The 72,089-nt window shown below is 36.0% G+C and overlaps 2 protein-coding genes across 3 annotated transcripts in view; one reads left to right on the forward strand and one right to left on the reverse strand.

Moving 5' to 3' along the window:
- Positions 1-249: 249 nt before the first annotated feature.
- LOC111515186 (uncharacterized MFS-type transporter C09D4.1) lies at positions 250-37,513 on the reverse strand. Of its 2 annotated transcripts, XM_074174277.1 has the most exons (7): positions 36,033-37,512; positions 28,497-28,682; positions 21,263-21,443; positions 12,354-12,568; positions 9,031-9,134; positions 7,022-7,132; positions 252-863 (listed from the first exon to the last, which is right to left on the reverse strand). In XM_074174277.1, exons 1-7 carry the CDS (start codon positions 36,285-36,287, stop codon positions 545-547), a joined length of 1,371 nt encoding a protein of 456 aa, XP_074030378.1. In that variant the 5' UTR covers positions 36,288-37,512; the 3' UTR covers positions 252-544. The 2 variants fall into 2 exon arrangements, with proteins under 2 accessions (XP_074030379.1, XP_074030378.1); XM_074174278.1 differs by lacking the exon at positions 28,497-28,682 and having other exon boundaries at positions 250-863; positions 36,033-37,513.
- Positions 37,514-61,304: 23,791 nt separating this feature from the next.
- LOC111505252 (choline/ethanolamine transporter flvcr2a) overlaps positions 61,305-72,089 on the forward strand; it is a 39,945-nt gene continuing 29,160 nt past the window's right edge. Inside the window, exon 1 of the mRNA XM_023160029.2 lies at positions 61,305-61,610. The gene's annotated coding sequence lies outside the window, so the exon portion shown is untranslated. The remainder of the gene's footprint in view (positions 61,611-72,089) is intronic.

Raw genomic sequence — 72,089 nt, forward strand, 5'->3', positions numbered from 1 at the left:
ATGTTGAGCGTTGTAGGAATTGATTCGTCAAGAAATTCTTCTAATCATACAATGAAAATTAGATAATGTACGCCGAACCTTTTTTCAAATAGCCATAGAAGATTTAATTTGATTCAACGATTTTCCACTGCAATTTTTTTGAAAAATTCACGCCTTCTTCTCAATTTTTTGTTTCAATACATCTTATATATAATATAAATATTAACTTCAATGAAATAAATGAAAACACTGTTGTCTAATTCCCACTAATTATTTAATTTTAACGACCGGTTTTCGGTTTTATCTCATTATCAATTATAAAAACTAACTAATACATCTGAAATCTGAAAACTTGGTTATCCAACTCTGACATGCGTGAGAGTTTTTGAGCAAAAACAACAACAGGATTACAACCTCAACTTTGGTTGTAGTAAATATTCGCCAATGTTTTTATATACCACTCAGGAATAGTATGTGTGTTCTAATGATTTTAATTCCTTCAAGTTAACCTTATACTAATTGTTTGGTACATAGCACCTATACAATATCTATAAAACAATTTTCTTCATCCCCAATGGCTATTATCCACCTGGGGAAGCTGCGTGAATGTCACGCCGTTATTTATTTTGAAGAATTCCTGCCTCTTCAGTTTGTTCGGTGTCATTACTGTCAAAATGCTTCCCAATGCCATCGTAATCATCATACCAATGAGGACCCAAAATGTTCCAAATTTTGCTAAAACCACTCCAAACATAATAGTGAGAATGACGGTGAAAACCTGCGATGTGGCGTATAGAATTCCTAGCACTGTACCCTCAGGTGAAGGATATGTTATTTCTGTAGCAAACTCCACTCCGGCTGGTAAATAAGCACTCAGGAAAATCCTGCAATGATTATAGTATCAGATAAAAAAAGCTAAGGATAGATAAATGGATTAAATTATATTGAAGAAGAAAGTAATACAACTCATAAAATCATGAAACAACAAAAAATAATTGGCGCTCCCTGGCGACTTCATTGATTCCAGTGGCGCATTTCCTTTTTCAGGGTATCTCCAGAGGCTTCAATAAATTCAAGACATCGGCAGAACATTTAGTGACACGAATATCGTCAAATTTAAACCAGTCTGTTTCGTCCTTGACCAATGCGTAATGATGACTAGATTCAACGCCAGAACCACAGTGAACAATGACTGCATGAAGATAAACCCCTTCGTGTTAGGAATCACACGTTCAAAGGTAAGACCTCGTTAGTCCTCAGCTCGCACAAGTTTCTTAACTTCTGAGAGTTGTCGTTCGTATGGGGGCGGCAGCTGATTAACAGAAAAACAGATTTTTTCTTAACAGATTATGATAGTGATCTGCTAAATTGAAGTGCTCATCCATTTCAAACCTTCGTAAGAGTTTGGTGCGTCCGTCAGAGGTTGAGTCATGTTTGAAGATCATCAGTGTTATTATTAGGTTGACTGGTGCCTCAGATATACTTGTTTTCTTATAATAGTCAATCAGTTTGGCGCATGTTTGGCAATACAGTTGATAATAGCCCGTTGAAAGTTCAATTTTCAGCTATAAGTTTTGCACGGACTGGTTATCAGTTATATTAGACAATGCAAGTTGAAGTTCCAGAAAATCACATTCGTTTTTGCTACCTCTTGAACACTCACTACAAAGTAAACAAGTGATGATTTTCCCAGCAAAGGACCCAAGACACAAGACGAGATAGACTGTACGGAATCATTCAATCCAGAGCGGTCAGGAGTAGTGATTCTGATATATTTTTGCTCAGGAAGAGTATCCAACAAGAACCTCAAAAATTCGGAGAAATCGTCCTATTGTCCTAACGAGTATTTAGTGGACTTCAAAGACTCCAGAAAATCGCTTGGTGGGAGAGATGATACATTCTTACGAAACTACAACAACATGAAAAATTGTTTGAGTTTGGTGAATAAGTAGGAAACATTGTCGTTCTCGTTCATCGTTGAAACCTCGTTCTTGAATTATATCAAATTATTCCTGCGTTCCACATCATACTGGCTGGTTTTCATTTTGAATGAATATTTTTCCTAAAAAGAGTCTTTCAAAGAAGACGAAAGCCAAAATCTTTCTTTCTTAAAAATTGATCCCTGCTAAAAATATACACCTTTCAATTCAATAATTATAATAAATGAATCCTTTGAAATATAGAATTCCATAACGAAATATTTTTGAAATCATTTTTCTGTCGCTTTTGATTGCAGAATGTTCAACGAGAATATTTCACAGCCCTTAAAATTCACTGTTGATATTGTTCGAGTACAATAACAATACCTCTAATCTGTCTCCAACTCCAACTATTCTGTCAAATTTTTCGATCTACAAGATGTGAAATTTTTGATACTCATCCTTCCATTCAAAACATCAGTTGTGAAGAAATAATTGTATTGTTGATATAATGTCATGTTATATAAACACTATCCCAATTCAAATTTTCTTCTGAGCTGGATGCTCTTTTCTACAGCTCGTTTACAGTTTCAATGGCAACATTTTTTTTTCTGTCATGGTTTGTAATAAACCCCTCAAAGTTAACGATTTGATTTTGTTTTTTTCAAGCCGGTTCAGAATATTTTCAGCTGGGATTTTCAATGCATTCAAATCATTCGTGTATATCAAAGTAATATAGAGAGCAGCTTCATCGGACCAGAACCTGTCATTGGTATCGCTTTAGGCTTTGCCAAACAAACACTTAACACCTGGATGGCAAGAAGAGTTATGGACTTCTGGCAAAATCTTCCAGGATTGGCTCACTCCAAGGCGTTTATTCACCCTTCGAAGCTTGATAGCAAACAGTTGTTGGACTACAGTAGGAATGAACTACGATGTCTAACAGACCTTCTTACAGGTCACTGTCATTTGAATCATCATAATATGCAGAGACTCGGACTGTCGGAAGACATTGTGTGTCGCCTCTGTTTGGAAGATGATGAAACAGCAGAGCGCATACTTTGTGCCTGCCCCGCTGGTTTTTAGAGTCGGCAGAGTCGTACTCTTACCATCTGACCTGAAAGACCACTCACCATACAAACTAATCAACTTCGTAAAGAAGCTTGATTTATTTGGTCGAGTATAAATAGGTATGAGTCTCAGTAAAACCTTGCGGCTTGCGGTGGTGGGTCGAATAGACCCACTCACTTTGAACCTAACCTAACATAGAGAGATGTAACATGGTAACATGTGTTCGGCGATTTTCTGCTGTCGAAAAACATTGATCAAAGAATTCGCATCAAATTTTGTTCGCAAAAGGGAATTGAGTGCTCCAAACACTTGAAATGTTGACAGTGGCATACGGTGATTGTACTCTGAGTCAGAAAAATGTTTACAAGTGGTACAAGCTTTTCACAGAAATTCGAGAAGATGTGAATGATGACGCTGGCTCTAAATGCTCCAGTACATCAAAAACCGATGAAAATGTTGGGAATTGTCGAATCACTATCAGAGAAGTTGCTGAGGATGTCGACATATCGGTTGGCTGATGCCATGCAATTTTTTGGCAATTTTGGGCCTGAAGCGTGTGGCAGCGAAGTTCGTTCCAAAATTTCAGAATTTTGACCCGAAATCCGTCTCATGAGCATCGCTCAGAAATTGTTGAATGACGGCAACGGCGAATCAGATTTGCCTGAAAGGATCATAACTGGTGACGAATCATGGGTATATCACCCGAAGACGTTTTTGGATACTGACAATCAAAAATTCGTAAAGTTACTTGGCTTGGAATCTCTCTATTCTTTATTCATTTTTTTATTTTCTATTTTGTGTTCAATTGTTCAATTTTTACTTGTATTTTATTTCACTGTAATTCCATTTCAGGGTTTTTTTGCCTAATATAATTGTTATTTTTGGCTATTCTTTTTTAATTTTCATTTTTATTGGTTCTTTCAGGGATTTCAAATCATTTCATATAATATTAGATAATGAAAGATCGAACTAAGGCGAGTTGGTTGTCCTTGTTCATCTTTCACTGTCTGAACCACTGTGCATGCTGTTTTCGGCGAGTGCATTGTCTTGGGATGTGGGGGTTGACCAAACCGGCCATCGGATGCCTGCTTCCACGTAGCTCCGCTGGATACGGGAATGACAGAATCACTTGTGGTTTTATTATTCTCTAACTGAATGGAATCCCAACGATGGCTCAATCCTAAGGTGTGTGTATCTGTGCCAAGAGGATGAATGACACTGAGCCTATCAGCTGTCTCTACGGAACCTTCGAGATACCAGGCGCCCTCTCGTCGTAGCATCGCCTTGTCACGGTAATGCGGGGATCTTCAATGATTAACCTTCTTTCCCTAGCTACTCGTGGGACTTTTATGGACAGAGTAAACTTGAAAATTCTTTCTGACGCTGAGTCTATAGAGGAGATGGAAGTCGAGCTTACGACTCCAATTGACCTCCCTGTAAACTTATTTCAGGAGCGAGTCTACAGAGGAGATGGATGTCAAGTTCACGACTCCAACTGACCTCCCTGTGAAGTTAATTCAGGAGCAAGTTTACAGAGGAGATGGATGTCGAGTTTACGACTCCAACTGACTTAGTTCAGGAGCGAGAGCTTCTCAACTCCCCAACTCCTGATCCGACAACCGAACCTTGAAAAAAGGTTTGGTAAACGACTGAGTCGTCTCCTCAAGAGTGGGGTACCGCCAAATTATTGAGCGGCGTACGCAGAATCTGTCTCAGGTGGGGGAACAAACCCCCATGAGTGAGTTAGCAAACGTCCGCGCTCAAGTGATGATTCACCAAAACCAGAGGCGAAAAGGCCCTGCACGGCTGAATCTAAGGTCAGGTGTAGCTGACGTGCAAAAACCCTTCTATGGGAAGGTTGTCGTGGATATCAAGGTGGGAATCTTGCAACTTGACTATCCGACTACCTCATTAACAGAGCAAATACTTTGTGCCAGCCCCGCTGGGGACAGAATCAGGTCTTTAGAGTTCGGCACAGCCGTACTCTAACCATCTGATCTAAAAAACTACTCACCATATAAACTTATCGGCTTCGTTAAGAAGCTGGGTTTATTTGGCCGAGTGTGAATAGGTTTGAGCCACAATAAACCCTTGCGGGTTGCGGTGGAGGGTCGAATAGACCCATTCACTTTGGAGCTAAACCTAGCCTAACTGAACTAATGAATGTTCATGACATGGAAACCAAAGTTCAATCGTTTCAATGGATGAATCCAGGAGAGCTTAGGCCAAAAATAGCACGCCTAGTTCGATCAAATATCAAGGTTTTGCTAACTGTTTCTTTCGATTACGAGCATACTGCATCAGGAGTTTTTGTCACATGGTCGTAGGTCAATAAGGAATATTATCTTGAAGTTATGCTTCGCTTGCGAAAAGCAATACGAAGAATACGTTCGATATTGTGGAAAAATAATTAATAGCTTTTACATCACGATAATGAAACTACTCAGTCGTCATTGCTCGTTCGTGATTTTTTGGCCAAAAACAACACCGTATTCATGTCTCAGTCACCGTATTTACCTCATTTTTTGAACAGACAGCTGTCCAGAAGTTTCGTTATATTGCTCTGGAATTCACTAAGAGCAGGTTTTGTGCTTATATTTTTGTGAAAAACTATGATGCGTTGTAAATACATAGTACAATTTATTATGAAAAGGGTCTATGTAAAAATGTCGTAATCCAAATTGAGTCAGTCAAGAGTGTTTCTTTGCAAACTGGAAACTGCAAACTGGAAAATCATAAAAATATGTTCTGAAACATTCATAACTACAACCAGTTAATTGAATGTTGTCACAAAAAGTTTTTGTATATTTTCAATGTTATGAAAATTCTTATATTTCAAAGTTATACCCAAAAAATGAATGTATTACTCTGTGTTTTATGAAATTTATAATGATGCCTCTTCCTGAGATGACAGTTCATGGTTAACTTCTTGTTAAATTTTATCCAAACAATTTTTTTTCAAATTTTCATTGGGAAATGGATAAATTCAATGTTGTGATTATCTGAGTTTGAATTGAATATTTTAAGGAGAGATTAGTTTTGCCAATGTTCGGACAAAATACACTTCCTTCTGCTGAAACGGTCATTTCAAGGAAATATTTGATGAGGGACGTAATGTATATTTCGACAATACAAGTCAATATATACAGCATTCCATAAATAAGTGTCATGAACATACCAAAACTACGGTGTATTTTCTATTTCATGTTCCTAAAATGGATAGTCATATTTGTGAATTCAGTTTTCAGTTCTTCTGCATAATTTCATCAAACTAAGATGTCTATAGAGTGGTGGTTGCTGGTATGCACTTTTGTATCAGCAATACTGGAAGACCACCTGTAGTAATTCTGATATTGCCGCAAAGTAATGCAAATAGTCCATATTTCTATATAACTGTTGTTGCCAATATTATTATTTTTTGTGAGCAACAAATAAACGAGGTTTTCGCAAATAAAAGCTGAAGATCGTTGAAGTATCAGGATTGCCACCTTAAAAATGACCCACTCAGACTTAATATACACCGTTGATATTTCTGGATTATCATGGATTCTCAAAAGTAATTCAAAGAAATCGGGACAACATTTCATGCATATACATATATAACTTCAATGTCAGTGTCATTATAATTCACATTCACTTTTCAATTCACCTTGGCACATTATGGAATACGAAACACTGTATCATCACATGAAGAGCGATATCAACGGTATCTAACGTTATTTTGGAAAAGCTTGGAATCAAATCAGCTATATTGGTCAACAAATTTGCACAATCTCAGATCAGACGTTTCGATGTTCCTCGGATCATCTGTAAACACCGTACCTAAAAAGTCCTTCAATGCCCTTATATTGATAACATATTGATAACAAGTTTCTTCTTACTTATTGCGTTCCATTAGGTTCGACTTCAGAACATCCTAGCAGATGATCACGGTAAGTCTTAGTCAAATTCAATACTGCATAATTTGGTACGAACAAATTTTAAACTACATAGCTATAGGGATTTCTCTTTCATACTTATCAGTTTACGAGTAGACTCGTGAAAAGACTTACCCAAACATAGTAATTGCCAGATATGACAACCACTTATTTTGAGCCGTTAGGGCATACAAAACTCCTCCTAATCCAAAAGTTCCCAATACGAAAGTGATAAAAGATGTCTCTCTGTAAATGAAATCATAATTATCACAAACTGAATTATAAATTTACATTGATACATTTGTATAGCTTACAGTCTAATATCTAAAACATGCTTAATTGAAGTTTCTAATATTTACATTGTATTGGTACTGTGTAACGACTTTTTTGAAAGCGCTCAATGAAACTATTCAATCTATATCCATGAATGTATTGGTAAGTCGCAACATGATTATGAGCAGTGACCTAGTTCGGACTTCCATTGTCTGATATTATATAAAATGATTTGAAATCCCTGAAAGAACTAAAAACGAAGAATTGAAAATGAATACCTGAATATATCGATTATATTGAGCAAAAATCCTGAAATGAAATAATAGTGAAATAAAATACAAGTAAAAGTTGGACAATTGAACAAAAAATAAAACAAAAAGTTAAGAGATTTCAAGCCAAGTTACTTCACGACGTTTCGATTGTTGGTATCCACAAGTCTTCGGGTGATGACTGGACTGAATCCTCCAAATGATTACTATTTATAGGTTATTCGAGTACTTTCACTCTCCAATTTCCTTTTTCCGCTTCACTGGTTCAGTGGGAGATGAACCACGAATCCAACCACCATCAATCGACTTAAAGAGGAATCATCAAGACTCTATTAGACCGTGCTTTCGAGCTCTGTAATACAAAGGTTTCGAAAAGGAACTGTACATAATCAAAAATGATCTTCAAAATAATGGCTACTCCAAAGCGATGGTAGAACAGACTTTGGCAGAAAGACAGAAGGAGCCTCGAAAGGAAGAGAAGCCGTCACAACCAGTGTTTGCACTTCCCTACATCAAAGGACTATCGGAAAGGATAAGAAGAATTGGTTCCAAGTAAAGCATCAGAACCTGCTTTAGATCCGGAAACACTATTCGTAGCAGCCTCACGAAAACCGGGCCACCAAACGCGGACTGCGATTCCAAGAATTGCATTTACCGGATACCATGTGAGTGCGGAAAATCCTATATCGGTGAAACTAAAGGGCCATTGAATGTTCGCATTGCCGAGCACAAGAAAAACACACAGCGAGGGGAAACCAGCAAATCAGGAATAGCAAAGCATGTTTGGACCCATCAACATAACATCGAGTACTCCCAAGATGAGATCATACACGGACAGAAACATTGGTTGAGGAGAAAATTCAAAGAAATCGCATACATATTGTCCAACAACGTATTCAGCCAAGGTAGCGTAGTGGTACGCAACAAATGGAAACCTATTATTTAGGAAAAATTGTCAACTCCCGCCAAAAGGTCATCTCCCACTCAACCAGTGAAGCGGAAAAAGTAAAGTGGAGAAAGTGAAAGTATTTCAATGGCCCATAAATAGTCATCTATCGGAGAAATCAGTCCAGACATCAACCGAAGACAATTGTGGATATCAACAATCGTAACTTGAAATCTTTTAACTTTTCAATTTCATTTTTCGTTCTATTTTTACTTGTATTTCATTTCACTATTATTTCATTTCAGTTTTTTTTGCTCGTTATTTTCAGCTTTTCATTTTTCATTCTTCGTTTTTAGTTCTTTCAGGGATTTCAAATTATTTTATATATATAATATCAGATAATGGAAGTACGAACTAATGAAATTTATCAATACTAGCGTCGTTAATTATTTGGGCGAACAATGACCATTTTTTGAGTGGAATATTATTTCTCTATGCATAATATCAGTGATATTTCAAAATGAAATTGATTCGTGAAGAATATCCCCAATGAGAGTGATATTATTGAGTTTCATAACATGAAACAACCTTAAACAACATTCAAAAATATTTCCTATTATTGTTATTTCTGCTTTAATCTACTTGAAAACAATCAATGCTGGAGTATAATTGAAAAGATGTTCAATAAAATCAATTTGTGAGAAAAAAGTACTCACTTGAATCTATGGGTTTTATCAAGCATGATTCCAGTTGATACTGATCCTCCAATACCAGCAATTATCATCAACGAACCCATTCTTCCAGCGTCTTCTTGGGCACCCTGTGAGGTTGTAACTGTTTTAAAAAATGAATTGCAAGTAATTTTGGTATTATTGAAAAGAACAAAATCCGGGCTGGTAGGCCGTGATCGAATGAAACTTGTACCAAATGTATTGTCTGCTACTGCAGCAGTAGTAAATTTTTCTCTGAGAGTGACATTTTTTTCCATTCATATTTCACAAGATAGATGGTGATTTGATGAAAGTAATCACCACAATAATTGTGGTGATCTAGTTATGGACCAGAACTTGTGCAGTGTCATTCGTTTTGAAAACTAATCATAATTTCTAGTGACGAACAAACAAAGTGAAATATCAATCGACCAAGGTGACCACCAACAGAAATATTATTGGAATTTCAATCATTAGTTATCATTTGGCAGTCATCTGTGTACTTTATCGATCTATCGAAAATACTTTTTCACAACAAAAATACACCAGAAATTGGAATAGAATAGAATAGTGTTTTCGGTAGAATCATTCCATACCATAGGTTTGGATTCTATTTATCTTATTTCATCGATTATTTCCTTCATACAGATGAAATGATAAAAAAATTGATGGCTAGGACACCAAAACAGAGTTTTGCAGTGATAAAACTGATAGTTATGAAATTACCATCGAGGTGTAATTATTCTTGATTTTTTCCTGACTTCCGGAGCCTCATTATGATTCATTCTCACAATTTCAATCACTGTCACTGTCCTAATCGAATCGAACCGATAAAATGAAATACTGAGAAATAGTTGTGACTGAATATTGAAACTCTCCATAAATGCTCCTACAGAAATTCAGAGGTTCAATTTGATAATATGATCATGGCAGTAACTAGACCCCAACTCTACTGAGAAAACTCAAATGAATATGTGAATCAAATAAAACACACCAATACAATGAACAGATTCAAGAGAGCGAAATAAAGAATAAATTGTCACACTTCACTGATTCAAATAACCTCACGAAAATAAGACGGTAATTCTTTAATTTAAACTCCTTCTTGATTACCAACAATTTATAAATATATAATATCGAAAAATCTCAGGATCATATCAAAATTCATTAGTAAAATGAGACATTTTTAATTCGAATGAAAACCTTATCCTGAATTTCGAAGAAATCGAAAAGAATACGCGACGTATCGGTGATGCATCTAGCCGCATCAAGCAGATCTGCCATTGTTAACGAATAAAGCTTGTCGCCTACTTGTCCAGCACGGCACGGCGCTGTGCTGGATGCTGGATGCCGGCGACGGCATCGCCCACTTGTCCAGCTACAACCAGCATACTGAAGGTGCTGTATGTTCGATTTCAAGGGAATTTCAGTTGACATCGTGCGGTGACAGAAACATGTCTATCACTAGCAGTTCTGGCGAAGAAGTTGTCATTATTCTGTCCGCATTATTGAATATAGAAGAAAATACTCACAAAAAAGAATATTGTGGGTCCATCCCATTAATCAAAAGAGGGCAAATCTAGAAGAGTTTCATCATCTTCTCAACGACCTGAAAGAAGAACATTCCACTTCTGGATGTTCTATAGCCTGCCGTAACAAGCAACTCAATTTTTCTTCTTCCATTTTCATAGGTACCGTCTGATACTGTGCTGTCAACTGAAGGAATAGCAAAACAGAGAGACAGATACTTCCCAGGCACGTTTAGATAAGTTGATGCTGACAAGCGCTGGCCGGCGACGCGCTCACTTGGCCAGTCCGTCACAGCATGTACCGTTATTTGCCGGACAAGATCGGAGAGCTGGAATCCTTTCCGGCGGCGGACGCTCTTACGCTAGTTGCACACACACCGTTTTTGAACGGCCAGTATAAAATCGGCCGATATTTTATTGGTAGCGGGTGCTTGCACACTCACCGGATTTTTATCAGTCAAAGAATCAGTTGCTTTGTTGTCGTAATTAGCATGCACTACCAAAACGAAGTTAATGCATAGTAACTACAATTTCACCGAGCATTCGAGACTGGAATGGTCGGTAAAAAACCGGTGAGTATGCAAGAGTGTATTTAGTCATGTACGCCACAACTTCCCGGTACTGCCGGCGATACAGTGGCAGTTGACGGCTACTCACCGGTATTTTACCGGCGACGATCACCGGTCGGCGTGTGTGCCAGATCCCGTTCCCACATGTGGTTCACTATTGGAATTTGGACGGTGAATACCGGTGAGCAGCCGTCCACTGCCACTGTATCGCCGGCGTACGTGACGTGACGGCGTACGTGACTAAATATACTCTTGCATACTCACCGGTTTTTTACCGACCATTCCAGTCTTGACTGCTCGGTGAAATTGTAGTTACTAGGTATTAACTTAGTTTTGGTACTGCGTGCTAATTACAATTTCAATGGGTGACCGGTAAAAATCCGGTGAGTCTGCAAGCACCCGCAACCAATAAAATATAGGCCGATTTTATACCGGTCGTCCGTGTGTGCAAGTAGCCTTTATCTGTTCCATGCCGAGCGTTTGTCCATTAATTTTCACTGTTCCAATCCTATCATTATTTTGACGAGACGGGCCGTACTGTGCTGTGCCGGAGAATTGAGCGACAAGCTTAAAACCTCAATTATTAACGGACTCTGTTCATATATTCGAACATTGTATTTTGAAATAAATAATTTTGCTTAAAATTCTCATTATTCTGGTAACAAAATTTATTCAATTTGAGATTGGACATTTTGTTCTTACAAGGATGTATTCAACTGAGAATATCTCAGTGAATAATCTTTTCGAATACCACTCAACCTGAAACTTTTCTCAAATAAATGTCCATTTTTTCAAACTCATTGCTAAAAAACAAAGTTTGTTTTGAGAAATGGGAATTTATCGATACAATTTTGAGGACTTGTGGTATAATTATTGATGATTTCAACTATGAGCAGTTTTTTCTCTCAAGGAAGTGTAAGTGTAGAAAGATATGACATTGGAGTTGAGAAATAGTGATTTGCAACATCATTTTCAAGTATGTCATATCATTCTCCAAAAAAAAATGATAACTCAAGTTTCAATATTTCCTTGGAGTTCAAATTTTCATTTCCAGATCATTGAAGAACTCTGACAAAGGAAATACCGAAATTTGGAAAATTTATTTCATGTGTTAAAAAACTTTCATTGCTAGTATCAACACCAAATAAATATTGTCAATCGATTGAGTGGTTGTCATTTTCATTGCTAATGATGTATATTATACATTGATAATTAATGGATTGTGACTCACTGGGAAGTAACTCAATACCAATTGATTCAGAAATGTTCCAATAACGCAATATATTGCGACGTTAAGTCCAAATGCTATGTTATGTACATGGAAGGCTTCATTTTTCATCAGATCTTTCAGTGATTTCACAAATACGGAAACAGTTACATCGTTTCGGTTATTTCTTTCTTCGAACATTGCCATACTTGGTGGATTCAAAGGCTGTTCTGGAAAATCTAAAATAGAATTGAAAAAATGAAATAAACTCGTGACACTTTGGAGATTATGATATATAATCATTGTGAAATTTCGCGAAATTTGATCGCTTCAAAATGAAAACAAGCGGCGCGAAATTCCGGTAATTGATAGAGCTATTGAGACAAATCTCAATACATTAGTACACACTCATTACAAGAAATGTGGCCACTACGATGGGCGTGAGTCGTACAAGTGCTCGGAGAATATGTATTTGATTTAGTAATGAAACAGGAGTTAGTAGAAAAAATAGCAATTTTTTATACCCGCCACTTTCCCAGTTATCTCTGAGGAACTAAATAAACCTAAGTGTGACGAGTTCTGTATCAACCCAAAAAGTACTGAACAACATGTATCTAATAGAAATAATGAATGTGTACTCTACCATCAGAATATTCAGTGTCTGCGCAATAAGATTGTTCAGTTAGATGTGATAACAGAACAGGAATTACTTTGTGACTTGTTATTCTTTTCTGAACATTGGCAAAATAATGACCAACTGGTTGTAACGAAGCTGAAATATTTCAGTTTATGTACTAGTTTCTCTAGAAGAGAAACCAAAAATGGCGGTGTAGCAATTTTTAAAAATGATGCAACTAGCTTGGAATTTGCTGACCTAAACCTAAAACACGTATGTGTCAAGGTGTTCTTGAATGCTGCGGCATCAGATCACAACAAAATAAAACCTTTATCTGTATGTATAGACCACCAATGGGAGATTTCCAGTTGTTCTTAGACTTACTTGAAGGATTATTGACACTAATTTGTAAGGATAATGAGAAAGTTATTATAGGAGGGGATTTTAATATAAATTTTTCGAAAAGTGAGTCAAATAGGAACCACCTAGATGATGTAATAGCCCCGTACAACATAATGTGTACAATATATGAACCAACCTGAGTGGCAGCCTCCTAGAGCACGTGCATTGATAATTTTCTCATAACCAAAATAGCAGATTACAAGGTAAAGATCAAGGATTTCCATTTATTAGATTACTATGGACATATAATTGGATTTCCAACAAAAAATACCACCAATAACTTCAATGTTCCAAGTTCTTATTATATAAGTTTCTCAGAGAAAAATATCTCAGATTTTAAAATACTACTGGGAAACGAGAACTGGCAGAATGTTTACAAGGAAACATGTCCTAACGAAGCATATAATAGATTTCATGAAATCCTTCAATATTACATTGAGGTATCTTCTCCACTGAAACAGACAAAAAAAAATAAAGAAAGTCAACTCTAACCCCCTTACCCCCGAACTCTATAACCATAAGAACATGGCTTCTCTATATTCAGAATGCGCGAGAGTGAACGAAAATTTCAAGGGTATATGTCGCCAAGTAACTTTAACATACAGGGATAAACTAAAGCAGAATAATCAAAGATGCATTGAGCATAAGATAAATAGTTTTCACAATAAATCAAAAACCATGTGGCAAACTATAAATAATATTCAGAAAAAAACTATAAGCCCAAAGATATTTCCATTTTTAGTAGAGAACATAAGGTGTTGACATGGCTAACAATTTTAATGCTCATTTCACGAAAGCGGAAGAACAAAGAGAATATGATCTCAATTTTATGGAAAATACAGTCGCACTATGCCCAAACTCCATATTCCTCCACCCAATCAAGAAATATGAGGTTTTTGATTTAATAAATGAATTAAATAATTCTAATGTTAGTGGATATGATAAGGTCTCAAACAATCTTCTGAAAAAATGCATGAAAGAAATAGTCTACCCCCTGACCTATCTGATAAATCTTTCCATGGAACGGGACATGTTCCGGGTGAAATTAAAAGTTGCAATCGTTACCCCGATCTTTGAAAAAGTAGACTCAAATGGCTATGAGAACTTTAGAGGGGTAAGTCTTCTCTCTATTATATCCAAGGTATACGAAATGAATATTAAAAATCAGTTACTATTGTTTCTCCTCAAGAATGAATTACTTTCGACAAACCAGCATGGTTTCATGCAAAATAAAAGCACGGAAACAGCTTTATATGATTTCATAGAACACGTAGTAACAGCCTTGGATAACAAACTGCGAATTTGTGGTTTGTTCATCGATTTTTCCGGAGCATTTGACTGTGTGGATCACTATGTACTAATCCAGAAAATGCATCGCTAAGGGGTTCGTGGAGTTGCCCGAGATTGGATGGTGTCATATCTAGAGAACAGGTCACAAACAGTGAGAATTCAAGGTGTTCACAGTAAGTCCTTGGCCTGCAAGCAAGGAGTTCCACAGGGGTCTATACTCGGACCACAGCTTTTTCTCATTTATGCAAACGACTTGATACAATACCTAAATAGTCTTTCAAAGGTACATATAGTTGCATATGCAGCAAAATATATGAAGATAGCCAACTAGAGGTGACATCCAAACCAGAAACAAAAATGCTAGGTCTTAGTCTAGATCATAAGCTGAATCGGGTCCTCATATAGATTCACTATGCGATAAACAACAAAAGAACTGTTATACACTGAGATTTATATTGAATCATTGTGGAAGAGAGGTGCTCCTAAATATGTACTATGCAACTATTGGCTGTTACTTGCTCTATGGAATTTTAAATTGGGGTATGAGCTTCTCTGCTCAAAGAGTATTTATATTACAAAAGCCCGCGGTCAGAATAATTGCTAGTTTAGGATGGCCACACTCATGTAGAAGCTCATTCAAAGAGCTGGAAATACTCACAGTTGCTGGTCTGTATATATATGAGATGTGTCTCTACGTTCATGAGAATAAAACAAAGTTTTGCGCAAACCAGCAAGACCATCCATACGCTACTAGAACGAGAGGGTTGTTGATAGCGAATCCTCACTGAACCTCCCTCTATCAGAAGAGTCACCTATACCTTGGACCCAAACTGTATAATAAGCTAGATGTTTCTATTAAGGACTCAATGAACATCTGCATTTTCAAAAGGCAATTGAAAAAATATCGAAAGAAACTGCTACACCGTTGACGAGTTTTATTAGTTACTCTCGATAAAAAAAAACTGTTAATTACCTTCATATGTACAGTTTAGTATGTGTCGTGTTTTGTTGTTTTATATTTATATATATTTATTTTTACCTATACATGGACGTCTTCCTTGTTACGATATGTAAATGTTCATTGTAATGCTCTCATACTGTTCAACAAGTGAAATAAATATTATTATTATTATTATTATTTATTCGATCTCAAAGAAATATTGTATTTAACTTTATTTTTAATTGAGATCTCTACATATAGTATCTCTATCTCTATATTTTCAATAATAAGGATATTTCAGCAAAAAGGTACCTGTCAACGGTAAGTCGGTTAAGAAATTCCACAAACATTTTACTTTACTGTGGTGAATACCAACCACTCACCCTTAATTGATAACTAATTCACACTTCACTTCCTGTTTGTATTTCTTGAGGGTTTTTGTCTATTTGAAGTGAGCTGGAGCGAATGTGAAAATTTTTTGCCTATAATAACCCCAAGATATTTGTGTCACACGTGTCTCGAAAAATTTTATATGAAGATTTTGATTCAGAGCAGATCTCTGAGGTGAATTTATGTTGTGAATTTACATAATATTTGTACTAGTTGATGAAGAATATACATTTGATGTTCAATAGTTTTGTTACATGGTAATGTAGGTATGTTGAGATGCGCCTTTTTTGTTCATTTGGGATTTGTGAGATACCGTTCATCGGATGAGATTTTTAATCGTCAATGATATATGAAGCGCCTATTCGATGTATGATCCATTTGACCATAAGTTCAAAGCGTGGTTGGTTATCTATATTTACAATAGTTGAACGAAATGATCAACATTCTCTGTTAGAACTATAGTGTATTTCTGAAATGTTTTGATGTGAATTTTCATCGTAAATTTTTGTACAGTAATAACTACAGGGCTCAATGCTTCTTCTTGTGGTACTCTAATAGTACTGTCAACTAGTTGTCTGATATTTCTATCAAATTGAATGGGAAAACTGATAGAAATACTCCACTTACGTTCGTTCTTTCCACTTACGCGATATATGCTTAACATGAAATATTAAAGTGAGCATTGTTATTCATTATCAAATGATTTTCTCGTCCATTATCTGATTTAAAAAAAAATAGAAAAAGATGGATTCACTTCAGATTCACTAAATGATCAGTAGAGTGTAACTGGCGAATCATTTTTGAATAAATTTTTTGAATGAATTTCGAAATAAATCTTCGTTGTTGGTACAAACACTCTGTGAATCTATATTCCACCCATAAATGATATTAAATATCATTGTGAGCTATAATTGTACAGTCTCACAAGACATACATTTGAATATATTCTGCAGAGTGTTTTCTATATTGACAGCTCTCATTCAATTATCTGACGATTTCGATCTGACGCAAATTCACGGCCATTATTATGAATTGCAAAAAACATTCGCCATTTTGAAATACTCAAGCGCGTCAGATTAAGATATATATGGTTCATCTTCATATTTTAGACGTACTGTCTCATAATCTGACGATTATCTAGAGGGATTCGCTTAATCTGACAAAAACATGATATTTTTATTTTTTTAAATTTTTTTTAATTCATCGAACTCAATTAATGGAAAAGCTCAGGAAATAGCATGCAAATAAATAAGTGTATTATTTTTCAAGTAGTAAGAAAATAATTTTAAAAAAATGCTCAAAAAAATTCAATTAATTCTTCTTCATCAGTTATTCAATTGAATAATTGAATAATTAATAATTGATCCTTTATTCCTCACAGGCGGCCTTATATATGGGGCTCATATTTGGTGGAGGTACTTAACCGGGCACAAAGTATCCCCCTGTATATTAATCTGCCGCGCTTTAGTAAATCCCGAAATCCCCGCTTGGGCTCCCCTTTTATAAGTCTGTAAAAATATTCTCGGGCAGTCAAGCGGCGTTGAAAGCTCTTGGCTTCTACCGAGCAACGTCTAAATAGGTAGCAGATTGGCAAAAACGACTCTCTTCGATAGGAACACTCAACAGACTGTCTCTTGTCTGGATTCATGAGCATACTGGACTGGAAGGCAATGAGGCTGCTTACTCCCTTTCAAAGGTGAGTGTTGCAAGAAGCTTCATCAAATCAGAACCTGTCATCGGTATCGGTTTAGGCTTCGCCAAACAAACATTGATCACCTGAATGGCAAGAAGATTCATGGACTTCTGGCTGAATGTTTCATGATTGGCTCATTTCAAGGCGTTTTTTCACCTTACGAAGCTTGATACCAAACAGTTGTTGGACTACAGTAAGCATGAACTACGATGTCTAACAGGCCTTCTCACAGGTTACTGTCATTTGAATCATCACATGCAGAGACTCGGACTGTCGGAAGACAGTGTAGTACTATTTTACTAGTCAAGCCCTGTCAATTGATACCCATATTGAGGTAGTTATGGAATAAAATGGAATCCGCCATTTTGTAGCTGCAGTCATCTCTGATTTACAATAATACATCAATGATCATAAAAACTGAATGTCTGTACCAAATATCAAATCAATCTGTCAACAGGAAGGGAGTTAAAACTTCAATTGCTAAATTTGACCCAAATAAACAAACAGGGAAACCCAAATAAAACCGAATAATAAAATAAGTTTATTATATCTGTTCCAATACAGAATTTGATATGCAAGAGATGAAATATGTCTATAGTCTATTTCAAAAGAGTGTAGAGTAATAAAATCTCATTAAGTATTCAAAAGCGCTACAGGGTGATCCGTCAATAAATTCTGTCACTTCCCTAGTCCGCATTGCAAAATTATGTCTTTTCATAAAGAGCAGGTAGGTATCACCCTGTTTTAAGGGATTTGTCCATTGTTATCGACGGATAAATACTGAGCCAGAGGCGCGCTAGTGGGATAATTGCCAAAAGAATATGCATTCATAAAAATTATATTAAAGGAAATAAAAATTTAATACAGCAGAACAGTGTTATTAAAAAAATATAAAATGTAACAATAAAATATATACGAACCGAAATCGGGAAATACTCACAAACACACACGAACGAACTTTACGTATTGAAACACTTGTGGGGACTTTAAATCAATTTATTCACAAAAACGACAAGAACTTTACTGGATACGTTATTACAATTTGACACTTGAACAATACTAAAACTGTGAACTTCCCTTAACGTTTAACAACACTCTATTTATACCCTAATTGAATGTTCTAGAGATTACTAGGTACAATTTTCGAGAACCTTCCGAGAAAATAATTATTCAGACTACCCTTAATTCTAAACCCTAACCTAAGCAAAAGTGTCACTGTCACTGATACACTGGTCTCTGTCCAGATTGCTTATCCCGCTACAGTATATTTACAATTCAATTAAATTATTCTACATCAGTATAGTCTTCATCCGAAGAACTGTCATCATCCCCTGGTGTTATAATTATAGGGTCAACCACCTGATCGACCAAGTTGTCCAGTTCCCACATTTTATCTTCCTCTTTTAAAACATGCTGGATTGCTTTTTGCCAGTTTTCTGATGTGATTTCCATAATGGCTTGATCAAACAATACCTTGACATCTTTCATTTTAAATGTGGTATTGTGCCTTGCAACATATCCTTTAACTTGTGCCCATATAAGTTCTATAGGATTTAATTCGCAATGATATGGCGGTAGGCGCAGCACAGTTACTTTATACTTTTCTGCTACATCTTCTACGGCATATTTCATGAAGCGAGATTTATGTTGTTTTACTATGGCTAGTAGTTCCTTCTTTACTGAATTCGTCTCAAACTGAATACCTTTATTTGACAGCCAGTTAATAATTTCTTGCTTTCTCCAAGCTGAAGTTGGTACCTTCTCTAAGCGCCTTGAATGGTAGCTTGCATTATCCATAACCACGACCGAATCAGCTGAAAGAAATTTTAACATTTCCCCGAAGTAGTCTTCGAAGACATCCGAATTCATGTCCTCATGATAATCTCCCGTCCGGCACGACTCAAAGCTTAACAAATCTTCTTTTAAAAATCCGTCTTCGCTTCCAATGTGAGCAATTATAAGCCTCTTCCCTTTTCCCGAAGGCACTTTAATACCCGTCGAAAGGCCTTCTATGAAAGCTTGGCGAGAACTTGTTATATTTTTATCTTGCCACATTTTTTTGACTATATAACCTTCGTTTATCCACGTCTCATCAAGATAAAAAATTTTCTTTTGCTCTCTGCGGTACTGCTTTATAATTGTCAAATATTTTCGTCTCCAGCAAACAATTTCATCACTTTCCAGTAATAGTGCCTTTCGATTGTGCTTTTCCCAGGCAAAATTCATACTTTTTAAAGTTTTCCATAAAAGTTTTCTGGATATCAAAGGAATATCGTTATCTTGGCTTATCTCGATAAATATTTTTTCAAGAGTGGGTATTTCCTTTTTAAAATAAAACGAATGAACTTTTCTTCGAATGTCACATTTGGTGTCTTCATCTAAGATTTTTATTGGTCTTCCTGATTTTCTCTTGCATGGACTTACCTGGCCTGATATCTTTCTTTCTCGCAATAATTTAAAAATCGTGGACTGTCCAATTCCAGTCATTCGGGCACATCGCTCAACACTTTCTTGCACAGACAAACTAGGGTGATCGTGTTTTATGCAATCATATACATTTAAAATTATAACTTTTTCGCAAACAGATAGCGGAGAATTTTTTACACTTCTTTTCTTTGGAGTAAATGTCCCCATTTTATAACTTTTTCACTATTTCTATATCACAATATCACTGTACGTTTAATTGGTGTAGTAACAATTACTATTATAACTCGAATGTTTAAGACACCATTACAATATATTTAAACCCTTTTTCTTAATTACCTGGGTTTAATAGGTATTGCATGATTGGTGGGCAGGGTCAAAAAGGGATTATTATAATGACATGGCACCTCGGAACTAAGTGTTAACCCTTTTTTGAGAAATCATGCTCAAGTATATGAACCCAAATTGCATATTAAATAAGTTTACAAGAACCACTAAAATTAATCTTAATCTTTTTTTAAGAAATTTTACTTACCTAAATACATGTAGGTACTTAGTTTTAGACCAAATTACTTCCCAAAAATGGCCTTTTATTATTATCTATGTCTGTAATTTTTAATTTACTTTAATTATTAAGTTTAATAATCCTAAGATTTGCCTACGCCCATGGACGACAACGAAATTCAGGCAAATTTTATGACACTTCATGATTTATTACTCTACACTCTTTTGAAATAGACTATAAGAACTGAAAACAATATTCAGAATATATTCATATAGATAGAGCATGTGTATCTGTCAATGAATAAAACAGATCTTGTGTTTTTTTCTCATCTGCTATAAACCAGTTTCTCTTTTATTCTGACGAAATTGAGTTTTAAGTCTTTTCTTGGTTGATTTCTTGCTGGACAAAGTCAACTTTTTCACTAAGAACTTTTTTGTTTTACTCACCTGAAAACTTTGAAAACGATGAATTTTGGATACTTATATTTTCCAGTACAATGATTTTGTCTTGAAAAATCTATGCTTATACACTATTTATGAACTTCATGAGAGTAATAATCACTTTTAATTTAGAAGGAAATATCAACATCATCGTTTCATTTATGGAATATGAAAAAAATTAAAAATGCAAACATTTTGAATTGTTCATTGAAAAAAAAATCACAAATACTCACAGAAAAATACGATGAGCACTAAAGGTGTTGAAAGAAGAAATAAACCCCAACACATCACCTTGAGATCGGCGGCAACTTCATCCATATTATCGCTATCGCGTACCATGATCGGAGGAACCAAATAACTCATTGCAGTTCCCAAAGTCATACCAAGGATACCTAGAGAACACACTGTTGATATCTACAATTGAAAATAACTGGGTTACAACTTTATAATTCATAAACTCATATAATTCATAAACTCTACTAACTCTTGCAGGCAAGACTTCTTAAATGCAAAGCTACAGGTAAATTATAAAGCCCATAATATAGAAAAAAAAATCGAACGGTTTTCCGCAGGATATCTGGATAATAGAGAAATATTTTCCCAAATACAAACCAGCAGAAAAACTGTATTCAAAACATTTTTTTCTATTAGTAACATCGCCAATCAGGACCAGGCAAAAATAACCTTCGACGACTTCATCGAATCCCGAGCACAAATTTTATGCTGACAGAATTAATCGACTGTTCCATTCCACAACGATTGTTTGAATTACTAACTGAATAGAGGAAAGTGTCTTTTGTAAAATTCATATAAAAGTATTTGTCTCGAAAGTAATTTTCTTCCTTGTAATTCAATGTTTATGTGAGAGTAGCTTCTTTGTATGATCCACACTTATCTGGAATTGATTGCTTCCTTCAATTCTTTTGGACGATTCCCACATTTTTTGTAAAATGATGGAGAAGTAGAAAGCCAAAACTTGTTTTCCCAAAAATAATCTATTCAAAAATATGCCCCTTCCATCTCAAACAAGATGGCTGGGATTTAATCAAATGAGCGAATGAATGTCATTGGGCACTGTCATCGATTAAACCCATTCGTGACATAAAGTAATGATTTTATGAATGAGTTGAGTGGTTCAACTTATGATATTATCCAAATTTCGTGCTTTATGCCAAAACATCGGATGTCCAACAGTGAAGATAACAGTTTTCCAAGTAAGTGAAATTCAGTATATCGTGTAGCCATTCTGTGAATGATATCTGATTCAATTCCATAACAAGTGTTTGAAATATAAACTGATTAGAGAAAAGTGTTTTTTGTATAATTCAGTATTCATATGAAAGTATTCGTTTCGAAAGTATTCTTCTTTCATGCAATCCATTGTTTACAGGATAATTGCTGTTTCGATAAGGCTTTTTCAACCTGTGGAAGATCAATATAAACCCTAACAAGAGTCAGGCAATACTGTTCACCCGGAGGAGGGTACACTCGGAAGGAAATGTCATCTTCAACGGGCAAGGGATTCCGTGGACCAACAAAGCTTGATACTTGGAGTCAACCTAAACAAGGATTAACGTTCAGGTCTCACGTATGGCAGAGAATAGGAATGGAGAGATCTGCCCGACAAAACCTATTACCAATAATAGGTCGAAGAAGCAACTTGGGACTGAAAATGAAGCTGCTGATGATAAAGACCGTAATATTACCGATAATCCTGTATGCCTGCACTGCCTGGGGACAGTGCGCAGCGACATACAGAAGACAGATCTAGTCGTTTATGAACGCGTGCGTAAGGGCCGCCGTAAACGCTCAAAGATATGTACCGAATAGGTACATATTCCGGGATCTATTTAAAAAAAATCTGTTTTTCCGTTAATCAGCTGTCGCCCCCATACGAACGACAACTCTCAGAAGTTGAGAAATTTGTGCGAGCTAAGGACTAACGAGGTCTTACCATTTAACGAGTGATTCCTAACACGGTTGCAGAATCATCCCAGCTCCAAACCGATAAATTCTCACGAGAAAAATATCTGGTCGAGGCAGGAATCGAACCCACGGTCTTCCGATCGTGAGTCGGGCGCACTAACACTGCGGCCAATTCCGCGGCCAATCTAGACCTGAACATACACTACGTGGACGCATACATGAGGAAACACGCAGAGAACACGTCCGATAGAATTCGAGCGCACGACAACCCAGCGCTAAGCGACTTACATAACGCACTGAACAGGGATGACCCCAGATTCCAAGAGAGGGACAAACACAGGAGGCCAACAACAACGAAGCAGAACCAAAAACCACCCTCGAGAATCGCTGTGAGGCGGCTCCGGTAAATATTAAAATTTCTCAACCAGACCACAAATCAATCTCATTTCCAGATTGACTAAGAACCAACATTTGCTCGTGAATAAAAAGACACTCGTCTTCGGTTAGTTTTTGGGGACCCCATGCAATAATTCAGTTAGGAAAGTCATGATAAAACAATTCAACACATCAAAAAGTAAAATCACCTAGAGGCTGACTTTCGACCAAAGAAGGTCAGATGTCAATCTTGCTGAAGTGCCCATCAATAAGTTGTGGACCGCTCCGGAGGAGCGGGGGTGGATGGACAAGATGGAATGTTCTGCATACATTGACCTTGTGGAGAAGATTTCAACTCAGGGTACTCAACCCGGGAGGGGGCATGGGGGTATGAGGCTTTTTCTTCCAGTTTGTGTCTGAAAGTTACTTCTTTGCATGATATACACATCTTTGAATAGAGTTCATTATTTGGAATTGACTGCTTCCTTCCTGTATTTGAAAGATTCCCACATTTTTTCGTATGAAGATGTAGAAGTTGAAAGCCAGAACATTTAAAAAATAATACACTAAATTATTATGAATGGAAGCAAAGTTACTAGTTATATGAATGATTTTTCACCTACTGACTCAGTGAAGTGGAATATTTGCCCTTTTCAGTGATATAAACCATAGCTAAGAGGAAACTAATTCCAATACAACTGTGTGAAATATTTTCGTACAGTTCAGACTGTGAAAAAAATATGACCTACTCGAAATTTTGTTCATACCCCATTATCTCCATTGTGATAGAACGCTTCAAAACGTTCAATAAACCTTGATCGAGAAAATGATCATTGGCGCTCGCCGGGTTACCGTTCATTTGATTTTCATTTTCACTTTCAGTTCATCGAAAGTATTTTTAGGTATTTTTGATTCATTGAGAGTCATTATTATTATTGCGTTTACATTGCGAACCGGAAAGTACTCCTACCAAAAATAAAGAAAATGCCAAAAAAAGTTTGCCGCTAGTTTTTTTCCCACAGACATACATCCAATTTCGAAAGGTAATTCTATTTGAAAGAAAATACATTGAATTGTAAAGAAATTAAACCCGACCATTTCTAGAATAGTTTTCCATACCTGTACACTTTTTATATTCAGTAACTATCCCATCATCAACTTATCTGAATATCTATAACTAGTCCATATTTGATATTTCCAAATATTACTCAGTTGAAGTGAGTGAAAGAAAGTGAAAAAAAATTGAAATAACGTATAATTTAGATTCAACGTTATGTAAATAATTAACTTCAATGATACAAAATAGAACAACAATGATGCAGTTTTAGAAATAGTATAGTGTTGTGTTAGGTCAGAAGTGAGTGGGTCTATTCGACGCTCCACCGCATCCCGCAATGGTTTATTGTTGCTAAAACCTACTCACACTCGGCCAAATGAACCCAAGTTCCTAACAGTCTCTGCCGAACTCTTAAAACCTTATTCGGTGCCCAGCGGGCCGGGCACAAAGTATGTGCTCTGTTGTTTCCAAACAGAGGCGACACACACTGTCTTCCGACAGTACAAGTCTCTACATATGATGATTCAAATGACAGTGACCTGTAACAAGGCCTGTTGGACATCGTAGTTCGTCCCTATTGTAGTCCATCAACTGTTTGGTATCAAGCTTCGAAAAGTGAATAAATGCCTTGGAGTGAGCCAATCCTGAAAGTTTCTGTCAGAAATCCATGAATCTTCTTACCATCCAGGTGTTCAATGTTTGTTTGGCAGAGCCTAAAGCGATGCCCATGACAGGTTCTGCTCCGATGAAGCTGCTTGCAGCATCTTCCTTTGCAAGGGAGTCAGCAGCCCTATTGCCTTCCAGGCCAGTATGGCCAGATATCCTGACCAGTCTTCCTATCGAAGAGAGTCATTTTTGACAATTTGCTACCAATTGAGACGTTGCTCGGTAAGAGCCAAAAGCTTCCAACGCCGCTTGAGTGTCCGAGAATATTTTTATTGACTTGTATATGAGGTTGGATTCTTCCAATCTCTCCACACACAATTCATTATCGAAGATTTCTGCTTGAAATACAGTCGCATAGGTTCCTAGGCAGGTTGATATCTCTGTCCTGGGTCTGCGACTGAAAACACCTGCACCAGAACCGGAAGGTGTTTTTGATACATTTGTGAACCAACAACTATCTGCTCTTAATATTTCCTTCTCACGGAGGATCAAGTTCTCTCTATTCGGGAACAGTACTTGATAAGGCAGTTCGTAGTTGACAGTTGGAGGCATGAAGTCAGAGGTCATTTCCAGAATGATGTAACTTCCAATGTCAACCAACAGTATGTTGCACTCTATATTGAATTGATTTGTGCAATTGACAATGTGCACAATTCTATATGCAGTCCATCTAGCCACTCTCTCCAGATAAAATGTGGAGAGGAGGTAGATCTAGAAGGATCTCCATGGCCGCTGACAGTGTGGTACTGATGGCACCGCTGATGGCCAGACAAGCCTGTCTCTGTGAGCCAGAAAGCTTCGCCTGGGCCGTTTTCTGTGAAGTTTCGTACACCAGGCAATTGCACCATAAGTGATCACTAGTCTGATCATCATCAAATAAATCCAATGGATTTGTTTGGGACCTAAACCCCAAGTTTCAACACAAATCCTTCGACATGTCCATAGGGAAAGTCTGGCTTTGTGTAAAACTTTTTCCAAGTGAGCGTTCCAGATAAGTTTTCATCAAGGTCAATGCCAAGATATTTTACCTTCGTTCCAAATGGAATGACCTCACCATTGAGGAAAAGAAGAAATAGATCGTCCAATTATCTCCTCCTGGTGAAGGGGATTATCACAGTTTTGCTGGGGTTGACATACTTCTGCTCCCTCAGGCACCAACTGTGAACAACGTCCAACGTGCTTTAGAGGATATTACAAGCTTTCTTTCCTGACATGGACCTTGCTGAAATGACAAGGTCATCTACATGAGCTTCAGATCTACTTTCCTTATGTCAAGGGCATCAATCAGACTATCCATCAGAAGCGACCACAGAAGGGGAGATAGTACCCCACCTTGAGGGCAGCCTCTGGTGACTCTGAAGCTAATGGATTCGCCTTGAAGAGTAGTAGTTGCAGTTATGTTCACCAACATGGCACAGATCTAGCCAGTTATGGTCGATTCTATACCTTTCCTAGCCAGAGACGATCCTTCAATATCGAGAAATATAGCAACCACAATCTCCTTGTTGTCGAGGGATTGGGAGATTTTCTCTACGAGGTTATTCAATGCTAAATCTGTCGATTTGCCGGTTTGATAAGCATATTGGTGGTTTTCAGGGGGATGCATATAATGCCAACCTCCTGATGTGTCCGTCCACTATCCTTTCAAGTCCTTTCGAAAGAAAGGATGTAAGGCTGATTGGTCGTACCGATTTAGAGTGTGGGTCTTTCCGACCCACTTTATATACCACCCTTGCTGCCAACCAACTGGGTGGTATATAGTTACACGCCAGACTAGCTCTGTACAATTTCATGAGAATAAGTAAAATTATTTCCAGTCTGTTTCAAAGGATACCTCTCTAGGAAATTTGGAGAGCTGAAACGACTTGATAGCCTATTCAACTGCCGGTGCTGTGATAACCTTCTTGACGACCTCCCAATTGTTCTTCTTTGGGTATTTAGCACCCTCGAAGATGGGAGGTATATTATTATCGAGGGTCAGATTTCCAGTAATAGTGTACTACTGATTCAATAAGCATTTTCACACTTATGTGTGAATACTGTGAGAAAAATATATATGAAATATATGACTTGGTGACTTATCATCAATAATTTTTTTAGATACTTCAAATGTTGGTTTTGGTCATGGACTGAAATGAAAGAGCTATTCATTATCACTGATCATCGGATTTTTTTTCAATTCTTCCCATATCAGTATTACTAATAATGGTTCTAAGCACATCAGAAGAAATACACATTTTCGTTCGTTGATTAAGGAGACATGTATTTTCATCAATTAAAAAAAATTATATCTGATATGTGACATTTTCATGAAGTTCAATATATTTCAATCATGAAAAAATTGCAAACAAGATTTATGAATCATTTTCATGATCATCATCTCATCACGTACATAATTTTACGTGATGAGATGATGATTCTGATCTGTTCATAGACAATCCAATGCATGCATTTATTTTTCGATAACGTATTCGAAAAACACTTCATTGTGAGATTTTCACAAAACAGTTTTACAAAACACAATGTTTCGCGTGTCTTTAGTGAAGACACGCCCGAAGAAGCCATTGTGTGGAGAAACACGTGTTGCGTTTTTGTAAAACTGTTTAGTGAAAATTTCACAATAAAGTGTTTTTTGAATACGTTATTTATGGATTTTCATCAAGTATCGGCCAATTCTATCATAAATTTTATTCTTCGATAATATTATATTTGGACAAAGAGAAAATGTGGCAGTTTTCCTCTTGAAACTAAAGGTTTCAAGAGGAGTACAATAGTGGTTTGAATGAAGGTAAAGCCTCAACGACATAACAATTTGGGAATTTCTAATCGGATAAAAATCTGTTAAAATATGTTTTTCCGTTAACCTTGTGCGAGCTAAGGACCAACGAGGTCTTACGTTTCAACGTGTGATTCTAAACACGGGTTGGACGATGGGAAGTGAAAATCGATCGTCCGGCCTTGCGGTTGGAACCACCGGTTCACACAGCAACCGATTGAGTGAATGGAGTAAAACACACACGTCAACCCATCAGGCTACCATCTTGCCATATTAAAGAGCAAAGGATATTATTAAAAAAAGAATTATTTTATTTTATTTCGAGAAGAAAACGTTCTGCGCATATTCAACCCTTCAGTCATTCCCAGATGTCAGTTGTTGAATAATGTATCATCTAAATTTAGCTGTATATTTGAAACTTATTTGAAACTAGTGAATCACTCTGACGCACACGCATTATAGAAAAATTTTCGATATGTAGGGTACATAATTGCTATTTTCGTAAAAAAATTCCAATTTTCCAAAATAATACAACTCATGTTACTCGCTGATAACATTAGTAAGGAAATGTTCTACGTTCGAAATATTTTTTTTAAGTAGGTAGTTTTTGAGTTTATCCATTATAAATTATATTTCACATTCATTCCAATTCATTACGAGCACCTACCTCTTCAGGTTTGAACCACACCGCACTTAGTTTTGATGGCAGATTCAACAAGAATGTTTGAGAGACAGAAGCAATCGTCTGACCCAGGAGAACAACATAAAATAAGTTTTCGCCAATAGAAAATAATTTGACACCCGCGCCAATAACTGCAGTCAAAATACCAATCAAAACTGCAACTCTCAAGCCCTGAAAAATTAAAATAATTATTAGAATACTTGCATGCTACTGGTATGGAATTCAAAGTAGAAAAAGAAAAAGATAGAGAAGGAAATGAGAATGAATTGTGGAAGATGTAAACGGAAGTATTCTGCACTGGCGACGTGTGACAACATCACTCAAAAGAGGTGATCACAATAAATACACTGCAAGTACCGACACAAACTTCGTCTCATTGGAGTTATATGGAGATATATACAGGGTCTTTCACGACGAGCGGTCGTTAGGAATATATGGAAAACGATTCAAAATAAAAACTTGAAATTTTGTAGTAGAGGGTTTTACAAAACTAGAATATTTTCAACCTCGGGTCTCTTTCCGTTATACCGGAAGTTGAGAGCAACTTCCTTATTTTGAATAGAACACCCTGTATTTTATTACATTTTTCAATTTCTCAGCACATTTCAGGCCCACTTTTTGTGTGACAATGCCTATACCTAAATTTGTTAGTTTTCGAGATATCAATTTTTTTCTGAAAAATTTGACAGTTTGAAAAAATCATAACTCATAGACAGTAACAGTTGAAAATGTGAAATTTCACAGAATCACACCTTATGCATCAAGTCATGAAGAGGTCCATCAAATATTCGAAAATAATTTACAGGGTGGTCGAAATTTTCACCTAAAACCAAACATCGAATTTCATCAGTTTTCTCGATGTTATGGTGGAAATTTCGACCACCCTGTAACTTATTTTCTGAAATTTGATGAACCTGTTCATGACTTGATGCTCAAGGTGTGATTCTGTGAAATTTCACATTTTCATCTGTTACTACTGTCTATGAGTTATGATTTTTTTGGAGTGGTGCTGTAACTGTCAAATTTTTCATTAATATCTCGAAAACTAACAAATTTGGCTGTAGGCATTGTTATACAAAATGAACCTAAAATGTGCTGAGAATTTCAAAAATGTAATAAAATACAGAGTCTTCTATTTGAAAGAAGAAAGTTGCCCTCAACTTCCGGTATAACGGAAAGAGACCGAAAGTTGAAAATATTTTAGTTGAGAAAGCCATTTCGTAAAACCTTCTACCACAAAATTTCAAGTTTTTATTTTGAATCGTTCTCCATATATTCCTAACGAACGCTCGTTGGAAGTAATAAAGTTGAATAATGATGGAATTGGCCGATACCTGATGAAAATCTATAACTAACGTATTCAAAAAACACTCTGTTGTGAGATTTTCACTAAACGATTTTACAAAAACGCAACACGTATTTCGCCATACAATGGCTTCTTTGGGCATGTCTTCACTAACTAATTCTACATATTCTATGCTTAATACACCTCATACTACAATTTGAAGTATCTAAATTTCAAGTACCTGTTTTTTTCACCTAAGTTTGTAATGAATTAAATTACCTGAGCTCATGTCCCAGTTTCCACGTTTGAAAAAATATTTAGTAACGGGAAGATATTCAATTCTAATTATTGATCATTCAGTAAATTACCTGAATTTCTGAATCTTTTTATTTCTAAACATTGTAGAGTTTCAAACTCTTCTCTTCTGAATGTTACACATCGTATTCATGATTGAACTCATGTCCTTCTGCCAAAAGGTGGTTTGCAATTGTGAAATTTATCTTTCTCTAAAGAAAACTACCTATGCTCTTTAATGTTCTCCCCATTTGGCCAATATACACTTTTGGGCAAGAGCTACAAGTCAGAATTTATAACAATTAATCGTATTGAAGGCACAGGTATGGAACGCCGTTTTACTTTTTATTATCACAAATATTCATTCCTCAATTTATTCAAGTAACAATTTATTTGTTTGAATTTAATTGATTCATGCATTTGTTCGACACATTTAAAACGATTTTTCGCAAAATGTGTTCTATTTTAAATGACACTTGATTTAAAATATTACATGAATTAATTTGTTTGATGAAAAGTTGGGAACAGTTATAATATAGATTCATTGTTTGAAATTTTTGAAAGTGAATGTTTGTCATATATACTTTTTTTGTAACTATTGAATAATTTACTACAATTTCTGTGAAACATGAATAAAATTATTTGTTGATAATTTTAATTCGGCGCTAGCATCGAGCGGATTTTTGCAGAAGCTGAATTTTTAAATCTGGCAACATGAAGTCTAGTGATAGTAACACAATATTCCGTCCGACCGCAGCGCCGAATAAAAATTATCAACAATCAATTTAATTCATGTATCACCTAAAATCAACAATCAAAACAATTCATTTTTACAAAATACCAATAGAAAGTAAAACGGCGTGCCACGCCGTTTTACTTTTCATCAATATTCCTTTGAAATGAGCTTAATTACTTTGTTTGTTGAATTTCAGTGATACATAAATTGAATTGATAGTTGATAATTTTTATTCGGCGCTGATGTACGGCGTATTTTTGTGGAACTACATAACTGCATATATGTATGACGTTGGTCATAGTACGGTAATAATCCGTTCGACCGCAACGAAGAATAAAAATTATCAACAAACAATTTAATTCATGTATCACCTAAATGCAACAGTCAAAACAATTCATTTTTATTAATATTCCTTTGAAATGAGCTGAATTATTTTGTTTGTTGAATTTCAGTGCGCCACGGTTGAACGGCGTTTTGTCGTACTATAAATGAACTAGAATGTTGCCATATGTGACACTTGAAGTTCTTGATAAATCCGCTCGATACCAGCGCCGAATTAAAATTATCAACAATCGTTTTAAATGTATCATCTTTTAAATACAACAAACTTTTTGAATCATCAAAAAATTTCTTTGTCACAAATTAGCTTTTTAAAAAGATTGATGAAATAAAATGATGCTTGCTTGAGAATGTTTTGCACAAAAGTTGTAACCAAATTTTAAATTGAATGCATTAAAGTGAATGTTGGAAATATTCAACACTTTCAATAAAATTAAAATATAACAATCTTTATTAGTCATAGAAAAATATTTAGTATGGAAAGTTAATTTGGTATATTTTCTGACAAACGAAAGTCTATTTTTATTACCAACAATGTTTCATGGGAAAACTTTGACAGTCATTCAAATATGCCTATTCATTGAAATTTTATTTCCAAACTTACTTTCAGAAAGTGAATTTACAGTTTTATTATAATTCAACAGTCATATAAATAATTAAAATTTTATTCAAAGGTCAAAATTATATACGGAATCGAAACGTTTGTTGAATTTACTCGAATAATACATTCCATTGACTGTTGAATAGGAAGGTTTGTTCATTGCTGAGTTGAACTATATGTATATAGATTATTTTTCAGCATAATATATAGTAAATTGGCGTTCCATTTTCCAATACTCTGAAACAATATTTTTCTTTGGAATCAATAAAAGCTTCAAGTTATTTCATTAGTCTTTTTTATTCAAATAACAATGTTATTCATGTGACATTTTAAATCAAGTGTCATTTAAAATAGAACAAATTTTGCGAACAATCGTTTTTGATGTGTCGAACAAATGCATGAATCAATTAAATTCAAACAAATAAATTGTTAGTTGAATAAATTGAGGAATGAATATTTGTGACAATAAAAAGTAAAACGGCGTTCCATACTCAGGTTTGATGTTTTATATCTAATCAAAGTCTTGTTCCTCAGTTTTTGCAACGGTTCATGGAAAATGAGAAGTGAAATTCATTTCATACTTTATAATTATTTGATAATGTTTTTGGGTCATAAACAGGGTACACACCCGAAAAAACAAAATTCTCGAAAGTTGAATATACCATAGTCACCTCGTAAGTCTGGAGATGTTTGTAACTTCAATTGAATAATAAATTCATTCTGTAATTAATGTGATATCGATGATATCATGATGAATTATAATATAAATGTACTGAATAATGAGTTTCGTGATTCTCTGAGAAACACGTGAATTCCTGATTGACGTGTTCTTCAATAGAAGATACTACTTAATCTCTTTGAGATATAACAAAACACATCCTTTATAGTCTGGGTCACAAGATCCTTTTTTGGAACTTCTGTCCAAGGGCACCGAAAATTATGATCCAAGGCTCATTCGATTCGGAATGACCTCTAGCACCTTTTTGAAAAATTTCAAGAGGGGCTCGAAAAAATTGCAAAAGCTATAAACAATTCAGTAAGAAAAGAGGGGTTTGGTTTTTTGCAAATATCTCGGAAAATAGTAAAGATATCCGAAATTTGAAATAAGATCCTCCTCTCTAAGGATCTTTTTTCGAATTTCAAACTTTCCAAATCAAGGTCAAATGAAATTTGCATGAAAGAGACAACGTGTGACATAGCCTGTTGATTTTTTATTATTGTGAACGGAAGTCTCGTGTTATCTAGTTTTAAATGTTTTCCAATGCTTTTCATTTTTTTAATTAGATCCTGAGTAAAAGCTACTTTTTCTTGGGTGTCGTCAGCCATGTAACGTTGTAAAATCATCTCAACTTCGACTAGATATCTGGTCGAATTTAGGATCGAACTCACATAAATGTTATAACTCATTTTTCACCTTCAAGAATTTTTTTAGAGTAATGTCGTAAATTATATATGTAATATTATCGAACCATTTTTTCATGGTATACATGGTATAGGATGAAGAAAATAACTACTTTCTGATTTCTACTAAGTTTCATATTTGTTGCGACCGGTTTCCTACATTCAATATGAATTTTATATATTGTTTATTGACATTCATGATATTCATACCCGACATGGATCAGTGTCAATACTGACTTGCTGAATCGACATCCGTCAATACGCTGTTCTCAAAACGACGACATAAAGACTCTTTATTTTCTTTGTTTCATTTTAGAATATGTCATCACCTATTTTTCTATAAATACCATCCTGCTTGGTGAAATGAGTTAGTTATAGTTACATTCATACTCTGTTACTCAAGTTATAATTTTGTATTCTGTTACTGAGGGAAATTCAGTACTGTTTCTCTATTTTCAAAATGAATATTATTTTTTTAAACGTATATTTTCAAAGTGAGGTATAACATGAATTTCTACAAAAACAATAGGTCATCAGTCGAACAAGATTGTTTAACATATTAAGTGGGCTGAAGAATTCGTAGGCTAGCACACAAATGGGGATACTAGTATTAAATCCCTAACTTCAAAAGACACATTTACAAAGTGCACAGCTATCGGATTATTAGTTCGTGATATTGTACATTCTGAATTAAGCAACTTTTGTTAGTTTGAAGAAGATGGATAAAAAGGAACTTTTTAGGTTTGCACGCGAATATCAGTTTTCAGTAGTACAAATAAAAATGTCCCTTCAAAAGTAAGACTAGTTTTCTTCATTTCGACTTAGACGTTCACAGCTAGTATTGAAGTTCACACAACCGTTTTTTGTATGTCCATGTGTGCAACCTATACTCTGATGGTTCCTCATTTGAAATAGGAAACATAACAGATACATACGCCTTACCGAATTAGCTTAATGGAGATAATCGTTAACAACAAAGATGAACCGTGGCTATTTGGCTTTTCAGTCTGAACAATTATTTGTGACATAATTCAATCATCATTTTTGATACGAATAGTGCCACCTTCGATATTAAATTCAACCAATCACTTCTTCGCCAGACAATTTGGTCCTCAGAGTCGGATTTGACCCTTTTAGCATTTTGATCGTTCATATTTGATCGATTTGGAAAAAGTAAACACTAAGTATTGTTTTTTGGAAGGATAAGGGGTGGAGAGCTTGTGTGTGTCTTGATATTTTTTTTAATAGAAAAAAACAAGAATATATTGCTTTGCTGACAACAGCACACTTGTCTCGTCATTCTATTCGAATTCCAGGACATCGGCTGCGGATACACATCTTCACCGGCAGCAGAAGGTTACATATTTCAATGGGTAACCATTGGGTGAAGTAACCAATGCCAAGAAAACCCTGGCATCGATTTTCGTCATACCGGATAATAATGTCAGGACAGACAATTCCGCTTTCTACTTCGATGACTTTGTTGGGGGTTAAAATGGACATCAATATGTCTTGGCACAATCATGTCACTGGAATTGCAAAGGCTGCTTCTCAAAAGCTTGTAACACTGTTCCGAACCAGAGAACTGTACCCAGCTTAGCAACTTTTGATGCTTTATAAAGCTCAGGTCAAACCTTCTTTGGAGTATTGTTCTCATATATGAAGCTCCGCCGCTAAGCATACCCTGAAATTGCTTGATTCCATCCAGAAGACAGCCTTCAGTCTGTTTGGAGACACGAATATCACTTATAACCTTGATAGTTTAGAACATCGGAAAAAGGTTGTATATTTGTCTCCCTTCTATAAATACTTTCACGGGAGGTGTTCAAGTAACTCAGCACATTTGATTCCACCAAGAACAGTGCATATCAGAAATATGCGACGGATTGTGACTGCTCATCATTTTGAGGTCCAACCCAATACACTTCAAACTTCACTGATCAATAACTCTTCTATTTCGTAGCTGAGTTTATGCGGAATACACTTCCTAAGAACGTTTTTCCGGATGAATGTATTCCCCAGCAATTCAAATCCAACGTGAATCGCTACTTTCGCACAGGCACCGCTCTTAGAGCACCTCAGGAATTTTTCTGTAGTGCTTGTATTTTGTCCTCGAAAAAACAATATTTCACCTTCTTCAGTGTCTTGTGGATTTTTAGATGGGATGGCTGAAAAATTATGTGAATATCGTACTTTTCGAGATAGTTCACTAGAATATATTACTACTTTGATCAACCGTACTAAGCATCATTCTGAGATTATTTCAACCTTGCTTGCAGAATCAGGGGTTGATTCATTGAAAAAAATTAGAACACACACAAATTCCCCACCGAAATTTTTGAATTTTGCCATTTGATGTAATAAAGTTGATGAAAAAAAATATTCATATATTGAGTATTCTTTACCATTGACCTTTCGTAAAGCAGTCTCAACAGAAACCCACAATCCTTCAAACATACATCTTGATAATTGATTTTATGAAAAAACATCGAAACACTGTCTAAGTAATTTGGAGTACTTCAAGTGTTGTTCAAGTTTATTTCATCACTAGTGTTAGATGAATAGGCAATGTAGGGGATGAATATTACTGGAGTTTAGTCCCAACACCAAACCGGTATTTTTAACACCTCGACACGTGTTTCAATCACCTAATGATCATCTTCAACAGGAAGATTAAACTGAGTTCAATCACCGAGTTCAATCTTCCCCTTAAAGATGATCATTTGGTCATTGAAACACGTGTCGAGGTGGTAAAAATAACGGTTTGGTGTTCGGACTAAACTCCAGTAATATACATTACTACACCAAAGGTTCCGAATAGTACACCACAAATGTAGAAGATGATAAAAATATTCCATCACTCACCATTTTATCAATGATATAAGATGCAGGAAATACTACAATTGGCCAAATAACACCATAAGTCGTTGATGTCCAGTCTACCGTTGAAGCACTGACATGGTAATATTTCATCACTATGTTGGTTATAATTGAGTATTCAATCCACTGAGCTGTACTCAAACACGTACATAAAATATAAATGATCAAAATTACCCATCTTTTTCGACATACTTCAATAACTGGTTGTATTTTCTCATCTATCATACCATACGCTTCCATCTTAAGACGACATTCTCGCACGACAAAACATTCGAAGAAATCATTTTCAATATATATAAAATGTGAAAATTTTCAACCGTCAATCTGCATAGATTATTAAGTTCTGTAATTCATACCGACTTCAATTATAGAATATACGGGGGTAGCTGAAGAAATTTGAAATATAATGACGAAATTTGGTGGATGGAGTAATAAAAATGCAATACCAACTCAAAATGCAGGGTCGTCATTCGTCATTCGGGAACAGGGGCTGACCAGCGCAACCTTGGAAAAAAAATAATAATGATTAGGATAATAATAAAATTTTTATTAAAACAACAATAAAAATAAAAACAACAATAAAAATTAATTGGCGCTCTGGGGCGACTTCATTGATTCCAGTGGCACATTTGCTTTTTCAGCTGCAGGAAAACCCGGAGAAATCTGTAGCACCACAGCATCTGAAGATCTTGATCTTAGGATAATGATGATGACAATGATGATGAAGTAAGTGATTAAATACTCGAGGGTATAACTGTGACACCCCCGGAAACTGAAGGCACAAGGTCACCCATTTGTTTTATATGGATGATCTTAAACTTCATGCCTCTGGAGAGAAGGATCTCCATCAGTCCTTGAGGGTGGAGGAAGAGTACACGCATGCTATCGGTATGAAATTCGGGACAGACAAATGTGCAATGGTCCATCTCAAAAGAGGACGATGTGGGGACTGTAGAGGTGTGCAGCTCGTAGATGGAAGCATCCTACCATCTGGATGCCAGAGAGACGTATACTTACCTCGGGGTGGAACAACGCCACTCACAGGAGGTAACAGCAGTAAGAACTCTCTCCGCGGCAAGTATCAGCACAAACTCCGACAGATCTGGTCATCGGAACTGTCGAGGAAGAACAAAGTTGCTGTAACAAATATGCTTGCCGTTCCAATCTTTCTCTACTCGTTTGGAGTAGTGAAGTGGATTCGGGAGAAGCTGTATCAACTCGACGTAAAGACCCGAAAAATGATGCATCTCTATAGGAGTTTGCATTCCAAATCGTCCGTTTCACGGTTGTACTTCCCCTGACAACAGAGAGGTCGTGGACTTTCGAGTTTGGAGTGTCTACATGACGGAATGGTACCGGATATAGCCTGTAAAGTCGTCACGAGTTAGGATCCCCTTCTCTGCATGGTCCGTGACCATGAGAGAGCAGGAATTGAAGCATTTCCCTTCAGGGTAGCTGCCCAAGCAGCTGATGAACCCAGTTTAGTTGACAACTCATGGTATTAACGAGACACCGGTGTTGCCCTACGCTCCGGGGGATATTGAATCCGTTCTGGGGAACGAAAAGTGCCGAATTCATTGAAACTTTTCGTTCCCCACCCTCAGGCTCATACACGCTAATAAGCCTGATGTAGTCCTTCTCGACCACCAGAGCAAGACGATATTTATCATGGAGTTTTCAGCTCCTGGCGAGATGAATATCGTCCGAAAAGAAGAGGAACAACGGATGAAATATCGAAATTTCCTCTTCGAACACCGCAGACTCTATTCAGACCACTCTGTCAAGGTGGTTGTTCTGATTATTGGAGTCCTTGGTGGAATGATGCCCTCTCTACTCTCGAATCTTAAAATCATACCGGCTTGCCGCACTGAGGCAGAAACCTTAGCCACACAGATGCAGAAGGCTGTCATTCTTGGCTCACTGCGCTTGCTCAGGGCACATGATTCTCTGACCCAATGATCACTTACTCCACGGTGTGGGGAGTGGTCATTGGTTGATAATGCTGGGGCGCCCTCCCGAATGTATCCGATACCTGGAAAAAAATTTACTCGGGGTCAAATGTCACAAAAACGTATTTATCGCGTTTTTTGGCAAAACGGTCAGTTTTATCATAAAATTAGTTCAGTTAAAAAAAGTAGATCAGATGATTATCAACAAAAAATGTTCAAATCTTTTTTTCCTAAGAGCCACCGTTTCTGAGATATAACGATTCACAGAGTTAGAAGAGTTTCTAATCGTCATATTATGCATGTTTCCACGGCACCTTTGAGGTAGTTTACTTAGCGCGTTTTTCTTAACGTGGTTTTCCCGGTAGGCCTATTCCATGTATCTGCCGTGATCCCATTTGATTTGATACTATTGAATAATAAAAGATATTGGCAAGGGTTCAAAATGATAAAAGCGGTGTAATGTTGAAAGAAATGGGGAAATTAATTCGTCTGATTCATGTTTCTCTAACACTTCTACTTCCTCTCTTCTTACTTGTTCTTCTCCTTCTCTATGTTCTTCTTTACCCTGGGTGAATCTTCCACGCATGATCCTTTTCCAGAGGTTGACAAAATTGTATTTATTGCAAGTGGTGTTGTTGGTGATAATAAAATCAGTTTTTATGGAGCTCGTGAAGTTGAGCTCGACTATATGTCAAAAATAACAGTTTTTTTTCAGGACAAATCACAAGCACTACAAGAAAATCTTCAAGGCGCTCTCAGAGCGATGCCTGTGCGAAAGTAGCGATTCTCATTGGATTTGAATCGTTGGAGATTGAATCCATTTGGAAAAACGTTCTCAAGAAGTTTATTCCACATAAACGCAGTTCTTCAGATGAAAGAGTTCCTAAACAGTGAAGTTCGTGGTGTACTGAGTTGAATCCCAAAACGATGAACAGCCACAGCCCGTCGCGTATTTCTGACATGTACCGCTCTTGGTGGAATCAAACCTGCCAAGTCACTTGAACACTTCCTGTGAAACTATCTATAGAAGAGAGACAAATCTCCAACCTTTCTTCGATGATCCAGGCTATCAAAGTTACATGTGATCTTCGCGTCTCCAATCAGGCGGATGGCTCCTTTCTGGATGGAATCCAGCAACTTCAGGGTATGTTTGGGGGCAGAGCTCCATACATTAGAACAAAGGTTTGATCTGAGCTTTATGAAGCATCAATAGTTGCTGAGGTGTGTACAGTTTTCTGGTTCGGAACAGTGTTCCAAGCTTTTGAGAGCCTTTGCAATTCCAGCGACTCATTTGTGCCAAGACATATTGGTGTCCATTTACACCCCCAACAAACTTATCGAAGTAGAAAGCGAAATGTTTTACCTGACATTAATTTATCCGGTTAGGAGACATTTATCTTTTTGGAGAATACCGATTCCTGGGTTTTTATGGCATTGAATTGAACCTGGTTACTTTCACTCTAATTAGAAATCACTTCTGGATCCTCATTGAGATATACAACCTCCTGCTCCGGTGAAGATGTGCCTTCGTAGCTGATGTTCTGGAATCCAAATGAAATGTCGAGACAAGTGTGCTGTCGTCAGCAAAACAATATATGATTCTTGAAGAACACCAGCGTGTGTATTCGAGGGATATCCATCTACGGTCATTTGCAGGAAACGTTCTTTCAGGAAGCTGAAGAGCTATACCCAAAAATGATCCGACTAGCCATATCATCAAAGTTTGACCAGCAATCCCTCATGCCACACACGGTCAAAAGCATTAGAAATATCAAGGGCGACATCTTTTGATTCTCCATGTTTCTCGATTGCGTTATTCCAAATATAAGTGACATACTATAGTAGGTCGAATGTTGATCTTTGTTTCCGAAAGCCATATTGATGATCGCTCAAGATGTTGAAGCCTTCCAAATATTTGAGGATTTGGTGGTTTACGATTTCCTCCATGATTTTTTATATCACTGAGAGCAACGCGACTTGTCTATAGTTTGGCAGATTTTTCTTGCCCTTCTAGGGAATGGGCTGAAGTAGCATATTCCCAAGTAGGAAAAACCCATTTCCTGTAAGATAGGTTGAAAATACTGGTGCGAGTTAATTTGCTCACTTTTTTTATTATAATGACGTACACTTCATCAGGTCCAGACACCTTGTTGATATTGAGCTGTTTCAAAATTTGCCTGACTAAGACACTGTCAAAAAGTTATTTCAGGCATTGTGGATTCTAGTTTGGGAATAGTAGATGGTGCCTTTCCCAAAATATCGACTGTGGAGTGAAACGCATATTGTTCAGCCAGTAAATTTGCTTTTTCTATGGCTGTTGTTGCAATGGACCTATCCGCTTGTGTTGGTAGTGGAATTATGGATTTTGTGAAGTTCTGATTAACAGCTTCAGCTACCGACCAGAAGGATCTAGACCCGATGGGATTGGAAGCAGTTTATCCTTAATTAACTGATTGTGAAGTTCTTTGCTTTCATTTATCCTAAGTTTGCAGCTGTTGCGAGCATTAACAAACCTAGTTCGATTTTCGGCACTGGAATTTTCACGCCACTGCCAGTAGGAGAGATTTTTGGAGGCGACAGCTTGCTCGCAATTTTTGTTGAACCAAGATTTTCCGTTAGGAGGTCGTTTCTTCGAAACAGAAATATATGCATCCATGGATGATAGAATAACTTTCGTGACTTTAGAAGCACAAGTTGAGGGATCTATAGAGCTGGAACATTCAAATTGAAATACGCGGACAAAGTAGTCCTTCTTTTTCTATGAGTAGCACCATTATGTTCACGATGAAAAAGTACCTTTTCACCTTATATTATTGTTTCAACGAATGAGTATTACTGCGGCATTTCGAAATGAAATCGAAAATTATTCTGAATATGATTTGGCTCCCTACCCTTTATCATTGTTTGATGACGTTGGAATGCTGAAAACACAAAAGTCCGCCATTTACGATTGTTTTCAAAGGGTAAATATTAATATTGACAACATAAATGCGACATACATAATTGATGGAAGATATTTAATTCACCGCATTGTGTGAGATAGCGAAGAAATATTCAACGTTATCTTAAATAAATACATTCAGTATTCACGTCGATATTTTGATCCCAGAGTTACTGTCGTATTTGATGGCTATAAAGATTTTACGAGAAATATTAAAGCCGCAGAACAACATCTTCAACTGATATTTCATTTGATCAATCTGTGACAGTTCTTACCAGTCAATAGGAATTTCTTGCAAATACTCACAACAAATTTCGGTTCATTTCAATGTTGAAAGAATAGTTCACTGCTTAAAATATGTTGATAAAACAAGCTTAAGATGACGCTGATATAATGATAATTGAAACAGCAATAGAGCAATTCAATTTAACAAATACAACTATTGTTGTAGGTGAAGATGTAGACTTACTCGTATTACTCACCGCTCGAACTTCAATTGAAAGAACTATTTTTCAAACCTGGAAAAGCTCAACATCAATCGGAAATATATTCATCACAAAGTATATCTACTTTTGCGAAGTGTCTATTTTCACACGCAATAACTGTCTGTGCATCTGCATTTATCAGGAGGGGTGAAACAACAGCTTTTAACATGTTTGATAAACAAGATTCAGTTCAATGTGCTGAAGTTTCTTAAAATAATAATTCAACTCCACAAGAAGTTATCACCAACGGAATTCGCTTTCTTCTCTCTATGTATGGAGCTCCTAAAAAAACTACGTTCTTAGATAAGTTCCGATATGTTCCGTCAAAAATAGTAGAAATAAAAAACAAGTGCAATTAGCTTGTCTTCCTCCAACCTCAGCGGCTGCTCATCTACATATTTTATGGGTATATTCCCAACTTCTAGTGTGGCTTGGTTATCAGCAAGACCCAAAAGACTGGGGTAGGAAGTTGGTCGACAATATATTAAAGCCAGTTGAGAGTTTACTCCCACCTGCGTCGGAAAAACTGCTAAACACAATTTTTGCAACTGTAAAAAGGGATGTAGTGCTAAATGTGGTTGCAGAAAAATCAAACTGTTCTGTTCTCTAGCATGTAGAAATTGTCAAGGCCGGTCGTGCTCCAATGTAGAATCACTGACCGTTGAAGATTCGTTTGATACCAACGAGATATGCCATGGATCACTATTGAAATAATTTATTTGCACCCAAGATGAAGAAGAACAAGAAAAAGAGGAAGCATATGTATTAGAGAATTATGAACCAGACGAATGAATTTCCAACTTTTTTTTATTCACACCGCTTTTATCATCTTCAACCCTTGCCAATATCTTCAATTATTCAATAGTTTCAAATTCACCAGATCCGTAGAATGGGACTACCGGGGAAAACACTTGAAAAAGACGCGCTAAGTACATTTCGTCAAAGGTGGCATGGAAATGTGTGCATATTAGACGATTAAAACTCTTTCAATTTTTGACGGTGGATCTTTAGAAAAAAATATTGGGACATTCTCATATGAAATTATCTGATTTATAATTTTTGTCTGAACTAATTTTATGATGAAACTGACAGTTTTCCTAAAAATCGAGTTTGGTGACCTTTGACCCTGTATTTTTTTCCAGGTATCGGATCGATGAGGATTTTTAGATTTGATTCATGATTGTCTTTTGAACAATCCTACCAGCTGGGTGCAAATTTTCGTACCTTTACTCCTAGTTTTTGGTCTAATTTGACCAGATGATTGTGAATAATGCACGGACCACTGATCGATTGGAATCCTTCTAGAGGGACACCGAATCTAGCCACTTCTGCCCCACCGTGATTCGAAGTTTCGTGTAGAGAGCTTCGACAGCCTCAGCACAATGAACTATGCAACTCTATAAGCCCCCTCCTGATGACGTACGAAGAGCTCTTGTGGGTTCGAAAACTTTGCAGCATCAAGGCCGGATGGACTAAACACCCATCGCCAATTTTGGCCAGAATTCTCGATTGGTTTGTCGATAGGAGACCGATAACATGCTTGAAATCGTAATATAAACTGTTTACGAGCATCTTAGGTGTCGTTCCCACTAGAGCGATATGATGAACAATCTTTTATCGCCCGATGCAACGGATAAGCAACGGAGCAGTTGTTTTCTTCAGTCATCATGAGCTCCTCAGAGGAGGAGGTTGTTTTTGCTCACTGGTACTTGCAAAAGAGAAAACGGGAATCTAGAAAATACTGGGTACACCCATATAATATTCAATATTGAACACAGATCGGCAGTGGTTTCCCGTGAGCTCTCTCAGCATAAACAGAAATTTAGAGAGTTTTATAGAATGAGCTCAAATAGTTACCTATTTTATTAAGATTGGTGTCAAGGGGACTGGAGAAACCCATATTCTGCTCCACCAATTTCACGAAGAAAATAGAGGATTGCACGTCTTCTTGCTGACCCGACATAAACGTGTCGAACAATATTGTGCCTTTCTTTCGCTCAAGCGACCCGGCAGCTGTGTCTCCCACACCGACGCGACTCCGATAATTATCGGTGTAGTATCGCGATCGCTTCAGTGCACTAGATTATTTGCTTTCATTATGTATGCACCAAAAAAGACTCAGGATGTGGAGTGTACTCCAGATCACTAAGCCTAAGAATTGAGTGTGGATTGGGAGAAAATACCAGCGTGGTTCAAACAACTGGTTGGTATATCAATTGCCATAAAAGAAATAACCAGGAAAGGAGTTTCTGGCGAAAACATAACAATATGCACTGATAGCAGACAAGCCCTATTAGCCTTGAACAGACAACGTGTTACCTCAGGTTTAGTACTAGAGTGCCACCAAGATTTAGCAAAAGCCCCACCCCGGTGGATAATAACATTATACTGAGCTGGGTTAAAGGGCACCACAGAGGAAGCGGCTGAACTGAGAATTTTAGGACCCAGTGGCATGTACGGCCTGATGACTTCGAAAATTGCGAAACTAGCCAAACGTCACACCTCAACAGTAGGATTTCTGACTGGCCACTGTCAACTAAGGAAACACCTCCATAATATGGGGCTAATGGACACACCTCCATGCAGGATGTCCATGTCCTATGCGAGTGTCCGGAGTTATCGTCAATAAGAGGTGTGTGTTCGGCGAGTCTTGGCCTACACCTGCCGATATAAAGGAGATGTCTCCTAGTGAGCTGTCCACCTACCTGGAAAGAACAGGATGGACGATGACCTAGAAGGACACCTACTCTTGAGTTGTCCTCTTAGGTCATCGGGAGTCGTCCTCCTAGTTCAGATACAGATACAGTATCGGGTTGCTTATAGAATCACTTGTTGTATCGTGTTGCGTCTTTATTTTTAATTTTCTACTATTATTATTAGTATTATTATTGTTGGCATGGAGCGACTCCTAAGGGCATATGCTCAAGGCTCGATTGAAGTATGCCTTCCCATCTAATCCACATCAATAGAGACCTACTTACGATCTCATGCTACGTGGAAGAAACGTGAGTCGCTATTTTTTTGCTAATTACTCATTTCGCCGTGTGTGCCATATTCGACTGGTTGATAACTCATTTTAACTTCCCGTTTTGTTGTACAATCCAGTGAAGCTGAAGAAAGAACAATCCAAGAAAGGGCCCTTCAAGAAGCAGGGATTTGTGCAAGGAATTCGGTGAGTTCACTTTATGTCACAATTCTTACAGTCCACTCTTGTTTTCATTTTTATTATTTTTCGAGTATTCGAAGACACGACATATCGCTAATCGTATCGCTCCAGTGGGAACCGCGCCTTATATAAACAAATGTACTCAACACTGTTGAGTGAGTGTTCGAACAGATACATGAGCAGAGTGAATCAGAGAAAGTCGTTAAATTGACGAGAGACATGTGTTGTCTTACGCTCCAGGTATATTGAATCCACTGTGGGGAGTAAGCAGTGCCGAATTCATTTCAACTACCTCAGGCTCATGCAAGGTGATGAGGCTGATGAAGTTCTCGAGTATCAGAGTAAGATGATATTTGTCATTTTTCAGCTTTGGGTGTGACGTAAAATAGGAGGAAAAACGGAAGAAATATCAGAATTTTCTCTTCAAACTTCACAAATCAAGCCAAGAGAGAACAATTCAATGATCTCAACAGGGAGGCAGTACTTGCCTTCCTATAGGTACCTTCAACACGAATTTGCATTGATGCTATCATCATTATTTTGTATATTTCTCTCAGTATTGTAACGGAGCCAGTTCAGCGAAGGCGAATTGTTGTATTTATGAAATTTGTCTATGAATGGAATGAATGTTCGAATTTTTCATATGCTTAGCAAAGCAACCTTCAACAGTATCATCGCCTGGTCAATTTTTTGGGCTGTTTCGGTAGTACTTTGGTTCATTTGAATTCGTTGAGAAAAATTGGCCGAAAATCGTGCAACGACATCATATAATAATAAGCTAAAAAGAGAAAAAAAATTATATTCAAGTATTTAGTTTCTCATTCCTATCCTAATGCCACACACCTTCCGGCACGTATCAAAGTTTTACCTTAACTTGGGTGGTATATCGTATTATTTTTAGGCACCCTAACGCCACACAGTCCTTAACACGTTACAAAGTCTTAACTTGGGTGAGAGATCCATGTTTGTATCCCGATTCCGAGTTAACAAAGTTCTTCGTTCAAATGAAATTAATAAAATCACTTTTGTCTAAATACCACTGGTAGATTTTATTTATACGACCGGTTTCGGGTTTGACCCCATTATAAGTATAAAACTGCAGAAAATTGTTATGCAGAATCGTCAAATCACTATTAGAGAAGTTGCTAAGGACGTCGGCATATCGGTTGGCTCATGCTATATAACTTTTTTGTAAATTTTGGGCATGAAGCGTGTGGCAGCGAAGTTAATTCCAAAATAGCTGAATTTTGATCAAAAACAAGTCGCATGAGCATTGCTCAGACATTGTTTAATGACGTCAACGGCAATCTAGATTTGTTCAAAGGGTCACAACTGGTGACGAATCATAGGTATATGGTTATGATATTGAAACCAAAGTCAAATCGTTCCAATGGATGCACCCAGGAGAGCCAAGACCAAAAAAAGCACGCTAAATTTGATCAAATGTGAAGGTTTTGCTTACTGTTTTCTTCAATCACCATAGCGTAGTGCATCAGGAGTTCTTGCCACATGATCGTACAGTCAATAAGGAGTAGTATCTTAATGTTATGCGCCACTTGCGAAAAGCAATACGAAGAAAACGTCCTGTATTGTGTAAGAATAATTCATGGATTTTTGCACCCCGATAATGCACCTGCTCACTCGTCATTGTTTGTTCTTATTTGTTTGCTAAAAAATCACCATAAACATTCCTCAGCCACCGTATTCACCAGATTTGCCCCCCTGCGACTTTTTTCTCTTTCCAAGATTGAAAAGACCCATGAAAGGACGGCGTTTGGCGACGATTGAGTAGATAAAAACCGAAGCGCTGAGAGAGCTCAAGGACATACCAAAAAGTGCATATCAGGACTTCGAGGATTGGAAAAAACAATGGGGGACTACTTTGAAGGGTACTAAATAGAAATTGATGAATAAATATTTTTCTTGGGAAAAATGAGAATTAGCATTTTTTACTCCTCTTATATATTAGACCATACCGAATAACTCGAATAACTTGAATACACAGAATAACAAACCACTTGATATTCAGCCTTCTGAAAGTAAGCAGATACATGGAAATTCCGACAAAAACTCATTATGAATTTGAGATTCATGACAAACAAATACAGTCAGAATAGTGAAAATATCAAACACGTAATGATTCATTTTAATGGAAAAATCACATCTGCAATCAAATACTTATAACCCGTATGCGATGATAGATACTTGTTATATTAGAAAAAACATACTAATAAGCAATGCTTTATTAACAATTATTCACATTATGGTTTGAATAAAACATTAGATTCTCGGGAAAATATGAAACATTGCTCGTGTACGTATTGTTGAAAATAACATTATTAGGGACAGGGACTGCAAAGAGTGCAATCTTTACAAAAAACATGCTTCAAAGTCTCAGGCACTTCTCACTTCAAACAATATGGTTGTATTTTTATCATAAATCAATTGATCATTTCAAACCATAAAATCAAACGGTTTTATTTAGCTTGCTCTGTTTGCGTCTTGTTTAGTTCAAAACTAGTAATTTGAATTTGTTTGAAAGTGATTGACAATGTTTCAATGATGAATTTCGCTAGTTCGGACTTCCATTGTCTACTATATAAAATGATTCGAAATCCCTGAAACAACTAAAAAAGAAGAATTGAAAATGAATAGCTGAAAATAACAATTATATTAACCAAAATAAACCTGAAATGAAATAATAGTGAAATAAAATACAAGTAAAAATTGAACAATTGAATAAATAAAAATAAAGAAATGAAAAAAGAAAATGAAAATAAAAAGTGGAGAGATTCCAAGTCACGTTAGCTCACGACGTTTCGATTGTTAGTATCTACAATCGTCTTCGGGTGATGACTGGACTGATTCCTCCGAGAGATGACTATTTATAGGTCGTTCGAGTACTTTCACTTATCCCCGCTTTCAATTTTCCGCTTCACTGTGAGAGACAACAACATCATCCCCAAAGGTTTTCTGCTGAAATCGCCAATTCCAGGAGAGAGAGCTAAACGCATATTGGAACGCGCCAGCCGAGCACTGATAAGGTCTCAAATCAATTATCACCGTTAAAAGAGGTCAACTTTGTTGCAGGATGCCACGGAACGATTTGAAGAGAGACAAGAGAGACATTGGAAGATGATCATTGACCAATCTTTGCCAAGATTGAAAGCACGTGCTTGAAGATCCGCCAAGACATGGAGAATACCCACAACAGAAAGTGGGGCAAGTGAGTGAGGAAACAATGCCCAAATACAGACCGAAAACAGGACAACTATGAAGCCGCCAACATCATCAACATGAGTTCCCGCCCGCTCACGGGAATAGAGGAATCCTTGTTAAGAAAAGGTCTAAATTTCGCCATTACGCCAACATCTGTGCCCACTTTGGAGATAATTACTGCAGTGGAATCCACCAGTTCCTTTATTGACCAGACCAAGGCAGAAGAGTTCAAATGGAAAATTAGAGAACAGCTTGATCGAGAACCAGTTCCAACATATAACATCAGCAATGAAGAACGTAGAGCTCTGAACGGCCTACGTAGAGACAACACCATCAAGATCTTACCTGCAGATAAGGAAACGATACTGTGGTAATGGATACCGTTCTCTACGAACAGAAGATCGAAGAGGTTCTTCAGAAGGGACGATACACAAAGATCTTTCGGGACTGTTTTTGAATTACCTGCAAATTATTATTTATTCCGGGTCGAAGAACGAAATTTTATATTCTTTTAGAAAAGTCAGACGTCTTTCAAAAACTTTACTTTTTTTTTCAACAAAACTTATATTTTCACATCAACCTTGATCACTACTAACAAAATGTCAACTAAAAACGATATACAGGGTGTAATCAGATAACAATGATAAATCTATAACAGGGACCCTACTGCATCAATCGAAAGGAAGTTCTACCAGATTTTGAAAAAACACCAAGTCTATTTTTCGGACATGGAAAGATCATCGCTAACACCGCACCACAGTAAGCCCCCTCACTTGTATGGTCTACCCAAAATCCACAAGAAGGACGTTCCGCTTAGACCGATCATCAGCTCCAGAGATTTGGCTACTCAAAACTTGTCTAGATTTTTACTTCCCTTAATACAACCATTACAAGGAAAAACATCGACTTTCGTGAAGAATTCAAGGCATTTTGTCGAACTACTAGGGTCAATTGAGATCACACAGGAAGATCAACTAATTAGTTTCGACGTGGAAAGCATTCACACCAACGTTCCGGTCGAAGAAGCACTCCAAATCATACAGAGAAAGCTATCCGAAGACGGGAACCTGAAAGAGAGAACGAATCTACCTATAGAAGTAATCATGGAATTACTAGTATGCTGTGTACGACACTGTTATTTCCAACTGAAGGACGAATTCTTTACACAAGATGAGGGACTGCCAATGGGATCGACACTTTCACCAGTCATAGCCAACATATATATGGAGTGGTTTGAAACTCTGGCCATTGAAGAAGCCCACAAGAAATCTCGAGTCTGGTTGAGATATGTTGACGACACCTTCATAATATGGAACCATGGGAATAATGAACTAGACGCCTTCCTGAAACACATCAACAGCGTGAGACCTTCCATCAATTTCACAATGGAGAAGGAAATCCACAACGAATTGCCATTCTAAGACGTTTTGGTGAAGAGGACCGACACTAAGTGGTAAACATCTGTATACCGAAAACCCACTCATACGGGACAGTATCTGAATCACGAATCCAACCACCATCAATCGACTAAAAGAGAAATCATCAAAACTCTATCAGACCGTCCCTTTGGGCTCTATAATACAAAAAAAGGTCTCGAGAAGGAACTAGACATCATCAAAAATGATCTTCAACGGAATGGCTACTCCAAAGCGATGATAGAAAAGACTTTGGCTAGAAGACAGCAGGAGCCTTGCAAGGAAGAGAAGCCGTCACAACCAGTTCTTGCACTTTCCTACATCAGAGGATCATCGGAGAAGATAAGAAGAATTGGTTCCAAGTACAACATCAGAACCTGCTTCAGATCCGGTAACACTATCCGTAGCAGCCTCACGAAAACCAGGCGATTCCAAGAATTGCATTTACCGGATACCCTGTGAGTGCGGAAAATCCTATATTGGTGAAACTAAGAGGCCATTGAATGTTCGCATTGCCGAGCACAAGAAACACACACAGCGAGGGGAAACCAGCAAATCAGGAATAGCAGACCATGTTTGGACCCATCAACACGACATCGAGTGGTCCCAAGCTGAGATCTTGCACAGAGAGGAACATTGGTTTAGGAGAAAATTCAAGGAAGCCGCATACATGTTGTCCAACAACGTATTCAGCCAAGCCAGCGTAGAAATACGCAACATATGGAAACCCATCATCAAGCGAAAAATGGCCAACTCCCGCCAAAACGGTCATCTCCCACGGAACCAGTGAAGCGGAAAATGGAAAGTGGGGATAAGTGAAAGTACTCGAACGACCTATAAATAGTCATCTCTCGGAGACGATTGTAGATACTAACAATCGAAACGTCGTGAACTAACGTGACTTGGAATCTCTCCTCTTTTTATTTTTATTTTCTTTTTTTGATTTCTTTATTTTTATTTATTCAATTGTTCAATTTTTACTTGTATTTTATTTCACTATTATTTCATTTCAGGTTTATTTTGGTTAATATAATCGTTATTTTCAGCTATTCATTTTCAATTCATCTTTTTTAGTTGTTTCAGGGATTTCAAATCATTTTATATAGTAGATAATGGAAGTCGATCGATTCATCTGAATTTTGATACATACTTTGGGTTCATTATAAATATGAGAGAGTCACCATCACAAAATGGCGGATTGCATATTTTCTTCTACTATTTCAATTCAGGTATCTCAATAGAAGTGCTTGACAAGTAAAATACAGTACACTATGAAATACTTCCAAATTCAAGATGGCCGCTACCACAAAATAGCAGATTACATTTTTTACAATCTCCTCAGTGTGGGTTTTGAAAGAAAGGGCCTGACGAATAGATATTAGTACACTTCAGAAATCCTATCGCAAAATAGCATTCGAAACGAAATAACGGATCATACAGTTCAGACAGTAAATACCTTAGAACTGAAATACAGGTATCCAATAAAACAAATGACTCTTCAAACTTAGAACCGTGACTCGGCAGACGAAAGAATAATGAAATAATTTTGCCTTGAAAAGGTCTACAAAAAAGTCCGCGATGGTATATGTCTATCTCTTAGGGATGAACCACAATAACTATTTTCCATCCTTTACTATTTCACGAAGCGATTTTGAGCATTACAGCATCAATCCTTATCCAATTAAAAGTACCTTCAATATATTGTGCATTTAATATAGATCGATATGGCCCTTCACAGCATCTAGTTTCAATGAATATTTTCAAATAAGATATCACATATTTCAAAATTCAGGAACATAGCAGGGGGGCGGCGTCACGGAGCCGAGGCGGTTTGCTAGTTATAATTAAAATTAAAACTAGAGGCAGTCTGTAGCATGAAGGTACTTGATAGATGAATAATTTTTTGCTTTGCGTGAGATGTGAAAGTTATTAATGCTATTTTTTTTTATTCGAAAGATGCTTTATTTTTTTTTTCTTGAAAAAAAAATTGAATTTATTATTACTTGTCATTGTTACATTTGGCTGATACGCACTGCAAAGTAATTTTGCAGGTTTTGAAAACAGAAAAGGATCTATTTTCGAAACGTCGGCCGTTTTGTTGTGTATTGAAAATTTTATTTTTCAATCATTAGTTTTATACAATGTGACACACTTAAGATGAAGACACCCCTGTATTTTTAGTTATTTTGGAAGCTTTTAGAATTTGATTTTAGGTACAGGCGTAGACCTTCATGGGCAGCACTTTTCGCAATACTTATCCTGAGTTGACTGCCTCAAACCCAGTCTACTGCTATTCCGCGAAAAGAACAAATTCCCGATATTTTGCTTCGCGTTGATGATACCAAAATAAATTATCTGAAAAAGTGGCTTAGAAATCGATTTTGACCCTACATATCGAATTGCAACGCAAAATTCGAATTTTGAATATTTTTTTGTAATCGTCATATTCAAGTCCGATTCTAAATAAGAAGCTAAGAAAATGATAAATTCGTTATAATGTAGAAATGACAATAAAAAATATAATATTTATTATGGAAAAATTCAAAATTTGATAATTAGTTACTAAAAAGCCACAGTCGAAATTAAATGACAATTAATTGGGTAAAACAACAGGAAGTGACATTAACACCAATATTGAAAGTCAGTTCCGAATATCGTATCTCTCAACTGGCCCGCCTTGATACATTTTTTAATTCTTGTTCTATTATCATCGGCCACTTTCCCAAGTCCTGGAATACCTATTTCACGACAGGCATGTCATATTCTCTTGTCGATTTCGTGGCCCAGACTTGTAAATTATATTCTTGATAGTTCCCCAGTAATGAAAATCCAATATAGTTATATCAGGTGAACGAGGAGATCATTGTTCATATTGCAAGAATTTTAAATTATTATACACTTTAATACAAAACCTCTTCGATTCATTATTTCAAATAAGTGTATTCAGCTTTTCCAAATCCTTTTATTGTTCATATGGGCTATTTCTACCAATCCAACCTAATGAAAAATGTTCGTTCAACTACTCTCTATCCAAAAATTATGAATAGGTGCTTCATTTAGCTGAAAATACATCTATTCACGCACATTGAGGGGCAGATTTTCAATGATTTCCCATAATTCATTATCAAAAAAGTCAATAGTCGTTCAGAGTTAATGATATTTTGAGGGTTGCCTTTTATGTATCAGGATTTGGCAACCCTATTGTTGCAATCTGACAACCGACAGCTCTATCGTAAAGTTGGACATTTTTTAACTTAACGTACTCAACGTTTTGACATACGAGCGCTATTTGTATTGTTTACAGTAACTTAAAAGATTCATCTCGGCCCAAAAATGGAATTGAATAGTGAACATTTTCGTGTGATTATTTTCACAACTTTACGTGGATTAACTCAGCAACAGTGCATGGATGAACTTAATTCAATTTTTAGCGATGAAGCTCCATCAAGTACCAGGGTTCATCGTTGTCGTAGTTCACTTCAAGACGAATTTCGTGAAAACCATTGATGTTATGCGCGAACTGATATTGCAAGATCGTCATGTGACCCATCGTGATATTGAGACAACCTTAGGCATTAGTGAGACTAGCATACATTCAATATTACATAAACATTAGACTGTCAAAAAAATTTGTTCGCGTTGGATCCCACACAATTTGTCAATCGCTCAAAAAAGACTCGTGTCGATCGCGGTGCTTCGAAACACGCCCATGACATCGTGACAGATGATGAATCGCGGATTTACGCGTATGAGCCCGAAAGTGAACAGCAGTCGACTGTATGGGTGTTTCAAGATGAGCCAAATTCAACAAAAATTGTTCGCGCACTGAGCACTTTCAAGCAAAAGATCGCCTTTTCTTTCGGAAAAACTGGACATGTCGCAACTGTACCACTAGAACAACGCAGAACAGTCAATTCTGAGTGGTACAAGCCATTTGTTCGCCAGTTGTCTTCCAAAAAATCAAGAAATCCAACCGCCGAATACGGATCACTCTTCACCACGACAATGCGAGCTCTCACACACAACTGCATTTTTGAGCACCCAAAACATCAATTTGATGAGGCATCTGCCGTATAGACCTAACTTTGCACCGAATGACTTCTTTTTATTTCGGCACGTAAAAAAACAAACTGAGTGGTCAACGTTTTTAGTCACTTGAAGAAGTGGTGGCTGCATTCAGAATGCATGTTTTGGAGATACCTCAATCAGAGTGGCGCTGGCAGTAGTGCAACACAATGTACAGGTAATAACACTTCGGCCAAAGATGCTAAAGTGGCAGTAGTGCAACGCAATGTAACAGGTAATAACACTTCGGTCAATAACAACGCACCAACTAGAAAGGTGGGCTACCTGTGTCAACATCCATCAGGATGAATAGACCTCTGAAGAAGCCAGCCACTCATGCTGGCGAAACGTTAGGAGCTACAAGCTGCTAACAACTTCAATTCATTTTTTGTTAAAAGCATTGAAGACATCTCCAATTCTATTGTAAGTGTAAAACAATGGTCTCCTCAAAATCTAATCGAGAAGATTGATATAAGTAAGCTGAAGTCAATTATTTTTTCTCTCAAAAATAAGGGCAATGCTGATGAAGTAATGTCTGCTACATTTTTTAAATCAACATTTTTCACACTTGTATTTCATATCCTAAACTCAATACAAACATCAATGTCGTCCGGTAACTTTCCAAATATGTTGAAAAAACGTACAGTTATTCCCATTCCAAAAATAAATAATTCAGTTGGAATGTCAGACTTCAGAACAATGAATATTTTGCCGGTTTTTGAGAAAGTTTTGGAAATTGAACAAATTACTAGGTACTTTACTGAAAATAACCTGTTTATAGGAAATCAATCCGGATTTAGAGAACACCACTCGTGTGAAACTGCCCTTCAATTAACAGTTTCAAAATGGAAGAATGGAAGTTTTGAGATATGGAATAGCCTTGAGTTGGTTCAGAATTTATCTCAATGGCAGGTCAAAAATCACTAGAGTGGGGAAATGTTTCTCAAATGAAATTTCAAACAATATAGGCGTACCTCAAGGGAGTGTCCTGGGACCACTGCTGTTTATAATTTACCTGAATGATGTAGATTATATACAAGGTTATGATTTTTTGAATTTATTTGCAGATGACACGTTACTTGCATGCTATGGACATGACACTGTAGAAACAGTGGAGCGCATGAATCGATTGTTGAAAAAAATTGAAATATATTCAAACGGAAATAAACTAAAAATTGATACGAATGAAACCAAATTAATGATAATTAGTAAGAAACATAAACTGAAATCAATTGACTATGAAAAGCTTCAACTCGAAGTGGAAGGAGACAAAATTGAATGGGTGTCAGAATTCAAGTATTTAGGCTTCGTGTTGGATGAATCACTAACACTCAATGCACACTGTGACTATCTTTATTCGTGAAAAGATATAAAAAAACTATTTTTTTTCTCCAGGATTTCATCGGAAGTTTCCATGTTTTCAAAAATAACAATATACAGAACTATTATACAGCCCCATTTTGATTATTGTTCTACTCTGCTTCATCTTTTAGATGAAAACAATATACAGAAGTTACAGAAACTGCAAAATCGAGGTTCAAGAATCATCTTGAAATGTAATAGATACACTCCCATTCAATGCATGCTAAGTGTCCTCAAGTGGTATGATGTGGCAGATAGACTGTATCAATAAAACTGTACAACAAGCTCCCAATATCCATTAAAAAAATAACTAGTGTAAAGCTCTTTAAACAAAAAGTTCGGAAACTATTATGTGAAAAGGTATTTTATTCGCTTGATGAATTTTTTCAGTCTGATTTGGAATTTTAAATTTTAATTTTTGTATCCCTTTTATGATCTAAATGTTATATAGTATGTCTTATAATTATGTTGTTTTATGATTGTGACCTCATTGTAATTGTAATGAGTAATGTGACTTCTTCCATGCCTTCCCTAGGTCTACGGAAATAAAGATTTTTTGATTTTGATTTCGAGTTTTTGATTACTCAAGTATGATATTTATCTATAAAATTACCAGAAATTTATTACCAAAATATTTTGATTCCTTCATTACGTACAATAATCAAATTCATGACTACAACACAAGAACCACCAATCAATTCCACATTTCCAGGACAAGAATAAAGCAATCTATGAAATCGTTGTGTTTCAAAGGATTGAAAGATTTCAACCAATTACAATACCACATTAAAGATTCTGTTACTTTATATTCATTCAAGGCTCAGTTGAAAATATATATTACATCACGTACTCTATGAATTTTCGGATTTTTTTTTATTTTTATGTTTCACATCATCGAATTGTTTTATTGGTTCGAGATTTTATGTGTTCTGTATACATTGTGTTACATCGTGTTACATTGTGATATGTTGAATATTTCTATACCTACCCACTCGAATAATTGTTTTTATGCCCTAGTATAATTGTAATATGGAACTAACTATTCTGAATACTCCTGATTTGTTCTGTGTTATGGGACAATATTCTCAGAAACACATTTCTATTTCTAACTTTTTAGCTTCTTGTATTTATATATTATTTGAACGTATTTTATTGTTAGAAGAATTTTTATACTATTTTAATATTTTTTATATACCATTTTTACCTTTTTGGACTTGTATTCATATTAGAATTTCCTATTTTCAAATGAAAAAATAAAACAAAATAAACAGTTAACCACGACGGCTTTCAAAGCCGAACGATGATCTCCAGTTTACCCTTTATAACATTTGAGCAGATTCATTGTTTATCTTTGTCAATTATTTTTCAAATTGTAGACCCAAAAAGCACCAAAGAAAATATCTTTCGAATATTATTGATTTATGTATTGCACTTTTGTATGGTGAAATATGTGTAATGAATGCATTTTTCTGTCATCACTGGAAGAAACGTCAACTATATGACCAATTCTTGTTATAGGTAATAAACTCCCGTTCTGTTTTTTGAGTGAGCAAATATTCATTACCCAACACCTCCAAGGCAATCACAGTTGACCAGATGAATTACTCAACACCTTTACACAGATGAACACATTTATTATTTTACAATAGTATTTAAACTATTTTCATTCGCAAGTAAATCTTGAGATTACCTACTTCTGAAACGTCAGTGAACCGACAGGTTGTTTAGAAGAAATAGTTCTTAATAAGAAGAAAACCGTGAACTCGGTAAGTAATGACAAGTAAACTTGACTTAACATTTTTCAAAAATTTGCCACTCAATAACAAAATGAGATTAGTTTCTCCAATAGCTTTATGTCTCACCTGTTTTTCATAAGGCAGTGTTTGATATCTGCGTTTGTGAACCAGTGATCGTGGGTTCAAATCACACCAACTGCAGATTATATTTCTTTTTTCGATAACTTGATTTCCAATATATTTCAGATTGAATGAATTGAAAATAATCGAAGATATTTTGTATGCTTTTTGCGATGTTTGAATCTTATGATATCAATTCCATATGGGATATCATTCACGAATTAAGTCCATTTAAAAGTATTCCTGATATAAATTTAAAAAAAATAGTGATAAATGATCTTCATTCACTCGAATGATTTACGATGCAAGTGGTTAGCGAGGCAAATTTCATTTTTACGAATATGGTCACATTTTTGCCCGTTATATGAGATACTTTTAGGTTGTTTCAGAAGTTTTGTCCGTTTTTATGAATCTACTTCAAACTGCAATATATCAGTGAATACGCATTCAATTCACTTTCGCCAAAGTAACACAAGTCGAGCATGCCAGCATGACAATTGAGTGCTCGAGATACGATAAATATAGAGAGAGAGAGAGAGATCCTCAACAGATCTTGTGCAAGATTTTTTTCGTAGTCCTGTTTGTTTTTAAACATTCACTAAAGGCATTGATAGGAATATAGACCCCTGACATTCAAGATCTAGGAATCTTTATATTGCTGATGTGTTGAGAATAACCTATGTTTCTTCAATATAATTTTCATTAAAGTGTTCTGTGTTGTTTGAAGTCGTTTCATTGTTTTATTATACATTCCACCCCAAACATTTATACAATATCTCAGGACAGATTCCGCTAGAGATTTATATAATATAAAAATATTTCTTTTATCCTAGATATCTCGTAATTGATAAAAGCTTTTAATTAGCATTCTAAGTCTTTTCACTACGTAATCAGAGTGAGCGTCCCATCTCAGATATTTTATATTTATCAACCTTTCTATCAATGGACAATGGACAAGAGCAATTTTGTGTTTCACACCCTGTTTGATGTATACTCAAAGTATTTTTCCCGGCTGATCATTTTGTAGTAAAGAGAAAGTTAGAAATTTTGTTTCACTAATATTCAGACTTAGAAGGTTATAATTTAACCATAGCCTTACATCGTTTAATTAATACCTTATGCGAATCCTTGTATACATTTTCCCATGAGTCCCTTGTAATAACAATAGCCGTGTCATCTGCATATGATATGAGATGCCCTTTGAAGTTTTGTATCGAACTTAAACTGTTTATATGAATAAGAAACAGAATTGGTCCTAGTACTGTTTCTTGGGGAACCCCTATTTTGACTTCCGTAGAACGACTAAATTGGTTATCGATTTTTATTTTTTGTACTCTATTAGTTAAGTAGTCTTTTAGTAAAAGTAGAGTTGGTTCCCGTATATCGTATGTGTATAATTTATTCAGAAGCTTGTCATGTGCTACGGTATCGAAAGCTTTGGCAAGGTCCAGAAAAATCGTCAAACATTTTTGAGAGCTATCCAACGCCATTACGATATTTTTATTCATATCTAATACAGCACTTTCAGTATTACAGTTTGCGATGAAACCAAATTGACTTTGTGATATTACATGATTTTCACAAAAGAAATTCATTAATCTTTTTTTAAGTGTTTGCCGGCTTTATGAATAGGAGTCACCGATGAGTCTTTCCACTGATGTGGTAGTTTTCCTTGTCTATAAGTTGAGTTGATGATGTGTACTAGTGGCTCTATCAGATATTTATGTATATTTTTTATGTATAATGAGGATATGTCATCGGGGCCTGGTGAACAGCTGTTTTTGAGTTTTGATATCATTTCAATTGATTCGTTTTGCGTTACTGGCTTTAAAAATATTGTTGATTATATGGTTTGGTCTTTGAGAAAATTGTTAGGTAAAGATTCAACTTTATCTATTTTTTTAGCCATATCAGAACCTATGCTTGCAAAGTCGTCCTTTGCTTGCAAAGTCGTCCTTTGCTTGCAAAGTCGACGAAGGCCATTTTTTTCCGGTGAGAAAGTTATCAAAATGCTTGAGGTAGTCTGCTGGCGAGAAGTCTGGAAAGTATGGTGTGAGAAGCAGAATCCCGACGCTCAATATTTTCATTTTTCGGACGGTGATTTGTGAAACGTGCGGCTGGGCGTTATCGTAGTGCAGGATTGGATCTCTTCTGTTGACCAGTGCTGCTGCTGACGCAATTTCCGGTACACAGTAGGACTCTGCTGTGATGGTGTGATGGTGTGGCCCGGTTGCAGAAAGTTATAGTGAACCATGTCAGCTGCTGACCACCACACAGTTCACGTTTCCTTGGTGGGTTTTTGCCCTTGGGAAATGCCTGGTTGATGCATCGGTGTCCACCCACTGTCCTGAACGTCTCATGCTGTCGTAGAGTATCCACCTTTCATCACACGTGACTTTCCTACCCAAAAAATGATCGTTTTGGTTGTGCAAAAACAAAAAACAACAGACGTCGATTTCTGTTGATCGTTCAAATCATAGAGCACTCACTTTTCGAACTGTTGACCTTTTCAATACGTTTTAAACAGGGAGCTAACGCCCAGTTCTGTCACCATCGCCGCACCATTTGTGATGAGCTAGGGTCCTGGATTACTGTAGGTCGACCACTTTTTCAAGGCCAAAATCTCGGGAACGAAATTTTGCAAACCAACGTCGAACAGTAGGTTCATTAATACTATCATTGCTGAATGCCTAAGACATTTTTCGAGTTATTCGGGCAGCGCTTTGCTTCATCATATAGTTTTGAGCTGAAAAGAGGCAGAAAATCAAAATTTGGAAAAAAAATAACAATATCAATGTTCAACGAAAGTCATTTTTTTTGGCTACCCATCTTGAAAAAAACTTTGGATAGTGACGAAATGGCAACAAACTGATATCGGAGAGTACCTTGTATTACATCGAATATTTCAGTTGTTAATCAACAACATTGACATAATTTCATATTTCAAAATTTCTTCGACATCTGTCGAAGAAGTAAAGAAATAAGCTCTCAAAAAAGGAATAACTGCGTATATATTCGAATTTTTATCCATTTCTGAAGACGGAGGCAGATTTTGGCCTCCGAAACGTAAAAGATGAGTATTATTTCTTAATAATTTTTTTGATAGGCAAAATTGTTAAATACGACAAGTTACTGATAAATAAAAGATTTTTCTTTGTAAAAAATACTTTGATTTTTACGCAGTAACTTATCGGGGTAAACTAAAATGTTTGCCCTTCTACACTTGTATAAAGTTCTCAATTATAATTTTTATATTTTTTCAGATTGTGGAAAGTAACAATTACCCAAAAAAGGTCGATAAAAAAAATATCAATGTATATAGTGAAACATTTTTATCGATCAGTATATACCTTGATACAGTAGAACAAATAATAATTCAGAAATGTAGCTACAGAAACACATGACACAGGCACATGCCAGGAAGTCATTCTTGATGGAGTACATTCCACGCGTTTGAATTTAAAAACAGGCATTTCACAGGGATCAATTCTTGGCCCTCTCCTATTTTCGATATACACCAGTCAATTAGTGAAATGCCTTCAGTATTGCAGTGTACATCTTTATGCCGATGAAACCCAAATCTATTATTCTTTTGAACCACACAGGGTAAATAACGCTAATAGGCGGATCAGTCATGATCTCGACACATTTTCATCCCTTGCTAAAAATATGTACTAAATGAATAATACATCTAAGTCGAAAATATCAATATTAGATCCAAAAAAATCACAGATATATTGTAAAAAAACAACTCAATATATGTATAGGCTCTAATGTATTGGAAATTGTTAAGGAAGCAAAAAATTTTGGGGTAACTATAGACAGTGATCTCCGATTTGATTCCTATGTGGATAAACCAAACCAGAAAGCTTACCTCTCACTCAAGCTGATTTACGGAAATCAAAAATTCCTCCCTAAAAACACAAAAATTACTCTATGTGACAGTCTCGTTCTTTCATCTTTGAACTAAGCAGATGTACTCTATGGACCAAGCCTCACAATTAGGAACAAGAAAAGACTCCACAAGATTCAAAACTTCTACCTTCGCCTCATTCATGGGGTACGTATAGAAGGAACAGAATCTCATCAAAGCTGTCAGAAACTTGTTGGCCCAATATGGAAAACCGAAGGTCGTTACACTCAGCGTGTTTCTATCATAAGGTTATTTGCAATAAAATTTCAACTTCTATATAATAAAATTACTTTTCGGACTGACGTACACAACTTGAATGTACGGTACAAAGGGTTATTAACTCCTCCGATACACACTCATGAATGTTTAGAGCGATCATTTACGTATCAGATATGCAACGTTCAAAACATTTCAAAATAGGTATTTTTATGCAAAAAATGAAAATTGAGCTACAAGGTAAACAAACTTAATTACTCAATAATTTATCCATATGTATTTTTTTTTTGTTATTCGAAAGCTGATTGATACCAAGTGTATAATATATTGCTTTTTCAATTTTTTTTGTTTTTTTTTATTTGTTATATTTATTTTGTTTCCAGTTTTCGTAGCCAGCTGTGGAGGTTAAGTAGTATAACAAACCTGTAGTTATCTACACTGCAGTTTTGAACTTCGCCTTTTGTATGTTATATTCTATTTCACCCAATAAAAGCCATTTTCATTATTATTAATATTATAAACGGAAAAAAACCTTTCAAACTGATATTATCATGGAATTTTATCAAGTGTCAACTGATTCCATCACACGTATATAGAATTTTTAGATGCTCCGGCACTGGTTTGTCAATAAAATAATAACAGGATACTCAAATTATCAATTTTTTCATTTGTCATTCGTCTTACGAACACTGCTGGATAAAGTCTGCTCTATTTTTGCTCTGAATATCATTTCTAGTTAATTATAAAGTGTTTTGAAGTTGAATTATTGCTCTATTCATACTCCGAATATCATTTCCAGTCAATTCAAAAGTGTTTTGAAGTTGAATAATTGCTCTATTTTCACTTCGAAAATAATTTCTAGTTAATAAAAAAGTGTTCTGAAGTCGAATAATGGCTGATGTTGTCCCAAATTCAAAAAACTATCAAAAGTTGAAAAAATCAAATAACATATCTCATCACTTCTTCAACTGTTCAGGTAAGTTTTCTGTTAATTGCACTAACAATAAGTTGTTGAGGAAAGTTAGTTATTATTTCTTGTGTGAGGAAATTTGATAGAATTTTCATAATAAATATTTATCGATTATGAACTAAGAATATTATAAAATCCTTTGAAACCTCTCAACTCATGAAATGGCATATGCTACTCTAGATCAACGGTCAGCAACAGGCGGACCGCCAGATTGGTCCCAATCTGGACATCTTTGAAAATCATATTGCGAGACAAGAATTTACCCATTTTCCCACAATTCTAGAATACAGAAAAAACTCTGAAGAGAACATTGCAGTGTTTGTAAAATGTCTGGGCGATCTTAGGAAAGATTTTGCTACAAGATTTCAAGACTTTGCAGAGATAGGCAAGCTATCTCCATTTATTAAATCACCATTTGAAGTTGATGTAGCGGTAGAATGGAAAGATGTGGCTGACAAGTTGAAAAATCTATCAAAGCCGTCACTTTGAATAGAAATAATTGATTTGTAAGAATATGTGTCTTTGCAAATGTCTAAAACGGTATCCACTGAGGAATTTTGGACCAAACATGTCCCAAAAAAATGTGAAAATGGCAAGAAATACTATGTTTGGCTCGACATTCGTATGTGAAACATCTTTCTCAAAGATTGTTTTTTGAAAAACAAATAAACGGACGCCCACCTGAAAGACAAACTTCGAATTTGCCGTTCCAATCAAGAACCATACTATAAAAAACTGGCTCAAGATCATCAGTGTAGTTTCTCACATTGATTTTAGGCCTTGTGTTTTATAATCCAGAATTTGATTTGACTCCAAAATAATACATAGATAGCACTCAATTATCATCAGTTGGTTTTTTCTTGACCTCGTTAATATTTTCCCACAGTATCCGGACTCTACCTAAAACTACTTGTCGACCCCTGCTTTAGATCCTAAAATGCATCCCAAAAGTGCATTCTAGTAAATAGTTGACAAAAATACTTCAGGAGAAAATTTGCATTTAATTATGTGATTTTTAAACACACACCTCTTTTTTTGAAGAGGAGGCAACCACAAATTTAAAAATTTAAAAAGAAAAATACTACTTGTGACATTTCACTTGATAGATTTCTCACACTGAATACACCAGAGAAAGTGTCTACATGTCATTGTAGCTCAATTTTATTTGAATCCGTTTCTCGCAAAGTTTCACACATAGAAATCAACTGTCGGCATCTGCAGAAAATTCCTAATAAGAAAGTGAAACACCGACTCAGTTTTAATTCTCATTGAAAATAATTCCTCAAGTGAAGTTTGTAGCTAGTAAATCAACTGCATTAAATAACTTCACTTCTGATTCTATCCAGTATAAGGAAGACGTTGGTCCTGTCTTTTTCCGCAACTTTCACTGTAAACTTTCACTGTGAAGTATCAACTCTGGTCAATAAGTGCCTTTCAGGTCAAACTTTTACTCCGCCTCCGAAAAATATGAACGAGGTGTCATTCGATTCGGAAAAGCGTGTAGAAAATTTTTGAAAAAATTCAACAGCCGGTTGCAAAAATAGTAAAAGTTTTAACAATTAAATAAAACAATAGGTTTTGGTTTTTTGCAAATATATCTAAAAATAATTGATATCTATCAAATTTGAAAAAAAAAATCAAAAAGATAAAAAAAATTCCCAAACATCAGTTCTACCTTTCAAAACTGTAGCACCGATATTCACTTTGGATCTTCAATAAAAAAATATTTCGAATCAAAATTGAAAATTGAAAAAATCCAGGCTCCTACTGGATGAATGAATAAACATTGATCCGCGGTCAAAAATTTTTCATCGTGATTTTCCAGTTAATTATGCATAGTCAATTAACAATTTCCTCTACTTAAATATGAAAATTGCGAGTGCGATCATTGTTAAAAAAATAAATCTGAAATATTCTTCATCCTTTGGAACTATTTTTAAGAGGTTTCAGACTTCATTCCCGTTAGAAAAATTCAAGAAAATTAATTTGTTATCTATCAATAATTCACTCAAGTTGAAAATTTAAACGATTCATTAATCAGTGAAAATAAATTTTTTTTCTTCAATATTACTATCGACCTGTGGGTGGGGGGAACTAATACTCCCCAAAAGACTTTTTGCAAAACATGCCACCGTGGACCAACCTACCCAAGCTAAGGTGTAAGGAATCGCGCCGACAGCTGAATGGCCGCAGGGTGATATGCGGTCACGAACGATTCCCTTAAGGGACTGGACGAAACCTCATTGTAATCAGCCTACCTCTGGTTATGCGGGTCTCTGCCAAAGGTGACCAACTCTTCCCCTTTGCTACTCATGGGAACACACATGAATGAAACAACACAAAAACAGAAACCACAAAAACAAAAACCAATCCCGAGGCTGGACAGAAGTGCTCACCGCAATCTAAGGCGGTAGATGGGGATGAACAGAAATGTCCATCCCAATCTACCGCTTGGAGTAAGGCTGGACATAGTACGGCGTAGTGCGGCAGGCGCCAAGAGCTACGCCTTGAGTAAAGACAAGGAACCGGCTGCCCCTGCAGGAAAACTCCCTCACTTGTACACCTCCACGGAGGGAAAACCAAGAAGGTGTCTTGGCCTACATCTGCCAATATAAAGGAGATGTCTCCTAGTGACCTATTTACCTTCCTGGAAAGGACAGGATGAAAGATGACCTAGGAGAACAACTCCTCGGGAGGATGTACAATGGGTCACATGTGGCCTAAGTGCCATCCCTACTCTACAGATACAGATACTATCGACATGGTTTTTAATGATCAAAAGCTACATGAAAATGATTTCAAAAATTCTTTAACTATTTTTGTTTGAAAAATTGTTGTAAACAAACTGTTTATGAGATAGTTCCAAAATTTTTTTGGAAACATAATCTTTGATGCAAATTATCATTTACAAAAATTGGTTCTAAAAAAAAATATTGCCCAAAATCGGATTTGCAATTTTTCTACCACTTGTGATTAATTTCAAGGAACCATTTCTGTTAACCATAATTCATCTTGTTCTTTGATAACTGGAGTGAAATGTTTTTTTTTCGAACTTTCATTGTTTATTCATTAAACAATTTGTTACATTTACATTTACATTTTTTATTAATTGAGATACGATGAAAAAACTGGGGACTCAATTATCTGGGTACTCATTCAAACATTCAAACTCTCACCAATTATTCGTTTCATTTGTTTATGAAAAAAACAGTATTTTCTCAATCTTTGTTTGATTATCTCATGAACTACAATTAATATGACTATATCACTCATATAACTTTTTATCCAACGTATATTTATAAATAATTTCAGCTTATCAATTTTAGTCCCATTGTATTATTCTCTGAACAATTAATTATTATGTGTAAAAATCATTGTAGTTAAAATTTTCTCGATTTGTCTCGATTATGTTGATAATAATGTTTAAAGAACCGATTCTTCGGTATTATAGTAATTAATCACTGCACTGTCATCTTCATTATCATTAAGACGCTGCGGGGGAAGAAAACGACGAAGAAAACGTGGAAATAAATGAAGAACAAGATAATACTGAGGATTATGAGCCACTATCTGAAAAACGTTCTCATAAAAGACAGTAATTCTAAATGTAATTGAAAAAAAACTTTCGATGAAGGTAATCAATTATAAATCAATGAACACAATTTCTATTTCATTTTCAGTTTGTGAAATGCTCAGGCTAACAAAGTTGAGGGAAAATTTTCTTGTCAACTTATTTTTATAAATGATTTGTTTAAATGAAAACAAGTTCTTTCAGTTATCAAAGAGCAAGATGGATTGTGATTCAAATGAATTGGTTCCTTAATATTAATTACAAGTGCTAAAAAACAATTGTTATTTAACAAATACGTTTTCAAGCAATAAAAAAGTTTTATCATTCACGATGTACATCAAATATTATCTTTCTGAAAAAATTCTCAAATCATCTTATAAACAACGCATTCATTTATAATAATTTTTCAATTGTCTAATAACGGAAAAAAATTCAAATCTGCTCATGAGAAAACGGATCGCGAGTATTATTGAAAAAAATATTTTCAATGATTAATAAAGCTTTTCAATTTCCAACCCAAGTGATCACAAATTAGAAAATATTTTTTTTTTATTCTTCCAACAGGGATCTATTCTAAGATTTTTCAAAAATAACTCCTATAAAGAAATAATTCTCAGATTTGTTATTTAACAAGCATCGCACTTGCAATGTTCATATTTAGATAGAAAAAATTGTTAATTTACTAATGCATAATCAACTGGAAAATCATGATAAAATTTCTTGACCGCGAATTATGGTTCATTCATTTATCCGATAGGTGCGTGATATTTTTCAATTCCCGATTTTGATATTCAATGATTTGAAATAATATTTTTTCATTAAAGGTCCAAAGGGGGCGTGTCTTACGCAAGTCAGAGTACCAGTTTTGGGGTACTTTTGAAAAATTATAGATATTGGTACTACTGTTCTAGAAGGCAGGACTTTTTAGTACCTCGTCAACTAGATGGAGTGACATTTTGTTGTTCGCTCCAACTTAGGAAGAGGAATGAAATACTCTGAAAGGTTCCGATTTTCAATTATGGAATATCATTGACTTTAGGTTGATGATGGCCACTATCTTGCACTGATGAGTGGCTAATGAGCCCGAAACCGGTCTGCACGTGTGTCCGTTCCAAAATTGGAGGTCGACTCTTTCAGTTGTCGATGCCTGTCGGATATAATACAACGCCCTTCGTGGTATTAGTCAGGAAAGTAGTTGTTTTCTGATAGGCGTCACTGCATTCAACCAACTGTTTAGGTATATTCGAGACTGGCTTGAACGTTTAAAGTTCATTTCTTTAGGTTTGATTGTATTTGCATTCAATTACATTCTTCAGTATAAATATAAAAATATTTGAAAAAATGATGACAAAAAGTGTACATATTAATATATATGAAAAACGAATGCAAAATGGAGCTGAAAACAATTTGGAAAAGTTTCAGTACATCCCCAGGTTAAAATGAGTGCAATCATAATTGTTCCCGTGCAAAAAAGAATTAATTTCAGAAATGTTGAAGTATAAATATAACATCTGGAAATATTGAGTTATTCATTCTTGGCCAAGAGACTATCTCTCATTTGGTTTCGAAATGAATATAGTTTCATAGTACGAAGTGATGGGTTGAGCTCATAATAAAGCTTGAAGACAGAGAAGTTTTGTACGGAGGAAGGAAGATACGACTCCTTTGACGTGATGTCTGTCCAATATTTTATTTTTTTGTAAATTTATGGGGACATCTTACATTTTCAACAATTTTGCGGATCTTAGCTTTTGAGATATAGGATCATATTTGCAATAAATTTATAGATGTAGCCGTTACTACGTTGTAGGAAATCATAATGAAGAAAATATGTTTTTTACCACTTTTATTTGTAACTAACGTTACTGCAGTTTCGTCCTTTAGGGACTTTTCAAACTGATACATTTTATGTATATTTGATGTATGTACTTAATGTATAAGTTTGAATATGTCCTTATAGGACGAAACTGCAGTAACGTTACAAATAAAAGTAATAAAAAACATAGACAGTTTCAATTCTCTTTTCTTGATCATATTTGCGGATACCATAGATCAATCTGAGACACGATTGGTATGTGTATAATTCATCGATACGAGAGGAAAGTTTTATCATCTGTAATATAAATTAGAAAGCATGGATTGCAGTTTGAAGACATAAAAGTTAGCTGATGTGCCGTCTAGCGAATATGAGAGCCGGGTTCGAATCCCGGTTGGGTCGCATTTTCTAAATTGAGTTTTCTTTCATTTACGTTTACATTCCGCCAATCCACTCTCATATAATTTATTAATGTTTTGTGTGAATTGGTTGAAATATGATGATGATAACCTTGCAAAGCTGGAAGGAGATGCCCAAATTACAGATAGCAACCTATTATCACATGTTTTTGTGAGTTAGTTGAAATATGACGATATTACCTATGGAGTCTGGGTACAATTATACTCAAACTAACGAGTTTACTCATAATTAGATGTATTCTTCTAAGTAATATTTTTGTTTTATTGAATAGTCCTTGACTGATAAGCACTCATTGGCGTAACAATCAACCTTTTGACAATATGGTCTCCACTGAATAAGGACCTAGGAATTGGTTTGATTTCTATTCACATTTCAAGTTATTCTGTGATCTCAGAAGCGAGCTTCATTTGATCTCAAGATGAAATTTTGATTTTTCCCAAATTCCAATAATTTCAAAAAATGTTTTTCTTTTTATTCCAGATACTCGAATGTACCGTGGTGAACGATGTTTTCAGTTCTAACGATAATTCATTATATATATATTTTCCGACCTTAGGTCGTAGATAACATTATTCATTTGATTTATAGAGAAAGTTTCTTCAAGTTGAAAATCAAGTTGCATCGTGGATTCGCTCTAAATTTTGGTTTGTTTTTATATCTTCAATTCCGAATGGCGGTCCTTCAGGTGAATAGAAATATGATTCAATTCTCAAATGTTTTTGTATAAAGGGACTAGGAATCCGGAGTTACATTTTTTCAAAATATCAGATCGCCACGAAGCTAATATTGATAAAATTATCAGGGTGCTCCAAAATTTTGTTATTGATAGATAGCTTCGTTACTAGAAAAGACAGAAAAGTAGAGCAACTATCAAAGGCATATCAATTATTTTTACTTTGTAGCAACGGTAACTATCGCTGAAAATAAAACGATAGATCACACCATATCTGAATACATATTGCATTAATTGAACTTTCTGAATAATTTCGACTTTAATTTCACGATATGAGCAATGAAAACTACAAATTTATTCAAAAATTTCAGTTCTGGTTTCAGCAAAAATTTGAGTATACTGGACAACATTCATATGATTTGAAAAAAATATATGTGATGGAATAGAGGAAAGTCACAATTGTTGATTTCAGTGAAGGTTTGATCGTATTTCTCACAATATATAACAAAATAAAAAACTGACGGCATCAGAAGTTCACCTTTCAAACTGTTATAATTTCTATCTCACAGAAAGATTTCAGAAAGGTTCAGCTGAAAACAAAATTAGTCGGAATTTCAAAAAATTGAGTTTGAGATGCCACAAGGTTCAAACTTGGGATCACTTCTTTCCATCATTAACGTTAGTGACCTCTTTAATTATTCCGGATCACTGATGTGGAAATGACCATCTACGACTCTGTTCAAAGAACAAGGTTCATTTTTATTTTTCTCAGAAAATGTTTATGTACTCACCAATTTTCATTGTGCCCCCTTCGAAGTAGTCTACCTCATATGAGAAACACTTTGATATGTCTTTGAGCTCTTTCAGCCATTCGGTTTTTATTCCTCAATGGTCGCAAAACGCGACGATAGATCTCGTCAATTGTGAGAACGAAAAAAAGTCACATAGGGGAAAATCTGGTGAATACTTTAACTGAGGCATGATTACGGTGTTGTTTTCGGCCAAAAAATTACGCACGAACAATGACGAGTGAGCAGTTGCATTATCGTCATGCAAAAGCCTTGAATAGTTTTTACTCAGTTATGTACTACACCATGGTAATCGAAGAAAATAGTTGATGAAACCTTGATATTTGATCGAACTTGGCGTTTTTATTTTTGGTTTGGCTGTTCTGAGCTCTTCCATTGGCTGTTGGTTTCGATGTCATAGCCATATACCTATGATTCGTCACCAGTTATTTCCCTTTCGAGCAAATCTGGATCGCCGTTGACGTCATTCAACAGTTCTTGAGAGATGCTCATATGACGGTTTTTTTTGTCAAAATTCAGCAATTTTGGAAAGAACTTCGCTGCCATACGCTTCATGCTCAAAATTTCTGAAAACATGTCATGGCATGAGCCAACCGATATGCGGACATCCTCAGAAACTCCTCTAATAGTGATTCTACGATTCTCTATATCCGCGGCGGATATAGAGCAACAGGCGGACCCGCGGGCGGCCCCAAATATTGTACTGTAATAAATTTAAAAAAAATAAACAAGATATTTTTAAAAAGGAACACCCACCGGAGAAGTATGGCATATAGCGAGCGCCGGATTTTTTTTTGTTAAAATACCGATAAATTGAAGGAAATTTGTGAAAGATATTGTGTGACGCCTCCTGATTCTCAAGCAATTTCAACTAATTATTCTGCAATTGTTTCCGTGCACCACCGATAAGAACATCATTTTTCGTTCACTTATTACGTAAATGATCCTCCCTAAAAGCGCCGTACTGTAAGAAATTACTTACCAAAATCTTCCACCTTCTCCCAGTCTTTAAATGTCTTAGTCCCAGCATGAAGTTAATCCGAATTTTATTGTAAAATGGTAGTAGAAATAGTAGAAAACAGTAAGTAAGTTCATCAACTTGATATCAAGTATTCCCACACTCAAAAGCCGGAGAAATTATGAGGAATAGGTCTTCGCTGTGGAAAATTTCTTTAATTTGGAGGAAATGCAACAATGTGCTTCAAAGAAGAATGACGCGAAAGCAAAAGCTGAAATAATTCTGACTATTAGTCAAAGTTTGTATGCACAAGTGTCTGCCACGCGATTGTGGACAAAGTTGGAAAAGTTATTTGATAATGGATTTTAGCGTCGCATTGGTTTCCTGCGTAACTTCATACCTAGCCATTGAATCAATTCCTGAACCCACAAATCAAATCAAAATTTCCTATGAACAACGCAAAATGGAGTCAGCAGATTGATCATTGCCTATGCCTGAGAAGATGCAAAGGAAAATAAACAAGTACTAGAATTATCTTTCTTTCACAAATTCGAAAAAACCACCATGAGCATTTCTGATTCAATTTCAAGAAATTTGACTTCGAATTCCTCATTCCTTTTGTCCAATAATGGGAAGAATCCCATCCCATCCCATCCGTGATTACTGGAATGAAAACAGCGGAGGCGAACGTATCACCAACAGCTACAACACAATTCTGAGACATTCCTCCGTCAAAATCTTTGGGCTCAATGGGTTGAGAAATATTGGCAACACCTGTTTCATGAACAGTGTAATCCAATGTTTATCAAATACCACATGGTTACTGGAATATTTGGAAAAGGGTGAGTACATGAAAGATATCAATACTAATTTAATCACAAATTTCGCAGAAGTTATCAAGGAATTGTGGTCAGAAGATTCATCTGAGGGTAGTCTCCTTAAAAAGTCAGATTCAGAGTTTTGCCCCCCGATTCATGGGTTATGCGGATCAAGACGCCCATGAGTTCCTTCGTTATCTTTCAGAAGGTTTACATGATGACGTTAATAGAATTAGTGAGAAACCCAAACCGACCTTAACTGAGATTAACGAAAAATTGAGCGACAGCGAAAAAGCGCAAGAGTCATGGCTGATTTATTTGAGTACCTACATATAACTCTAAGATTGTAGATAATTTCGTTGATCAATTTAAATCCACGATGAAGTGCACACATTGTGGAGAGTCATCCTTTGATCCTTTCTGGGATTTATCACAGTGCTTGGATTTCTTCACAAGAGAGAAAACTTTGGATGGACATGAAAAACCGACGTGTTCAAGTTGCAAGGAAAGAAGAAAATGCACAAAGTCTCTATCGATCCATAAGTTTCCCGTATTTTAGTCATTCATTTCGAAAGATTTTCTCAAACAAAAAGATTTAGAGGCAAGTTGAATCTTGCCATCGAATTTCCTCAAAATGGATCAGACATGAACAATTATGCAGCAGAAAATGTGACTCCTTGTCGTTATAATCTATATGCACTTTCGAATCACAGTGGATCTACCTACAGCGGACATTATACAGCATTCTGCAGACATCCTTCTACTGGCACGTGGCATGAATACAATGATTCACACGTGTCACCAATATCACCAAAATTGCTTGTGAGTGGAGATGTATACATCCTCTTTTATGAAAAGAAAGAAACAAGTTCGCACCTTTGAGCGTTTGGAAATATTATTTTTGCACTGTTGTTTTCAATATTATAATGAACTAGTTATGTAAAATTCATGTTATATTATATGAAACTTTCAGAAAAAAAAATAAAAATCAATGTCTTAATACGTTACATCGTTATCAGAAACGTGTCAACAATTGAATAACACAGGATTCAAAATAAGTGGCGAGTGGATGTAATTAGTATTGGCGAGATTGCCAAAGAAATTCCAACCCATTATATAGTGGTTGAACATTCAGATCTAGAGTTGATAGCCGACGCCATGAAATGCAAACTACTAGATACGAAGTACAGAAGTGTAAATTGTTCCGTCAAAAATGAGAATTGGAACTTTCTATATTTTTCACCACTTTCATTTGTAACTAACGTTACTGCAGTTTTGTCCTATAAGGACATTTTCAAACTCATACATCATACAAATAAAAGTGGTAAAAAACATAGAACGTTTCAATTGTCATTTCTCATTAGTAGTAGATTTTGCCGTAGTAGCGGCTAAATCCATCAATGTAGTAGTAAATTGTTCC

The sequence above is a fragment of the Leptinotarsa decemlineata genome, unplaced genomic scaffold (assembly GCF_025532065.1).
Source record: "Leptinotarsa decemlineata unplaced genomic scaffold, Ldec_3_MD MMD2_tig00000576_RagTag_RagTag, whole genome shotgun sequence".
NCBI lineage: Eukaryota > Metazoa > Arthropoda > Insecta > Coleoptera > Chrysomelidae > Leptinotarsa > Leptinotarsa decemlineata.

Bases quoted from the DNA above. Each gene is read 5' to 3' on its own strand.
- LOC111515186 (XM_074174277.1), bottom strand. From the start codon at position 36,287: ATGGAAGCGTATGGTATGATAGATGAGAAAATACAACCAGTTATTGAA. The intron at 21,444-28,496 runs GTAGGTGCTCGT...TTTCAATTGTAG, and splicing joins TGTGGTTCAAACCTGAAGAG to ATATCAACAGTGTGTTCTCT. The intron at 864-7,021 runs GTAAGTCTTTTC...TAATCATTGCAG, and splicing joins CTGGCAATTACTATGTTTGG to GATTTTCCTGAGTGCTTATT.